Source organism: Cyprinodon tularosa, unplaced genomic scaffold, assembly GCF_016077235.1.
Source record: "Cyprinodon tularosa strain WSP-4 unplaced genomic scaffold, ASM1607723v1 ctg429, whole genome shotgun sequence".
Classification (NCBI taxonomy): Eukaryota; Metazoa; Chordata; class Actinopteri; order Cyprinodontiformes; family Cyprinodontidae; genus Cyprinodon; species Cyprinodon tularosa.
The window spans coordinates 1-71,222 of record NW_024039151.1 but is presented as its reverse complement, the minus strand read 5'-3'; the positions used below and the strand labels follow the sequence as shown (position 1 = coordinate 71,222).

Here is a 71,222-nt window from a genome sequence, read left to right as displayed (position 1 = left end):
TAATAACAAGCTCTTTGTCTTTATTCTTTCCTGTTATTTTGCGAAATTGTGCGCTCCTCTTCAGCGAATCCTCTATTGTTCCAGCTCTGTCGCAGGTCATTTTGGTTAAATCGTTGGAATTTAGTCCCCAAAGAATGGAATGATTCGCATGATGCCGCCCCTGATCCTATTGGAGGAAGATATCAAAACCAATGACCTTAGTTTATAGAAACTTAATATGACCTAATGTCAAACTGTTTTAAAGCTGTTCAACATTTACACCAAAAATGTTACGGTTAAATAATCGCCTATAGGCCATGACTGAAAATACTTTCTCCCAAACCTTCAAAGCACTGGGCAATGCAGGAGACGGAAGTGCGCTGTTGTTCTGGTTGTCCATGATTTCCACTTTGGAAAAAAAAAAAGGAAACATTGTTAAGGTTGAAGGTCTTCATGTAATGATATCTTTCTCACAAAGTAAATTTGCTTGACAGTTTGACAAATTAAAGACTTAAAGTGTTATTTCTTTTGATTATTTATTCTGTGGTTTTTGCTCCAATTTTCACTGTCACAAGAAAACAAACAGAAATAACACTCAGTATTCCTTTCTAAAATTCCGCAAAGTAAAAAAAACAAAGACTTTTTCATAAAGCCATCCCGTAAAAATTCAAAAAATATCCACTGGACTTGGTTTTCAAGATTTGAAGACGTTTCGCCACCTCTCCAGGAAGCTTTCTCAATTCTTCTCAATTCCTGGAGAGGTGGCGAAACGTCTTCAAATCTTGAAAACCAAGTCCAGTGGATACAGGTGCTGGTCATAAAATTAGAATATCATGAAAAAGTAGATTGATTTCAGTAATTCCATTTAAAAAGTGAAACTTGTATATTATATTCATACATTACATACAAACTCATATATTTCAGATGTTTATTTTGTTTAATTTTGATGATTACAAATGACAACAAATGAAAATCTCAAATTCATCATATCAGAAAATTAGAATATTACTGAAGACCAATAAAAACAAAGGATTTATGGAAATGTTGGCCAACTGAAAAGTATGAACATGAAAAGTATGAGCATGTACAGCACTCAGTATTTAGTTGGGCCTCCTTTGGCCTGTATTACTGCAGCAATGCGGCGTGGCATGGAGTCGATCAGTCTGTGGCACTGCTCAGGTGTTATGATAGCCCAGGTTGCTCTAATAGTGGCTTTTAGCTCTTCTGAATTGTTGGGTCTGGTGTATTGCATCTTCTTCTTCACAATACCCCATAGATTTTCTATGGGGTTAAGGTCAGGAGAGTTTGCTGGCCAATTAAGAACAGGGATACCATGGTCCTTCAACCAGGTACTGGTAGCTTTGGCACTGTGTGCAGGTGCCAAGTCCTGTTGGAAAATGAAATCTGCATCTCCAAAAAGTTGGTCAGCTGCAGGAAGCATGAAGTGCTCTAAAACTTCCTGGTATGTGGCTGCGTTGACCCTGGACCTCAGAAAACACAATGGACCAACACCAGCAGATGACATGGCACCCCAAACCATCACTGACTGTGGAAACTTTACACTGGACTTCAAGCAACGTGGATGAAGTGCCTCTCTTCTTTTCCTCCAGACTCTGGGACCTTGATTTCCAAAGGAAATGCAAAATTTACTTTCATCAGAGAACATGACTTTGGACCACTCACCAGCAGTCCAGTCCTGTTTCTCTTTAGCCCAGGCAAGACGCTTCTGACGCTGTCTGTGGTTCAAGAGTGGCTTGACACAAGGAATGCGACAGCAGAAACCCATGTCTTTCATACGTCTGTGTGTGGTGGTTCTTGAAGCACTCACTCCAGCTGCAGTCCACTCTTTGTGAATCTCCCCCACATTTTTGAATGGGTTTTGTTTCACAATCCTCTCCAGGGTGCGGTTATCTCTCTTGCTTGTACACTTTTTTCGACCACATCTTTTCCTTCCCTTCGCCTCTCTATTAATGTGCTTGGACACTGAGCTCTGTGAACAGCCAGCCTCTTTAGCGATGACCTTTTGTGTCTTGCCCTCCTTGTGCAAGGTGTCGATGGTCGTCTTTTGGACAACTGTCAAGTCAGCAGTCTTCCCCATGATTGTGTAGCCTATAGAACTAGACTGAAAGACCATTTAAAGGCTTTTGCAGGTGGTTTGAGTTAATTAGCTGATTAGAGTGTGGCACCAGGGGCCATCAATTTTGAACCTTTTCACAATATTCTAATTTTCTGATATGATGAATTTGAGATTTTCATTTGTTGTCATTTGTAATCATCAAAATTAAACAAAATAAACATCTGAAATATATGAGTTTGTATGTAATGTATGAATATAATATACAAGTTTCACTTTTTAAATGGAATTACTGAAATCAATCTACTTTTTCATGATATTCTAATTTTATGACCAGCACCTGTATTTTTTGAATTTTTACGGGATGACTATGACCTGGATGACTGAGAACCTTCATCAGCATACTTTTCATAAAGCCCTGTTAAAATATAAATTAAACAATTGTTTACTTTTCTGTATTAGAAAGTATGAGAATATGGAGGATAGCAGACTAATTTCCCCTTAGTGAATTTCCCCTTAGTGGGACAATAAAGGGATTACATTACATAAACCACTGATCTCTATTTATTCACTCCATAAACCACTGATCTCTATTTATTCACTCCATGAATAAATTGAGTTTTTTTGGCCTGTAGACCAAAAAAAACTGGTCACCTGCCGCCATCTTGGTACTCCCCACTTTCATGGAGTCACACCATAAAAATGCCTCTAATGTAATACATGTATATGACATATTGTCCATCACCAATTTAGCACTTTTGGCTCATCATCAGATAGTGTGTGTGTGCAACTGTGCATGTGTAAAATTCTTAATATATGACTACAGTATTATTATGCTCCATTAACACACTACTTTTGTTGTGATGGATTTGTATATGTTATATTACATGATGTATAGACTTCATACTGAATATGCAATGTGATGTGCCTATTATTTTTAACCAAAACATTATAGTCATATACAGATGCTATAGTGACTTTCTTTGTTTTAAAAGTCTTCAACCCTCCTGAAAAAAAAAAAAAAAAAAAAGAGTTCTTCCATGCTGTTGCACAGGTATTGTTTATACTCCAACCGGTCTAACTAGGGAGTACCAATATGGCGGCTGATGTTAAAAATTATATAAATGCATGCCAAGAACCAAAAAAAATAAATAAATAAATAATAAAATAACATATTAAAAAATCTTTGGAAGATATTTTTAACTCTTTCAAACATGTTAGTTCTAAAAAGACATGACTCCAGGTGCATGATAGCTCAAACCACGGTAGCTAATGTGAAATCAAAGAGTGACAAAGGGGACTGTTTCCTCACTGTGAAATTGTAGAGACTTATCATTAACCTAGTTGTAGTTTCAAATATACCTCGCATAATCGATTATGAGTAAAATGCGTAAAAATTACAACAAAACATAAATTAAACCAACATTTACCTTGAAGGATTGTTAACGGTCTTCCTGCGAGCTGGCGCCAATTTTTTTTAAAATTCTTCTTCTTTTGTGGCATTTGGCAACAACTCATTGTTCCTCATTACCGCCATCTATTGTGTGGTTCGGGATGCTATATATAAATTTTCTTTGGATATTTATCTGGCAAAAAAAGAAAGACGCTCATTACCGCCACCCAGTGGGGTACAGGATGACTACAATTTAATCTCATTTAATTTCTTGCAATCTCCAAATTGTATTAATCAGTTTTGTTAGTTAAAAAATAACCACCAGTTTACTTTCTGTAAAAAAAATTTATTTAATTTGACCGTTTCTATCTCTTTTATCATCTGTCTTCTTTCTGCTTTATATGTCCCATATTCTAGTATAACATGTTCTATTGTTTCCATTTCTCCACAATTATGACATCTTCCTGAAACATGTTTATTTATTACAAATAACATATTATCAAGTCACATATTATCAAGTGTGGACTGCTGGAAGAAGAGCGGTGAACTAGTGAAAGAAAAGTGAAATGGTGTGCTCAAAGATGACCCTGCACATTTTGTATGTTTGGCTTAACCTGCTGCTGTTAAACAGGATTCTCCAACATGTACATAATCAAAAATAAATATGGATCCAGGCTCAAAATGAGCACCTTGATATGTTCTTGAGAATGGCTTTGTCTCCATTCAAACCCAGGTTTAAAGCCTTGCAGGGCAGCCTAAAGCCCACTGCTCTCATTAAACCATGAAAAAAATAAATAATAAAAAAAAGATCAGTTCAGGTTTATAAAAAAAGCGAGTCAGGAAATTATCTATATGCCAAACTGGAAGATTGTACTCTACTTCAAAAAACTATTCAATTTTAAAATGGAAAAACTTTCTATTTTTTTTATTTATAATAATAATAATAATATTTCATTTAATTTATAATGCACTTTTCACCAAAAAGGCCTCAAAGTGCTACAAAAAAGCATTAAAAACAAATACATAGAGATAAAATAAATAAAATAAAATAATAAAAGCTGTTTTAAAAGAGAAAAAAGAAACATCTAAGGGGGACCAAAAGTTTTGCTAAAAAGAAATGTTTTAAGGCCTTTTTTAAAACACTCAGTGGACTGAGGTGCCATATTTATTTATGATTATGTATATATATATATATGTTAGACTGCTTTTATTGTATTTTATTATATTTATTATATTATATAATTAAAAAAAAAACTGAAATGTTAGAACTGCAAATATACAGTCATAGGTTTATATGACTGTTTTTATGTACTTTTTTTTTACTGTTTTAAAGGATGCACTTGAAAAAAAAATTAAATTGTCCAGAGAGCTGTTCTTAACAAAACTTATTTTTTTTCCACTTGTGTATACAAATGACAAAATTAATCCGCCTAAGTCTATTTTTTTTTATATCTTTATTTAAAAATTCAATATATATCATGAATCTACGGTGGCCTGGATTGCCCAAAACCATATGATTAATAGGTTATAGCAGAGGTCCACCGGTAGAGGGTGCTACCTATGAAACCGCCCTTTATTATTGTCTGTTACGTAGCAACAGGAGCCGCTGTGACGTTTCCGCTGACGCTCTTAAAGCGACACCGACAAGAAATCGCCTTGTTTTCTTTCTGAGCTTGTACAGGCGTCTTCCACAGCCAACAACTGTCCTCAGAGACAACACCACACACACAGCCTACGGGGAGGGTTAATATGGCCAATATGGAGGTACACTAGAGCTGAAGAGACAGCAGACACTTATTCCAACCGTCAGCTGGACCTTATCCAAACAGGCTTTCAAAGTCTTACTGAACCCTCCTTTTCAGCTCCTTCATTGCTCCTGTGTTTGTGCTACAGGGAACTAAACTATGGGGAGGTCGTTTCGTTGGAGATACCGATCCAATCATGGAGAAGTTCAATGCGTCCATCACCTATGACCAGAGGATGTGGGATGCTGATGTCCGAGGGAGCAAGGCGTATGTCAAAGCTCTGGAGAAGGCCAACCTGGTCAGCACGGAGGAGATGGAGCAGATTCTGCAGGGAATGGATCAGGTGAGAGGAAATAGACAGCCATGCAAAAACTACTGAACATTTTATTGGGATCGCACAAAGATGTGCATAACTGTTAGTGGGAAAATAAATTATACAAAGTTTTCATTTCTCTTTGTTTGTTTTTGTAAACAAGAATCTAAAAAAAAGTGCATTCTCATTTTTATTTTATTTTAAAATAGCTTTTTGAGTGTAGTTTTATCTCATTAGAGAACCTTTTTAATTGTTTGTTTAACTCAGGGGCGGAGCGAGATGGGGGGCCAGAGGTGGCCATGGCCACCCTTAACCAATCATTGGCCCCCCTTGTGCCCCCCCTCTAATACAGACGGTGGCAGCAGTAATACTCTCAAGGGGAATATTCTAACTTATTAAACATTTAAATTTTTCATTTATTTGCATGACAATTAAAACACATTTTAATTATACACATCAAAATACTAACATTAAAGTTTATATATACAGAATTCATGCTCTCTTCAGAACTAAATTTTGTGTTATATGGGGTAAAGAGAAAATGATGTGTTTCTGCAAGTCATCTAGGACTCTTCATTGAAATCATAGAAGAGTAACTACTTTAATAATAATGTAGATATTAGTCTATGTAAATATTAGTTTTATGCACAAAAATATTTTGATAAAAGTAGGTAATTAATGACACTGGAAAAGATGTTCGCTCCAGAAATTTTGTCCACTAAACCTTTTATTTAGATAGAATGGATGTTTAAATATATTCGTGTATTTGTTAGCAAAGGCTGCAAGAAAGTATAGTCAGTCATATTTAGAAAATATGGATGTTCCGCTCGTTCCAGTTTAGATTGACCCTAAGGTTCTGGCGCCTATCTGTTTTCGGCCACCCCTCAGTGTACATTGGTTTTTGACTGGCCACCCGTATTAAAATTTTCCTCTGGTTTTAGCCTCTGGCTTGTTGATAAAACTTAAGCAGGACCTTTTAATGTAGATTTTGGTTATTTGTTTCTCACTACTTTAGACTGTTAGAAAGTAAAAGCTGTCAACCATCAGCCTCCCCAACCTCCAGTTAAGGTGGACAGCCATGTCTTTATGGGTTTGCCATAATATTTCCATTGCACAAGAAGAGTAACTGAACTCTTCTTGGCTTTTAAGATCCTTGGTCTTTACCTAACTTTCTTTTTCTTTAAAATAATCCCAACTGATTTTCTGAGACCTTCTCAAAACAACTGGATTTAATCTCAGAAAAGATACACAGACAGGATCTTGTGACTTCTGCTTGCAGGAAGTTACACTGGAATTTACGTTGGGGTCCCAGAGTAAAGGGGGAAGGGCAGACTTTTCACGGTAACTATGAATGTCTTTGCTATTAGGGCAACACAGAACACAACAGTTTATAGTTGTAACATGCTGAAATTAGGGATAAGTCAAAGCATAATGAATGCTACATATAATATATCAGTCCTCCTGTTAGGTTAAACCATGCAGAGGTTTGGTTCAGTTGCACAGCTGTCTGGTGGTTAATAGATGACAGCTGAAAATGTGCCACTGTGCAGGATTCCTGCTTTCTGCTGAGTGAGTTGCGTACAATAGTATCATCATGTGACAGCTGTCAGCTGGCAAGCAGCTGTGGTTACTCTTTTTGTGCCGTGCCCGCCCTCATACTCATGTCTGCTTTGTTGACCGACTATGCTTGGGTCTATTTTGCCAAAATTAAAGTAAAAAAGTAAAGTGGTCTTTTCTGGGGACAATTTCTATTCTACTTCTTCAACTCATTTTAGATGAATAAAACACCATTTTACATTAGATATCACCTCCAGGTAATTTACTAGACCAATTGGTATAGTAAATATAGATTTTTTTAAATTCAATTTGGCTCAAACTTGATTAGATTTTCCCCTGTTGATTCTAGTGTGTATCAGAGAGCCCTTCTAGTCTTATAACACCTTATTCTGTTTTGCAGATTTCTGAGGAGTGGACTAAAGGTGTGTTCTTGATCAAACCTGAGGATGAAGACATTCATACAGCCAATGAGCGCAGGCTTAAGGTGATGTATAAGTCATCTTTTTTATTACAATGATAGTTATAGGGTGCTGCAAATACGTTATAGAATACATTATAATTGATTGACCTGTCTCTTCCTAAAATTTGTCTAAACCACTTGTCAGAACTAAAGTCATTATGATATTACCTAAGAATTTAGTTAAAAACAGAGATTTAAAAGCTATTCTTGATTTGCTGCCTGTTTGTCTAGGAGCTCATTGGTGCTCCTGCAGGAAAGTTGCACACTGGCAGAAGCAGAAATGATCAGGTTGGTATGTTCGGCATGAAATCTGTAGTAAAGCTAATCTTGGGGAGAACTGAGACCCTGCTTTGATTGAACAGGTGGTGACAGACATGAGACTGTGGCTGCGAGATGCCCTCTCCATCCTAACAGACAATTCCCTGCAGCTGATCTCCACCATGGTGGAGCGGGCAGCAATGTAAGAGCGTATTAAACATAAATGGTTCCATCCCTGTTATTCTGCTTCGTTAAAACGGTTTCAGTAACGACTATTGAAATTGCAGAGAAATCGACGTCCTTTTTCCTGGTTACACCCACATGCAGAGGGCTCAGCCAATCAGATGGAGCCACTGGATTCTGAGGTCTCCCAAAATCTGCTGAGTTGATCTCCCATTTATAATATTACTGGATGTTTACCTCAGTCGTTTCCTTCTTTCCTTTCCTCAGTTATGCTGTTGCTTTAAGCAGAGATGTGGACCGACTTCTGGAGATCAAGAAGAGAGCAAACATTTTACCTCTCGGCAGGTGCAGTGCAAACACTCCCTGCTAGACTGTGATCTTCATACAGAGGAGTGATCGAGTAACAACAATTATTCCTTTCGTCTTCAGTGGGGCTATCGCCGGCACACCGTTTGACATTGACAGAGAGCTACTGCAAAGAGGTCAGACCAGTTCTTTCATCTGTGACAGAACCCTAATACTTAAAACAACACAAAACATTTCTCCTTCCCCGGATGCGTAGAGTTGGGGTTTGATGGCATCAGTCTTAACAGCATGGACGCCACAGGCCAGAGAGACTTTGTTGGTATGTAAGTTCTACGTGTCAGACTGCTGGAAGCAACGATTTAAGTTTGTTTTTGAAAGTACTTGTTTTCTTGAAGCGGAGTTCTTGTTCTGGGCGTCTTTGTGTTTGACCCACCTGAGTAAGATGGCGGAGGATCTGATGCTGTACAGCACAAAGGAGTACTCCTTCATCACGCTCTCTGATGCCTACAGGTATAATAAAAATTTTACTTGAGAAAAAAAATCATCATATTTAAACGGATTTTACGAGATTCTGTTTTTCCCAAACAATGAATGCAAGCATTGTGATAAATAAGACATTTGTAAAATAGTAACAAGCAAGAAAATGAATTGAAGGGTGTAGTACCAGGTGTAGGCTTCAGCCTGCTCTGCATACCTAGAACCAGAACTAAACATGGAGAAGCAGCATTTAGTTCCTATGCTCCACTTATCTGGAACAAACTTCCAGAAAATGTAAAAGTGCGGAAATCCTGACTTCCTTTATATCAAGACTAAAAACACATTTGTTTAGGATTGCCTTCGACTGTTCTAGTTAAACAGTTCAACTAAAACATATTTTCTTTAGTCCACCTGTTTTTAATATTCTTTTTTGTTTCTGCATTTTTTTATTTTATTTTATTTTTTTATTTACTTATTTACTTATTTTATTTTTTCCTACTCGCTTTGATTATGTTTTATCTTCCTGTATTTTAATCATGTAAAGAACTTTGCATTGTCTTTGTACTGAATTGTGCTATACAAATAAATTTCCCTTGCCTTGCCAAGGGATTGAGTGAATGAGGGGAAAAAATGTTTTAGGTAACAACAAGCAAAATTGATTTTAATTCAGGGACATGGGCGGATCTAGACAGCAGCCAACAGAGGCCAGTGCCCCTGTAAAACTAGTCCTGGCCCCGGTTATAACAAATACACGCTGGAAGGAAAATAGGATGGTTGTTTTTACATATGTCACATTTTGACATCTTTAAAAAGCCATTTGAAGCAATTTAAAGCTTTGATGAAGGTAAAGATGCTCTGAATTGTTTTTCTCTGTTAAAAAAATCTAAATTAGCCCAAAAGAAGCATTTAAAAATATATTTATTTAACATTTTGAAGATAAATATGTTAACATCGGTTTTATCAAACCATTAGCTTTAATATGAAACATTTAAATGCCCTCTAATAACTCATCAAAGCAACATTAGATCACCCGGCTTTCTGAGCTATTGTCACGGTGGTGCAGGTTCAGATCTGTCGGGTTGTTTCTCTGTGACAAATTGGATTTTTCTGGTCCAGTCTCTCAATCTTCAGAATTAAATCTGCCTGGCAGCTAAATTGATCCCAGAGTTGATCATAACATCTATAGTTGCTTACGAATGTCGTGTTTTGGTCTCTAGCACTTAATAATTCTCTCCTCTTCTCACGTTTATTCGTGTTTGTAGCACAGGCAGCAGTTTGATGCCCCAGAAGAAGAATGCGGACAGCCTGGAGCTGATCAGGAGTAAAGCAGGTCGCGTATTTGGCAGAGTAAGACAAAAGATTAGCTATAAACCTGCTTTATGTTAATTTATTGAATATTTTTGTTCCTCGAGGATAATTTATTGGACATTAAACCATATTAGGTATTAATGCAGAAACTCATTATAAACGTCTCTGTTTTAAGATCATAGTAAATAAGATTTCTAGGAAAATGTATAATTACTTTTGCTAACCTGATTCCTTTGTTACGCTCACTTTGATTTTTTCAGATATTTCATCGCTAACTTCTGCAACTTTTTAGAATTTGCTTTTGTTTTTTACGTCCTGTGGTTTTCTATCGGGCATAGCCTTTTTCTTTAGCTATTTGTTTTTGTTTTGTTTTCCAGTGTGCAGGATTCATGATGACTCTAAAAGGTTTACCCAGCACGTACAACAAGGACCTGCAGGTTTGAAATGCTATCTCTCTTTACCCTTTATCTTAGTAGGAAAAAGGTTCCCTTTTCATCTTTAACTCCGTGTTGTGTTTGTGCTTTCCATGTCGTTCCAGGAGGACAAAGAAGCCATGTTTGACTGCTACGATACTGTCCATGCAGTGCTGCGGGTGGCAACAGGAGTTATGTCGACTCTGAAGGTGAGAGATCTGTTTCTTTGCTACTTTTGGCAAAATAGATCAAAGAAAACTGAAATGATCCAATATTGATTGACTGAAATACTTGAATCGCACAGTGCAGGGGAAAAAAATAAAAATACAGTGAGAAGACAAAACAACACAGAGAGATAATAGTTTGAGCCTAAACACATTCCCTAAACAGAAAAGTACCCCACAGAGTTCTTAAAATAAATGTTGGTTCTAAATAATTTCCATCAGCTGTTGTCATTAGTTGTCAAAAATCTTTCTAAAAGAAATTATTTCCTTTTGCTAATTCAGAAATTTGAAAAGCTTGAATATGCCTAGCTTTGAATAGTAACAGCCATCATGTCATTTAATTATTTAATTGATTGTCATCAAAAAAATAGTAAATCTCTTAAAATAAATACTTTGTCTAATCTGGTGACACATTTGAGATTTAGAAATGTCTGTCTCAGTACTCAGAAAATAACTAGAATTCTTTCTTTTTTTATCGACTGTCAAATTTGATGAACGTCGCACGTTGCCCACAGTCCACTTTGATTGGTCGATTCTTCCCTTGCAAGGTCTCATCTCCCTAAAGCGAAGGACAATCCTTCACTCATCAAACTGTTTCCTGTTGGATTAAGGAGAACTGATTCATTTTAGCATCTGGTTGCAGTAAATCATTGATTTTTTATTTGACACATTTCCCACAATGTATGCATACTGCTAAGGATCAGCTTATCCCAGTAAACCCAGCAGAGTTATTCAGGGAATTTTCTAGTGCCAGTAGCCTACTGCTATTGAAGCTAATGAGGTGAGATGAGCTGACCTGATATGCATGTCTTCACTTCTGCTAATTATTAGATTTCAATCATTATTTTAGACTTAGACAACTTTTTTGTCATTTGGTATACACAGAGGGTATACTAAACGAATATTCGTTTTATAAAGCTTTCAGAAGGTTTTGAACATTTGCTCCCTTATTATAAAAAATGTAATTATATTTTTGGTAATAAAGCAAAAATCACCTTTTTTCATAAGCTCAAATAAAAAATAAATGCAAATTTATTGTGCTTACCATGCAATGAATTGTGGTAATTTTATATATATGTTTGTCCTGAGAAATAAACCAAATCTATTGCTTCTTTTTTTTTTTCAGTTACAGTGTTGCTCACTGGATTGAAAAAAGTTCAATTTTTCAGATTTAATAATTTCATAATCATTATTGTTATAAATTAAGCCTCATATCACAAAAAACTATAAACAATAAAGATATGCAGCCTGGAATCAGCACCTTTTATTAATAAAAAATCCAGTAATTTTTTTTTCAGAAAGACATTTTTAGGGGAAATATTTATCCCCCTATTAAAAATACTGGATAAAAAGCCATACCATTACCACCACTGTAGTATTCTGTGGAAGTATCAGTTACTTACCTGGAACAATCTTATCAAGTTCAAAAACATAAGTTTACCACCTCCACTATGTGACTTTGTACAGTTCAGATCCAGTGAGGTCAGGGTAACCAGAGGGGCAGTGAGGGAAAACTGCATCATCCCCCGGAGAAAAACAGCCTTTGGTCAGGCTGTCTTCTCCGTAAGAGCATCTCAGCAATGGAACACAGTGCCATAAACCATCAGAGACTCTTTGTCATTCTTTTCATTCAAAAAGAATGCAAAAAAATGGCTTGTAGAGAGCCAAATTTGTGGGCACTAAGGTTTTCTATGTATTTAAATAATTTTACAATTATTTTTTATTATTTTACATGAATTGTATTTCTTAACCATAATGGGCCGGATCTATCAAAGGTTTGCGTGTATAAAAACGTGAGTTATTTCACTGCGCACGCTAAAAAATGTACAAACTGATCTATCAACAGCGTGCTAAAAGGATTTGGTCTTTAAAACTTGCTAAATAGCGCCTCTTATCCATTTAGTACTTTTTTGCATCTGGGTCATTCCAGCGTACGGTTGCAGCGAGAGCTGGGATCTCCCAATCTCGTTTTTTCAGAAGTGCTGTCCGAAGTGCTGTCCGACGGGGTCGGGGTTCTCCCCCTGCGCCTGTGGAGCAATGTGCCAAATGCTGCGGGTATGCGTACGCGCAGCACACATATTCAGCCACATACCACCTTAGGGAATAAAGGTTGCCAGTTTTTTATATATATATATATATATATATATATATATATATATATATATATATATATATATATATATATATATATATATATATATAATATATATATATATATATTTTTTTTTGTTGGGGGTCACTGTAAGATTTAAATTTCTTAATGCACTAGTTTGTACAAACTACTTTGCCGCAAACCACAAAACGCGCAAAACCATCATTTAAATAGGGCGTCTCCAACAGTTTTGCACATGCCACCAGTTACGCAATCACTCTTGTTAAATCACCCGCAAACCATGGTTCAGCCCCTCGCGCAAATTTCCAGTTTGCGAGCGCAAATTACTGCACGCAAAATTGGATCTTGATAAATCCGGCCCAATGTTTTTTATGTAATTGGTATTGTAATTTTATCTTGTGATTTTATACTTTTATTTTTAAGGTTGCCTTTTTTATACCTGGCTGGGGGACTACCGATGAAAATTAGCCCTCCTTAGCTAACTCGGGTATATTTACATTGTTTTAATGTTGATTAATGTACACTGTCCCCTTTCGAATAAACAATAAATGAAAAAATGACATGAAATCCAGCTAAAACCTAAAGAACTTTTGATATACATTGAGGATAATTCTATTTTTACTTCACAGATGTCAACATACGGTAATGAGGTGTTTATAAAGACATTGAATTAATATACCAGACTGCTGTATTTCAGATCAACCAGAATGTGATGGAAGCTGCCCTCAGTCCCGATATGTTGGCTACAGATCTGGCCTACTACCTCGTGAGGAAGGGGGTGAGTTAAACCTAAAGAATGTTTTTAGCAAGGATGTTCATTTTAGTCTGGGTGTATTTAAATGTACTGAAAAATGTTTGTAGGTTCAAAGAAATTAAAACGATTTTAAAATTTAGATGTTAATGTTTTTGTTTTGACTCTGCTCTCTGTTACAGGTGCCTTTTAGAGAAGCCCATGGTCTCTCTGGGAAAGCTGTGTTTACAGCGGAGTCTAAAAACGTCTCCCTGAACCAACTCACTGAGGCAGACCTTGTGGCTGTCAGGTAGTTACTGTGTTTGGATCAAAAGCCAACTTTATGCACAAACATTTCATGGTTTAAAAGTATGTTCTTTGTTTGTTTGTGTGTGCCTATGAACTTTAGCCCTTTGTTTGGAAGTGATGTATTTGCAGTGTGGGATTACAGAAGCAGTGTGGAGCAGTACAGCGCCCCTGGTGGAACCGCCAAGAGTAGCGTCATGACCCAGGTGGAACACCTGAGGAACTGGCTAAGAATAAAGTCGCAGTGACTTTTTCTCAATGCCACTGTCAGCTGTCAGACCTAATAATCACTTTGGCATATTTATCTCTGGATACTATTGTTAATTATATTGGCTGTGTTTGAATCCGGTGGCTGAGTCCTCCGAAGAACAGATTCGTTGACCAGTTACATCATAGCAGCGCAATGGCCCCTGTTTAAATTCAAGAACTCCTTCATATGCATCTGACAAATTGAGCTTTCTTTTCACCTGCTTTTATGGACGGGTCTGGACTACCTTATCCCATGATTCATTGCGAGTCGAAGCAAGCAGGCCGCTGCTTGCAGTACGAACATATGCGAATAGGTCCCTATTAAAATAATAAAAATAGTTCATTTAAATTGTTTGGAAGTTGGATATGTCACGGTAATTTTTGGTTTATTGAAAGCTTTTAACTGGATTGCCTGACGTTTAAGCACAGATTCCAAAATTGTGCAGTGTGGGGATTACAAATTTGTAACCTGTGTTGCTGCTGAAGCTCCTCAAAAAGGCGACAGAGTTTACGGTGAGTGACGGGCAGTGACAGATGGAGAAGGCCGGACCTGTTTGAATCTAAAGCCGAACTCTTGCAGCCTCCTTATTTTCACAGCCTTCGAAGGACCCAGTGCAGGTAGGCTGGGTCCTTCGGAGGACGCAGAGGCCGAAATCAAACACACTCATTGTCTTACCTGATCGGTGATCAATAACTGATTAAAAAAAGGATGATGTCCCAGACTTCCTGTTATGATTTATTTCCCCAAATTAAACAACTGGGTTTTTATTTCTTTATAACTTTAAAAAAAACACTGTATCTGGATAAAATACTGTTTTTACATGGTATCGAGACTAAATACTAAGGTTGTTTGCATATTTTTGCTATTTTTAGAATTCTAATTTCTAAGATTAATTTGCACGTTAGAGAAATAATACCTAAAATAATCTGAACTATTGTCAAACTGTTACATTTGGGTCACTTATTATACATGATATTATACACTTATTTAACCTCTAATTCTGTTCAGGAAGTACCTTCCATGTTGAGAATGAGAAAGGTGAGTTTTTTGTGTTAATCAATATGTTTGTATGCCTTTTATTCCTTTGGTATCAAGTACTGATTTATCAATATAGAGTTGGAAATTTTAGTGTTTTGACAACCCTAGTATTATACATATTGCAGCATTGTCTATTGAAATTACTAAGGCCTTTTTCTCTGAAAGAGTTCACTGATTTTAGGAAAAGAAAAAAATATAAAACAATTAAATGTTCTGTTTTTCCTAACAAAATGGATGGCTTAAATTAAAGAGTTAATTTTATCTAAATTCACAGATATTCACGATTTCAACCAGAGGCTTCAAGAATAAAAGTGCAAATACTTAGTTACCTTACTCAAGTAGACATTTTGGCTATCTATACTAGGGACAGATTTAGGAAATTTTGGGCCCTAGGCAAAGGCAAGCATTGAGCCCTCTGAATTGAGAAGACAACACATAAAACAGACCCATTATAGCCATACATAATTTTTTCTATGTTTTGTCCCTCTCTTCTTGTCCCTTTTCTTGTTTTTTTCCCCTCTCTATGTTTTCTACTCAGCTGACTTTTCATGTTGTCTCAAAAAGAATGAAATATTTTCCCCAATCACTAAGCTCACTTAGCTGATTTCTCCTTCCCGTGTTTCCAAAAAGGTAACGGCTAAAGTAAATAACTCAGCCCTTATTTTCACTGTAGACAAGCCATTATCTGCTTATCTGTTCTCAATTTTTCATTTATGAAATTTTTCATTTTATAAATGAAATAATAGCTGCATGAATCATAACAGCAGACAAGATAGAGGGTAGCAGGAGGCGGGGTTATGAATCTACTTGCTCTGGAGAGCAGAGTTAGGTGCTTTTATATGCTGCAGTGATAGCAGCTCTGGAAGCACCTTAAGCTAGATACTAAAAAGATCATGCTAACAAGCTCACGCTGAAGTGTTTAGATGTACACACAGGATACAGAAGGGGCTAAAGATTAAGTTATATACAAATTAAGGACATAAATGACAGAATTATAGCATGTATTACAAAAAAAGGGAAAGATGAAAACATTTTATGTCAAAACCTGGCAATAAGTGTTGTGTAGCTCGCTCTAAACCACAATAGCCCTTGTAAGAGAAAACATAAATGTTCAACCGTTGTCCACACCTTGAGATCCTCAAACACAGGGTGATTTTTACAATAGGAGACATTCAGTGATGGCAAGATAAAAGGCACAATAGGTTACATATTTAACCCCTTAACATTAAAGTTTAGTTAAACCAGTAATGAATGGTTCTTAGATTTTGAACTGATGTCAACAGCAGCCCTGATTTTATCTAAAAATTTTGTCAAAAAATTGTTGTATGAAGATTTGAAAAAGATTTGAAAAATTTACCCCAATGAGAATGTCTGGAAATTTCAAGACTATGGCCCAACTGTGAATCCGATGAAAGGTGTTTACACTCATGGACTACCAACAAGTATCGCAATACTTGGAAATGAGTTGCTATTGTCATTCCTCTCTGTAAATTTTTAAGTGAAAACTATAACATTAATTTTTACTTTCAGTAGAAACTAATTTTAATGTGGCCCCATTGCTTGTTGTAAAAAGCTGGATGGAGCTCAGCGTATGACAGATTTAAGGCTTTAAAGAGACATTATGTATTTTTTTTTACTGAAACATATCTTTAAAACAGACTTTTTATTTGAACCTTTAAAACTAAAAGATAATTTAATGAGCAGTTGTTAAATGGGGCCGATGTAGCATTTAGTTATCACCTATTATATTCAAGGTGGATTTTGTGAATACTCTGAAGCAACCGGCACTCAACTCTTCTAAAAGATGGCAACTCCAAATAAGGTAAAAAAAAAAGTTAAAAAAAGAAGTATTAACGCGAGCTACGACAATAAGAAAAGTGCTGCACTTCTGTGTTTTGGCCACAGGGGGCAATATCATTAGAAAACTCAGTTTCTCTGGCTGGTGCGGGAAATGAGTTGTAATATAGTAAAGTATTTGGTACACTATAGACCCGTCTTATTGCACTTTACAATCTTCTGCTTACTTTGAAATGGTTAAATTGAGGTTCAAAAACAGGATGGACAAAATGTTTTTGATGTAAAATTAAGTGCATCTTGCATGTAGATAATGTGTGTTTCCAATATACAAGCAATGATTCACACTTGCAAGTTGGAAGGAAATTCATACATAGATTTATTCATTTTTTTACAAAGAACAATCAGGAACAATGGCATACTAAATAAAATCCTACTCAAGCAAAGACTTTTGTCACCTACTACCGGAGTCCTATGGAGTACAAATAAAGCATTTCCATGAAATCCTCAAAATATTTTGTTAGAGAACATTTAAAAAAGCAAACAGGATCACTAAGACCGAGGAACACAGAATCAAGATAAGGAAAAAAGAAGTGAGGATGTTTAAATCAATATTAAATTCTAAAACAATAAAGTTGAACACCACACTAAACGCTGGTCATTATGCAAAATGGAAATTACTTAAGACACAACAGGCATGAAGGCATGGTCCATTGCATAAACATACAACCCTTGGCTCTAGAAACAAAAGTGGCTCATTGGATGCTCCAGTTTGGTTAATACTAACTTTAGCAACAAGTAAAATGAACAATGCTTTTAAATATTAAGGTATTGAAAAGGCTTGTATAGCTCTGATTTATTGTGCATTTTCATGCCATACTTGTGTATTATTTCTATAAAATAACATTTCTAGAGAAAGGATTTTCTTTTTTAATTATTTGTTTTTGCCATAGCAGGGTAGGGTATGCGATTTATTGATGTCATTAAAAAATGTATGCAATCTTTTTCTGATATATACTTTAAAATAGGTTAATTATTCTGGCTCTTTGGGGACTCTCTATAAATGTTGTTTTATTGGAAAGCAATTTCTTTTTTTCTGAACCAGGGCGTTATATGTTCTAGATAATATGTATTAGGATAATATGCATGACCAGAACTGAGAAAACACTGAACCACATATGGATCAGACTTCCTTGAGCTGTACCCGACTTGGAGCTAAATACCACTCTGCCATCCAGAGGCTGCGTGGGTCTGAAGATGTCTGTCATAGGTTGACCTGTCCGAAATCGGCACTGATTAACAATGGCATCCAGCTGGGGAGAAGAGGGAAAAGTTTTCGAGATGAGGAGAAGAGACAGTGATTCTTCAGAATAAAACAGATTTTCAGTACTGATCATGAAAAAAATGTATATTTTCTACCTTCCAACTGACTAAAAGAGAAAGTCATGAAAAGCGAATCAAGTTTTCTGATAATTATTCTCACCAACAGGTTGCCTTATATAATATAGCTAATCATTAACATATCGGTGAAGATTCTCAGTAATCCAGGTCATGGTCAAGCTTGAAAGAGTTCAGTCTAGGCAACTGGACGTTAACCTTTCACCTACTTACAAAGCACCTTCAGGAACAATACCCAAAAGATTCACCTCCCACCCGCCCTCACCTGACTCACATTTCAATGAGGCAGGTGACCGCAACCACTCTGACGAAGGAGTTAACGACCCAGCAGAAACCCCTAACGACCTTTAATTCCCCCCCATGTGACCTCCTTGGCCAATCCAGTGGGAGGGATCAAAGCCACCTTTTGTCCCCCCTAATTCGTTGTTACACCTACAGCATATTAATCTCAGTGCTCCCCACCACTACTTAGAACTGAAGAAGCCTCTTTGATGAGAAGCGAAGCATCTTCTAGAAAGCCTAACATCCAGTTGCCTAAACTGAACTTTTTCAATCCTGGTCATTAACCTGCTCCAGGATGAAACTGTTTGACTTTTTCCTTCAATCTGAAAAAGATGAAAGATCAGAATAAAATCTTGATGTATTTCTCACCTGTCGACTGCTAATTGACAGCATCCTATGAAACACAGTCCAAGCAACGGCCTGCTCACATCCCGGAGTCGTCATGGAGCCCACATAGCGGTAATAACTGTGAAGATCCTTGGCTGCTGGGATGATGTAACTCAATCTAAAGTTTGGGATCACAGTGCTGCTGCCTTAACACAATAAAAAATAAAGAGAGAGCCTCGGAAAACTGGAACTGATCCAGAATAAATGCTTAAAGAATTGAAAACAAATCCAGAAAAAAATGGCTTCTGTTTGGTCAAACACCAGCTGGCATTCTCTGCTTTTAACCTCTGGGTTTTCTTGGGCCATATTGCCTCTTTAGTTAGTTTCATTTATGTTCTCTTTTTTTATTAGTATATATAACAAACTGCATTTTTTTTTTCTATTATGTGTGTGTCACTACAAAATTACATAGGTTTGTTTTAGTGTTGCGCCAATGCCATTTTTTAGCCCTGATACTGATCCCTGATACCTGGCTGTGCAGTATTGGCCGATACTGATACCATACCGATACCATCTGTTTGAAATATATGTCTGTGTGTACATATGAAGAACTGCATACTACTTGGGTGTAAAATAATTGCCATCATGGCTTTTTCAAGCTGTTGCCTACCTTTGTGAAGCAGGAAAAAGACTAATACAAAGTGAATCTAGTAGAACTTTTTATTGCCTACCTGGAATGGGTGACAATAGTTGAACAAACTTTTGGCTCTCAAAATGGTATAGGTGCCCTATTTGTTGGTACTCGCCTATACCACCATTTTAGTGCAGTATTGGGGCCCCGCCTGATGCTGGTATCGGTATCAGTGCAACACTAGTTTGTTTGCTCCTTGTTTAACCTTGTTTTTAATCAGATGTAAGCTGTATTGATTCGTTTTTGGACTGTTTGGCTCTTTCCAATTATGTTTTGTCTGATGATTTAATTTGTATTTAGTTGGCTAATTCATGTATTTTTCTTTTTTGCCATAGCTGCTTTTGTACAGATGCCTCAGATTCCCCTTGTGCCTACATGATCTGTTGTACTGTCTAAGCATGCATTTAAATTTCATGTTTATGAAGAACATAGGTATAAATTACAAATATATGCCTGTTTAAGTAAATAAAAAGAATATATTTACCATTGTTTTGTACTTGACCCAACGCAGCAATTATTGTGTCTAGATGAGGATGATCATCTGTTGTTTCCTGTAAGGAAGTCATTGGAAAAACTAAGAACTGATCTTCAGATGACATTTTACATCACATTGCTATAGGATTCATACTTGTGAACTTTTCACATTTTGTATGGTGAAAACACACTCTAAGTGAAGTTGATTTGGATTGTATGTGATAAACAAGGCATTTCATACTTTGGATTGGCAAAACAAAATAAATGGGTCTCTGCTTCAGCACACCTGAATTAAACAACAAAGTCATTAGCAGGACTTTGGAGAACATGTCTGCATTCTGAGGAGGTAAATTGATTCTGGTGTGGAAGCAGACACAATCTAAAAGTTGCAGAACACTGAACATAGAAAACCATAATTCAGGAAATCTTATATAGAATTAGGTGGTTTGTTCAATGAAGGCATGCTATGACTTATAACTAGCATACTTTGGAAATAACTAAATACAGAACAATCCTGAAAATAGGAAAACAAAACAACAACAGTAAAAAAAACTGTTAAAGGCCAGAAAAAGTCAAAAATGGGGTTCACTTTCCAGCAGGAAAAAAAAAATTTACAAGCATATTCATCTAAGAAAGTATGGAAGCCCATTTCCGTCACAAACTCAAAAAAAGCAACAAAAAACAACTCAAATTTAACTTACTTTTTCTCATAATTCTGAGATTGTATGTCATCATTCTAATTTAGCTATCTCACTATTATGAGACAGCAGAGGTGGAAAGAGTACTAAAGAATTGTAATTGAGTAAAAGTATCTTTACTTTGCCTAAATTTTACTCAGAGTAAAAGTAAAATTACCCATCTTAAAATTGACTGAAGTAAAAGTACAAAATTACTTCATTTAAAATGTAATTTGAGTAAAAGTTACTTAGTTACTTTGAGTTATTTAATGCAAAAAAGGATGAGTCATGAATCGAATTGACCAGGAATAAAGAAATTTAAACTATGTTTTAAAGTTTTCAAAATGCACACAAAATTAAATACCCAAAAGATACCAGAAATCAAACTAAAACGCAACAGGATCCCACTGTTATTAACAAGCTCCTCATTTAATGATTTTAACTGTCTCTTATTTTTACATCAATTGTTTATATGTTTGAATTGTGTAAATAAAGTGCTATTTAAAGTAAAAAGTCTTCTTCTATTTTTTAATGGCGATTAAGTGTCGGTTCCGTGACACAGGGGTTTAAATTTCCGGCCGCATTTAATTTTTTCCTCATCAGTAGTTTTTTTTTTTTTTTTTTTACTCAGTTACGTGAGGGGGTTTTAAATGTAACAAAGTAAAACTACTTAGGTTAAAATTTACTCAAGTAAAAGTAAAAATTACATATTTCAAAATCTACTCAGAAAATTACAAATTACTCATAAAAAGTACTCAATTACAGTAATTTGAGTAAATGTAATTCGTTACTTTCCACCCCTGTGAGTCAGTGAGTCATATGTATGAGAAACCCGAGTCAAAATAATGACCTAGTATCTCATTATTATGAATTACTATGTAAGCATCATATCATTATGACTTAACAAGCTTAGAATTGTGAGATACTATCCCAGATAGTATTTCACAATTATGATATGGTATATCATAATTATGACACAGATAAATCATTAATATGACATAGTATCTAATAAGTTTAAAATATCATGATCATAATAATGAGATAGCAAAGTTGTTATGAGATAGGATCTCGTTATAATTAGATTTTTATGGAATAGTTTCTAATAACTGTTAAATGCTATCTCATAAAAATCAGATACTGTGATAGCATCTTATAACTATGACTTATAATCCTATAATGATAAAATAACCATGTCATTATGAGATTCAATATAATAATCATAAGATATCTAAGACATATTTATGAGATAGTATTTCTCATTCATCATTATGATATAGTTTCTCATAATAATGAGATACTAAGACAGTATAACATACTTATGAATTACCTTTTTATAATAATACAGTAGCCATGTTATAATTATGAGATACAGTCTCATAATTATCAGTTAGAAAGTTCATAAATATGAGATGCTGATATATCATTCATAATTATCAGATACAAATTCTGTTTATGTTTTTTTTATTATCATAAATTGTCTTCAAAGGGAATGGCCCAGACTAAGTCCTGACATAAAACCCATTGAGACCTTTTGGCAATTTTGAATATTTCTACTTAGAAGCCCCCTCCATCCAGTCTTACTTAGCTTGAAGTAGTATTGAGAGATGAGTGGGCTAAAGCTTTAGTAAGTAAGGAAATTTGATCGAAAAAAAATAATGCCTAAAATACTTGCAGTCGTAAGTAGCTCGTGCAATAAGAAGTTAATTAAATAGATGGAATACGAAGGATTCATATAATCTGATCATCTGATTTTTTTTTTTGCACATTGGTGGCTGCTATGTAACAATATGTGAAGTTGTTCAATGGGTTTAAATGCTTTGTAAGACACTGTATTTTATTATAAAGAATGAAGAAGAAAAGCAAAATGTTTTTTCATTACCTCAAAGAGAAAGGCAAGCAGAGCTATACCTGCCATATCATGTTCTGCCTCCTCCAGAGAGACATATGGTTCTTTAATGTGGACTATGTGCAACTGTGCAGAGAAGGAGGGGGGATTTAGGAAAATACATCATGTTAAAGAGCATCGTTAAACACATTTGCATAACAAAAAAGCTTAATAAACATAAATACAGGTGCTGGTCATAAAATTAGAATATCATGAAAAAGTAGATTGATTTCAGTAATTCCATTTAAAAAGTGAAACTTGTATATTATATTCATACATTACATACAAACTCATATATTTCAGATGTTTATTTTGTTTAATTTTGATGATTACAAATGACAACAAATGAAAATCTCAAATTCATCATATCAGAAAATTAGAATATTGTGAAAAGGTTCAAAATTGATGGCCCCTGATGCCACACTCTAATCAGCTAATTAACTCAAACCACCTGTAAAAGCCTTTAAATGGTCTTTCAGTCTAGTTCTATAGGCTACACAATCATGGGGAAGACTGCTGACTTGACAGTTGTCCAAAAGACGACCATCGACACCTTGCACAAGGAGGGCAAGACACAAAAGGTCATCGCTAAAGAGGCTGGCTGTTCACAGAGCTCAGTGTCCAAGCACATTAATAGAGAGGCGAAGGGAAGGAAAAGATGTGGTCGAAAAAAGTGTACAAGCAAGAGAGATAACCGCACCCTGGAGAGGATTGTGAAACAAAACCCATTCAAAAATGTGGGGGAGATTCACAAAGAGTGGACTGCAGCTGGAGTGAGTGCTTCAAGAACCACCACACACAGACGTATGAAAGACATGGGTTTCTGCTGTCGCATTCCTTGTGTCAAGCCACTCTTGAACCACAGACAGCGTCAGAAGCGTCTTGCCTGGGCTAAAGAGAAACAGGACTGGACTGCTGGTGAGTGGTCCAAAGTCATGTTCTCTGATGAAAGTAAATTTTGCATTTCCTTTGGAAATCAAGGTCCCAGAGTCTGGAGGAAAAGAAGAGAGGCACTTCATCCACGTTGCTTGAGGTCCAGTGTAAAGTTTCCACAGTCAGTGATGGTTTGGGGTGCCATGTCATCTGCTGGTGTTGGTCCATTGTGTTTTCTGAGGTCCAGGGTCAACGCAGCCACATACCAGGAAGTTTTAGAGCACTTCATGCTTCCTGCAGCTGACCAACTTTTTGGAGATGCAGATTTCATTTTCCAACAGGACTTGGCACCTGCACACAGTGCCAAAGCTACCAGTACCTGGTTGAAGGACCATGGTATCCCTGTTCTTAATTGGCCAGCAAACTCTCCTGACCTTAACCCCATAGAAAATCTATGGGGTATTGTGAAGAAGAAGATGCAATACACCAGACCCAACAATTCAGAAGAGCTAAAAGCCACTATTAGAGCAACCTGGGCTATCATAACACCTGAGCAGTGCCACAGACTGATCGACTCCATGCCACGCCGCATTGCTGCAGTAATACAGGCCAAAGGAGGCCCAACTAAATACTGAGTGCTGTACATGCTCATACTTTTCATGTTCATACTTTTCAGTTGGCCAACATTTCTATAAATCCTTTGTTTTTATTGGTCTTCAGTAATATTCTAATTTTCTGATATGATGAATTTGAGATTTTCATTTGTTGTCATTTGTAATCATCAAAATTAAACAAAATAAACATCTGAAATATATGAGTTTGTATGTAATGTATGAATATAATATACAAGTTTCACTTTTTAAATGGAATTACTGAAATCAATCTACTTTTTCATGATATTCTAATTTTATGACCAGCACCTGTATGTTGTTAGAACCCTTTATTTTGATTGAGTTCTTGTATTATTGCTTGTTCATCAATTACTAAAAGTGGCTTTGAGCTGAAAGAAGTCAACTAAATCCTGGGCTGAAAATAAATATGCACAAAAACTAAAACGTGTAAACTGCCAGTTGTTTGCAGATACATAAAAGCGATAGCTTGCTCATAGCACCACTGATTGCAGGTACTACTTTGTAGTCTGGTGTCTGTGCAGCCCTCACCTCCATTTGTTGCCCTGAAAAGCCATATCAAAAACTACCGCTGCTCATAACTCCTCCTTATCCACAAAAAATTACCAACTTAACAAAAAATATCCCATATAATTAGACCTTTCCTTAATAATCCTTTTATCCACCAGTCCTCTTTCCTGAATGTGGCTCCCTTACCTCCATGGGAAACCTTTCTCCATCAATGGTGTGCTCTGATCCCGGTCTCCCATTCCCTCCCCAGTGGAAGTGAAACTGTGCAGCTCTGTAGTGACCCGGCAGAGCACCTCCTGTCAGTCGCACTGACTGAGGTAAAGCAAAGTGTGCTACAGGAGAAAAAAGACTCAGTGTTAAACTCAGCTGAAGAATTGCTCTGAAGGGGATGAGAACAGATTTATTACCAGAGTGTCCTTTGTTCTCTACAGTAATGTTGATAAGGTCGGTGTGTCCCATGAAGCTGAAGGGAGGCAGGGCGCTGTTGAAATGCACTCTATTGGTCACGATGTTAATTGGCGACTGGCGTAACCCTCCACATCTGGGAAACAGAGCAGCCCAGTGCCTTGGGTCTGAAAAAGGCAGTTATAAAATCAAAGCTAGATCTGCTGAGAATTAACTATAAATCCTCCGTCTTTTATTACTACTTCCAGATTCAAACTAATTTCATTAGATTTGATCACTAGACTTAATTTGGACATGTGTTGGCTGTTTTTTTTCTGATATTTGTAGCAAATTGGATCCTGATAAATAAACTGGGTTGAACTGAATCGGACTGAACTAAAATTAATTACCCCCTGCTACTATATTTGTATGAATATTTTATCAGCATCGGTTTCAACTTACCTTTACATGTGTCATCACAGGTCTGGGTCTGGTAACACCACTCAGCTGAAAGTGGAACACATAAAAAAACTTAGACTGGCACATGAAAAATAAAAGCTTTTATTTCAGTCTTGGAGAGGCGTCCTGAACAGATTAATTGTTTACTACAAGTAACTGAACTTTGAGATTTAAGATTAAAAAAGCAACGAAACTTAAGGAATAATCAAAACTGAAAGGTCTATGAAGTTCTAGGGATGAGTGTTATAGATCCTCCTTATTCTTATCAAAGGCATGTTATATTCTGCAAATAAGAAATTGCCTAAACGCCAAATATGAAATAGACAAGTGTATTGTGATTTTGCATACAGTGTATACAAAACAAAATTTCGTTTATACAGCTTTCAGACAGTAAATGAGCCGCAGCCTAGCAGTGAAAAGGAACATTTCCATTTCATAAAGTGCAGCAGTGATTAAATGTAAACATGGTGGGAGAAAAACATGGTGCAAAAGGCATTCATATGGAAGTTCAGAACAGTGCAAAAACAGACCAATATATATGGTGCAAAAATGCAGTACAAAAACATTTGAGTTGAGTTGTATTTGGTGTGATGGTATTAGTGTGATGCAATGTCTCGATTTGTGACTTGATTTAGAGTTTTTTCAACAGTTCAGCAGTCTGATGGCAGTGGGGAACCTGCAGTGAATGCTGCGAAGCCTCTTCCCAGAGGGCAGCAAGGAGAGAAGTCCATGGTGGGGGTGTAAGGGGTCGCTGATGATGCTATGGGCTCGGGACATGCAGCGCTGCAAAGAATGTCTTTAATGGAGGGGAGTGTAGCCCTGTTGATCCTCTATGCTGTTCTCACTACTCTTCTTACTTTCTTCCAGGCAGATGCACTGCAGCCTCTACACCACAGTAAGATGCTAGCAGGGAAAGCTTACATGGAGCGCCATGATCAAATGACTGGAATAGTGCAAAGGAACATCTGTGGAGAGTATGGGCTGGAAACAGCAAGGTCAAAGTGGTACCCCAAAGATGGTAGAGAATGACAAAGATCCTATGGGACTTCCAGATACAGACGGACTCAATGGTAATGGCAAACCAAGCAGACATTGTGGTGGTGCACAAAAAGCAGAGGAAAGCCGTTGTGGTGACTGCAACATCAGGAAAAAAAGAACATGAAAAACTAGAGAAATACCAGGGGCTCAGAGAAGAGCTGGAGAAAACCCTGGAAGGTCAAGGCATCAGTGGTACCCGCGGTCATTGGGCCCTGGGGTCAGTGAACCCCAAACTGGCGGAGTGGTTACAGAAAATCCCTGGAAATACATCAGACATTTTGGTCCAGATCAATGCTGTTCTAGGAACAGCAAAGATACTGCGCAGAACCCTCAAGCTCCCAGGCCTCTCGTAGAGGAAAAAAGGGGGACAATGGGTGAGGAAGAGTTTTTTTTTTAATATATGTATATTAAAAAAAACACTTCCTCACCTCCCCCCTTTTTTCTCCAAGCTCAGGTCCTCTACCAGAGGCCTGGGAGCTTATTTAAATATATATATATGTATATATGTTTAAATAAGTTGTATATAATGAAATATTATTGGCTCCAACTGCAGAGTTCACCTATTAATCCCTGTAGTTTTTTTTCTCCAGATTAAAGCCCATAAATGCCAATGTTTGTGTGATTTAGTTTTTCATGTCTTGTATGAAAACCATTGTTTTTTACTTTCTTGTCGATTGAGATAATAGTCTGGTTTTACCTTTTGACAGAATTCCTGTGTCCTCACCATAGCTGGTTTAAAGGTCTTCTTTCGATGGGGAGTTGTAGACTTTATTTACAACAATGGAGTGGTTGTCAATTCACCGACTACATTCAGAGTAAATTGAATGTGTCCCTACATCAGGTGCTGATGAAGTCATTTAATGATGTGCTGTTGCTGTGTATTGCATCGCTGATGAGAAAAAAACTCCTCCCGTGCCTGACTTGGTGGTGGGAACAGAAGCTGCTGTACAGAATCATTTAGCTAATACAGGAGCACAGATTAACCCGGCTGCTTCCCATAATGCCGATCTTTGAAACGGGACAACAGTTCTCACCAGGTGAGAACAATGCACAGGTGGAGGCTGGCTTTACTCCACCTGGCTCACACACCTGTTCTGGACTAAGGAGCAGAAAGCAAAGACGAAAACCACACATTAGTCTATGTGTGGTTTCCTTTGATTTAATGCACGTTTTAATTTTCTTTAATCTGAAACAAACTCTCAATGGGAAAGATTTTCACACCCAGAGGTTTTAACAAGCTGAACTACTGGAGACAACAATTTGTAAAATATAATATTCTATTGTATTGTCTTCCTGAGGGAAAATAGAAGCTTAGAAAAAATGCAGTATTAATCAATACTAATATTTTTGTCCTCCTTGAACAAAGGTAAAAATTTTCAAACTAAAAAAAAATATTTTTTTTTTTATGTGAAAGACATTATCATTATTGGACAAACTTTCCTTTTTTTTGATAAATCATATTTGCTAAACCTTAAATTCAGTGTGAAAAAGTACCCACTTTTGTTACTTTAGTAGAAGTATAGATACTGCAGTTTAAAAACATTCTGGTAAAAGTTAAAGTATCAACTTCACCTCTTTACTCAAGTAAAAGTGAAAAAGTATGTGCTCCAAAAACTACTTAAAGTATCAAAGTAAAAGGTAACCTTTTAAAAAAAACAGCCAGATGCCACTTTATGAACTGAAAGCTAACTTTTCGACTATTTTGAAAATTTCTTTGAGATAGAGCCAAGGATGAGGGAGGTCTTGTTGGTCTCCATCTCCCGATACGCTCTCGCCTGTGTCCGACCTTTCAGACATTTCAACATCTTTTTCTGAATCCTACATCGTAGCATGACATAGACAATTCACATTTGCAGTTTTAAGAACATCTGCTTGCTCCCGAAGAATGCCATTGGCTAACCAATGAGTGTTTGCGTTATACGGTATGACTCATCCAATTACACTAGTTTTCACTAGATGTGGATGGAGCCAGTGATCTGCATTGGATGACATGAAATAAATATTTATAAACATTAAACCGAATCCAAGAGTAACGAGTAACATTTTAAAAAGGTAAGGAATAGAAGTGCAGATACTTGTGTGAAAATGTAATGAGTAGAAGTCAGAAGTAGGAAGAAAATTAAGTAATGGAGTAAAGTATAGATACGTAAAAAGTGTACTTAAGTACAGTAATGAAGTATTTGTACTTTGTTACTTGACACCTCTGCTTAAATTACATGAAAATCATTCTTAACAGCAGGATTTTTTTTCACAAATGTAGAGGTTATTTGTCCCCTATTTTCTGAATAAATAAACATTTACTTATCCAGAAAGAACAGCGATGAAAAAATCAGTTAAATTACTAATAATAGATTAATGTAATGTGTAATATTTTATTTCTTAATCCAATAGTTGACTAAATACTATTTAAGCATGAGACATTTAGGTACATGCTGTTTGTGCTTCTACTCTGTTTGTGGAACTTCAGATAAAATTTTAAATACTCTTTGATATTATTTTAAAGATGGTTGATCTATTTTTGTCTTCTAATTTAATCAGTTTTATTTATTTATTCAGTTTCCATTTCTACTTGTACACGTGAATAGATTACACACTTTTGAAATAATATTCTGGGCACAAAGAAAAAAACCTGGGCCCAATATGTGCAGTAGTATTTTGTGCAAATTATTAAATCTTTTAAATTGTATCTTTACAATCCATGCCCCTCTTCTCCTCATTTCAATAATCTCTAATTTACAATAGATTAAAAAAAAACATATTTCAAGGTCAGAAGTCACTTTTTTGGGGTTATACGAACATTCAGTTGTCATTGTGTGCAAAGTCAGTGTTACTTGTACTTAGGAAGCTATTTAAGAAGAAAGCATAATATTAAACATTTTGTTTTAGATGTGAGGCTGTCTTACCTGTTGCCCAGGAGTGAAGGTAGAGAAAGGTCAGGAGGTAGAGAGAAGAACGCATCGTTGGGAGCAGTGCAAGCGAGAACTGAGAATCCCCACACCACCCACTGACTTGGAGCAGCATGAGTGGGTGGGAGGAACAGTCATGGGTCACAAAGGATGTTTGTGTGTGGGAACCAAAACATTTTAAGGACTTTGAGGACTGGAAATTACATATAAAGAAAGGGATACTGGCAAAGCTTGTGAGGATTTTTTATTTATGTTATTAACTTTATTATTTGATAAAAATTGTCCGTAACAGAACGTACAGACATACACAATGGTGCAAATACTCTTTGCACCAGTAGGACTAATTTTCAGCTCCGCAGTTTCACCCCTCAGACAGGCCCTCCTAAGATAATGATCTATTATCATTAAACCTAAGTCAACTACATTGCATTGTAAAGGCTTTTAAATCTATGGATCTTCTAAGATACTTCTAATACAATGCACGTTAGGGTTGCTTAATGCAGATTTATTCAGACATTAGTGCAAATTTCCAACATTATTCTTCATAACATATCCTTTTCAACAATATCTGAATCAACATTCTGTTCAGATAAGTGTGCATAAACCTTCAAAGTGAAAAAAAAAATAACTGAAATTATTAATATTTCACACTAATCTTAAAAATGTTTGCATATTCAATGTGGAAAAAAAATATTTGAACTTAATTAAGATTTGTCAAGGGCTGAACATTCAGATTTATTTAATTATTTTTCATTTCACCATTCGATTCACTATCTACTTTTAATGTAAAAAAATTTAACCAGTCACTTATATGGCTTGGGTATAGAAACTGCGGGTTTGCTTGTGACACTAAGAGACATTTGAATAAAAATGGTCATAGTTCTGAGCATACAGAACTGCATTGTACTCTTCATTAGATTCATTTAATATTTACTTAATGAGTAATCCCACCTGCCCACTCAGGCATTTTGTGCTCATGGCTACTTGGTGCTGCCGTATAGTCCCTCTGACTATGGGGGCTACAAGATAAATATTCTCATCCATGTGGCGTTGCATCATGTTATTATTTAAACTATATAACTGTAACAATCTTGATTCTGTTGTTTTTCTCTAAGTTTTCAGTTTCAAGTTCATTCAGGTTTTTCATTGTTTTCTAGCTTTATTGGTGTGTCTAGATTCATTTAAGTTTCTTAGGTTTTTCTTTGTCCTCTGTTGCCCCCTTGTGTTTTCTTTTCCCTTGGCTTCTTCGTCCGCTCTACTCACACCTGCTCCTTATCAGCTCGTTAGTCCTGCCTTTGTTCAGTCAGCTATAAATACACTCCCTCTGCAGTCGCTCTTTGCTGTTTCCTTGTCTTACTTCACACTGGCTCCTCCTGATTGTTTTCCCCTGATGTCGCCATGGTCCTGGTTTGTGTTTAATTCTTATGTTGGTTTTTTGGATTCCTGTTTTGATTTACATTTTTTTAGTTTTTTTTTTTTTTATTACTGTTTGGCTGCCTGTCATCCTTAATTAAACCTTCAAAGATCTCACCCCTGCCTCTCAGCTTCTGCTTTTGGGTCCTCACAAAAACCTTAAAACCAAACCTTGACAATAACATTAAATTATGTACCAAAACATGCCCTGATTCGATAATTAACCTGTTCATTGGTTTGCAGGCAGGGGTGGACTTCGGAAATTTGGGGCCCTAGGCAAAGACGGACAGGGGGGCCTCTAAAAAAAGGCAACGGCAAAAGTAAATAACACATTCCTTCCTTTCACTGTAGACAAGCCATGATCTGTTCATTTGTTCTCCATTTTTTTATTTGGATGAAATAATAGCTGCATGAATCATGACAGCAGACAAGATAGAGGAGAGCAGGAGGCCGCGTTACCAATCTACTTGCTCTGGAGAGCAGAGTTCGCTGCTTTTATATATTGTCGCCAAAGTCTCCAGTAGCAGAAAAAAGTTGCTAGATTTAGCGCAAGGTGCTGTTTTGAAATAAAAGAACTAGAGCGGTCTGAAAAGTCACTAAATATAGCGACAAAAGTGCTAAGTTCCCAACACTGCTCTTCACACCGTTTGTTTTCAAATGGTTTGCTGCTGTCTGTTTGGACCTTTCTGAACATCTTTAAAAAACAATGTGCACAAAAGGGAATAGTTGTATTAACCATACATGTAAACAGTTTTATGGGGCCCCCAGGAACCTGGGTTCCTAGGCAACTGCCTAGTATTGCCTAATGATAAATTCCCCCCATTTGCAGGCAAAGTTCAGCATCTTACCTTTCCCATTTTATTGATGTCTTTGCACCTTTCCAACCTCCATCTTGTCTTACTAAAAAAATCTGCCATTTTTTTTTTTACATTTTGCAGCGTCTGTTTCCATAGTAATGCTGCATGTTTGTCCCACCCTCAGCTTGCAGTTTGACTCTTGAGCTCAGGGGTATTCGGTAACTTTCCAGCCTCATTGAAGGCTTGCTAAAACAGCTTTCCCAGTCATTTATTGGAATTAAATGCCTTCATGAATGCTTAGAAACACTGATGCTTTACTTACACAGGGCCACAATGGCTCCTTTGAAACTGAAAACCGTGATTTGTTTGAGGGGCCAAACCTTCCAAGAAATCTACTGTGGCCTTTGTTAAACTGTCAAGTAAAAATAAAGACCCAGATAATTAATATATTTTAGGTTATATTTTATCTTCTAGTTTGAGATAAATATGATGTTAAAGTGATTCTAGTGAAAATATAAGAAAATTAAACAGGAGAAATAACAGAACAACAATTATTCTTTAAGTTGGGACAGATTTAAATACATTGAATCAGATTCCAAAAATAAATCTGTTACGGGTCAAATATAAAAAAAGATAAAACCTTGCTGAATAAGTAGAACATCTTAAACTCTTATAATATTTATTGAACAGCCAAATCAGTCCTATTGAAAATTTGCAATATCTACATTTGTCCAGGATGGAAAATGGCCCCACATGTACTCTGAGCTACTAGTAATAGTTTCACATTTTTTAAAATCCATTTTAAAGAAGTTAAATTTCCCAAACTCAACCACCCACCCATAAATCTAGAGATTTAGTAATTCTGTACTGAAAACTGCTTAGTAGTAGGTCCATTATTAGTCTTTGTTTACATATACAAACACTCAGGATGGCATCATAAATCTACCTTACTTCATTATTAATAACTGCATGAATATATATTTTTATAAATGCTTATAAAAATCTTGCAGATCTGTGCATCATTTAAAAGATTACTCAAAAAAATCAGTATGAATGTTTTTCCTTACCAGAACATACTTAAAGAGTAATCAGTGCACTGTATCGTTAAATATTATTCTGTGATTAAACCACAGAGCTTATTCTTGTGACACTGCCTTTAATTAAGACACTCAAATCAAAGGTGCTCAGATAAAAGATGTCAAAACTATAGATGAGTCTTAATGCAGAGGGTTTAAAACATTTAGAGCATAGACATTATTTTTAAATTGTCATGGGTCATTACCAGCAAACACAAATAAAAGCTACAATCATAAGCAGACTTCATGCTGGTCATAAAAGTATCATATCATAAAAAACTGATTTATTCTCTCCCCATTGAAAAAAAGGAAATTTATTAAGAATACGATTTACAAATGAAAGCTTTTAAAACATTTAGAAAAATGTAACCAAAAATGATTATTGAGCCAAAAAGGCCAGCAGGGTGGAGTTTGGTGACCTCTAGTGGTCAGAGTAATGAAGTGAAACTATCTATCCATATGTATATACAGTATATAAGTTTTTCTTAGAATTTCAACACCTTTTCAAGCCGTTTGTAAAATATTTAATGACAAATTTCCAAATAACCAATTAAAGGCAATGGTTTATTTTAATTTTAAAGAATATTAAAATATATTTAAATTTGTAATAATAAGAATAAAGTTTTCTCTTTTAAGGGAAATAACTCCAAAATTCAGACTTCTCAACTTTGAACAATTCTAAGGTTTGTTCATAAATTAATCTAAAATATTCTGTGTTTTTTCCACAAATGTACAACTAATCAACATCACATAATTTCCAAATATTTTGGAAATTAATATAAATAAATTAATACTAATTATCAATTAGTTGTTTAGCTGAATTTGTTTCTCTTTCTTCTTCATTTGCACTATAATACTGGTTTATACTGGAGTTTAAATCAAGGTGTAGAGAACCATGAATATTTTGGTTCCGTATTCATCTCCAAGCCAGGGTGACATATTAAAAAACAAAACAAACACAACTAGTTGGAAAGCTTAAATGTTTATGCAGGACAGACGCTGGTTGTTCAGCTGTGTGTTTCTTTTGTGACTCACTTTTACAGGGTTACTTTACATTTTGCTATTCTTGTATGAAATTGGAACAACAGCTTTGGCAAACTTCACAAAATGCTCAGTTATAAACCCTTCCGGTAATTGTGACTCAGTTTCCTTCTCTTTAACCTAATGTCGTTTATCTCCTGTGTGTTTAAAATCCTTTAACTGTTCTCTTTTAAGGGCATCGTGAGCAGCTTTGTCATGACTTGGGGCAGAGCACAGCTCTTACAGTGCAGCTCTGATTTCTTCTCGTTTGGTGCATTTTTTGGACATTTTTTCCATATTTGATCCACTCATATGCAGAGCATTATTTTGATCCGTGGGATGATAGGTCAGAAGTGTCCCAACACAAACCGCAGGCATCTGGTCACCCTCCTTCAAGCATCCATCCACATCAAGATCAGGAATGGTTTCACCAAAAGTAAACAAATGTTTTTCTACCACAAATTTAACTGAGATGATCGACAGACAAAAAAAAAGAAAATGAAATGGGTGCATTGAAATTACCTCTAACAGAAGTTCATTTTACATTTCTTCATGTCTAAACTATCTAACTGCTGTTTTTTTCTTAGAGTCTCTCCAAATTAAAATTTACATTTTACCTTTTAAGTAAATAGAATTGATTTTCCTCTTTTTAGAGATTTAAAACAAAATATGTTTGAAATAAAAGAAAAGACACAAGTCGCAAAGAAAGTAGAAATATATTTTAATTATATTTAAAACATGCTTATTATTTGATTAATTACATTTTTTTTGAAATGTTATGGTGCGATAAAACATGTTTAAACTCTTGCTTATATTTACCGTATCTACCGTACATAAAGCACAGTTTAAGTAAAAACATCCTTCATGTGATTCTGTTTGGTTCAGAAACCGAACTCGAAGACAGAAGTTTATCAAAGCTGATGTCACCAGAACTACATTCAAAACAAAATCCTGGATCCAGCTGCTTATTTTTTAAAACCCCCCTTAATTAAATAGCAAAACGTAAATGTTTAAAGTTTTTATACGGAAATGTTATTTTTTAAGCTACCATGAGCCTGTTCAGTTACTTCATCATATCTGTCTTCATTTTACATCCTTCAAAGTGCAAACTTCCAATAGGTTACAAAAATTAGTGAAAAAAAGAAACATGGATACAAGAGAATAAACCAGACCAGTTTCCTCCAACACTGAAGCTCCATCACTGGAGAAACGGATGGAAACCTGGAAAACGGACTTAAGGCAACAGCCAGAGAACGGCCATCATGTTACTGAAAAAGGCTTGACTTACTATAATTTGTCTATATTAACTCTGATATTTTTTCCTTCTAAAGCAGGAAAGGAAGACGGCCGTAAACTAGACGTGAGCCTCTGGCAGAGGGAAGGATGTCCTCAGCGGAGATATCTCTGCAAACCAAAAAAAGAGATTTTTAATTCTGCATTCTTATCTGATGGAAAATGCTTTGAAATAAAATTTAAAGATTTAATGCTTTACTATCTACATGCTGTGTTTCTATGCTGTGTATGGGCAGTGTTGGCCTAGTGGTTAAGGAAAGAGTTTGGAATCCAGAGGTTCTAAGTTCAAGCCTCAGTCCCACAGACTGCCACTCTGGCTTTCTGAGCAAGGCCCTTAAGCCCACACTGCTCCCTGGGCGCTGCACAATGGCAGCCCACTGCTCCCCAAGTTTATGGACTAAATGCAAAGTTAAATTTCTCCAATGGAAGAAAAATAAAGTTCAATTATTCTTTAGCATCGAATGAGTTGTAAACTGCACTCCATCTACATCAAAAATGCTTTTTACTAACATATTATCAAAGCTATGGTTGGTAATGTTGGAGAGCGTGCTTTCAAACCTTGAAAGTTGGAGATCTAGGGAGATTTGAAATTAAGATTCAATATAACAAAAAGTGTTGCTGAACAGCATTATTATTTTTAACTGTAAGGGAGATGCATTATAATTGGTGAAGCCTAAAGGCATCATTAGCTGCTGTAGGAGCTGTTAAAAAAACAAACAAGGGCAGGTTACCGTAATACATGTATGCAGGTGTACATGTTATTTTTGGCATTTGACCAATTAGATGAGCCCTTGATTAATATGTTACCTACTGTAAATTAAGTTTAAAAAAAAGTTTAAAAGTTAAGAAAAAAAGGCAAAAAGATCATTGAAAGTCAAAAGGCTAATTGAAAAGGTAACAAGTAAAGAAAAAAGTTAAGTAAAAAGGAAAAAAAGTGTTTCAAGTATTTCTTATGGAGGCACTTTTGTTATTTTTATATATTATACATATATTAAGGGCAAGTGGTCGTTTCTTTACATTTACCTTAATTTTTACCATGAAAATAAACCTTTTCTTTTTTTTTTTAAGTTACAAAATCAATAAGGTCTTGTCCTGTCCTGCAATAAAACTCTTAGCTTGATATTTTAATTTTCAAAGTATTTCACTGAGTGCCCTATAAAGGGTTAAGGGAGAAAGTGATTATTTCTGCTTTCTTTTGTGAAGAATAATCCGGCATTTTGTTCAGTATTAAAACTAATGCATTTCTACATACATTATAATGAAACTCTGACATTAAAATCAAAGTATTTAAATATTTTTTTACCTCTTACATCGGATATATAAAAGTTTTCTTAGTGATTTAAACTTTCTTTTTTTCATTCTGTAGGCTGACACTAAACCCAAACAGTTAATTGTAAATCCTTTAAACAAATAGAAAAAGTCTTGCTGCATAATCTGAAGCAGCACAGAGACAGATCTAAGGCTATAAGAGGTTATTTAGGCCCAACATTAAATCCATCCCTCTTCTCATTAACTGATCATGGATCATGTGATTTGGGAAAACAAGTGGAAGGTTGTGTCCATGAGTGGGAATCTTTAGGACGTTTGAAAAGAACATTTACCTGAATGGCAACAGCCGCCACCACAGCCAGCAGGGCCAGGAGCAACATCTTCCCCAGCCAGCCGAGGTCAAAGGTCTTTGTGATGAAGAAGCGGGCCCAGCCCAGTTTCTTGGGTGTGTGCGGTGGGTAGCGCATGTCGTTCACTCCCTCCATCTTCAGCTTCTTAATGAGACACCCACGCAGGTGGCTCAGCTGGTCGAAAGTATACTTGCCGTGGTAGCAGCCCATGCCGCTGTTTCCTGGTCAACAGTATTCACAGAGAACCAAATGAGGAAATAGACTCAACTTAAGCTGTCAAAAGTCGTGTAAGAATTGGAGGCCTGTGTGGACGCACCCACTCCTCCAAATGGCAGCGAGCTGACAGAAAAATGAACCAGACAATCGTTGGCCAGGAATCCTCCGCTGGACGTCTCGTCTCTCATTCTGTTGATCACCTTCAGGGGAATAAAATGTCAATTCAAATCCCATGCACTACATGTATCTAAGTATTGAACTCCATCAGCTGAGAGCTATTTAATTCACCAGTTCACAGTTCATGAGGCTCTGTTTAAGTCTTTTATCTGGAGTTTAACCCTTCCTTACTAAAGCTCAATTGGTCCCCTACTCATACTGCCATCCACTGGACAAGAGTTGAACTTGTCGGGAGGCTGGGAAGACACACGGAGGTGGGCGATGCGCGAATCCCGCTGCGATAGGCCGAGCAGTGCTGAGCTGCAGAGGCCCTCCACTGGTCTCTAGTTATTCACTGGATTGCTGATAGCCCGAAATAAACAAAGACACTGGACGCCATATTAGTACTCCCCTTCCCACTTAAACTTACCATAAAAATGGCTACTTGTGTAGCATTTGGCTGCAAAAACAAATAGTTTGCCAGCTGTGGGAAGACGTTTCACAGGTAATTTTACAGTCAGTGGATGTACTAACCAAGAAAATCCATATATACGCTGGTGTATTGTACAGTATAGTATATAGTGTAACAGTCTGGCTGTCTCAGGTAGCTATCGAGATTGTGTCTAACATCATGAAAATAGAAATATAGAGTAAATAGAAAGTAATTCACTGTGAAATTTCAAAGTAGTAATTTATTATTAAGGGGAAGACGCTGTTGTTTTTTTAGTGTTTGTTGTATTTTTCATTTGAAAAACTCATGTGCTGAAATATATTGCTTGTTATTTTGACGAAAAAAAGCAACTCAAACATTTTTAAAGGCTAATGCACAGACAGCTTAAAAGTATATGGCATCATGCATGCACAATTTGCAAATATGTAAAAATTTGAAATCATATGTAATTACCACAACAATTTCATTAATACATGTATATTACATGTACATAATTAATTTAGTACTTTTGGCACATCAGTATTATTATGCTCCATTAACACATGGAGATGGATTTGTATAATTTGTTATATTACATGATTTATATACTTCATTGCTTCATAATGACATGAAATGTTATGTGCCTATTTTTTTTTCATTACAGTAAATTGCAGTAATCTATTTATGCTATGAAACAGCGCAAGAGTGTGTACAAGTGATTAATGTATCTTTATTTTAAAAGTCTTAAGTCCCCTTGAAAATGAGAACATGATCATTGATTCTGTGGCGCACGTACACTATATTGCCAAAAGTATTTGCTCACCTGCCTTGACTCACATATGAGCTTAAGTGACATCCCGTTCCTAATCCATAGGGTTCAATATGACGTCGGTCCACCCTTTGCAGCTAGAACAGCTTCAACTCTTCTGGGAAGGCTGTCCACAAGGTTTAGGAGTGTGTTTATGGGAATTTTTGACCATTCTTCCAGAAGCGCATTTGTGAGGTCGCACACTGATGTTGGACGAGAAGGCCTGGCTCTCAGTCTCCGCTCTAATTCATCCCAAAGGTGTTCTATCGGGTTGAGGTCAGGACTCTGTGCAGGCCAGTCAAGTTCATCCACACCAGACTCTGTCATCCATGTCTTTATGGACCTTGCTTTGTGCACTGGTGCACAGTCATGTTGGAAGAGGAAGGGGCCAGCTCCAAACTGTTCCCACAAAGTTGGGAGCATGGAATTGTCCAAAATGTCTTGGTATGCTGAAGCATTCAGAGTTCCTTTCACTGGAACTAAGGGGCCAAGCCCAGCTCCTGAAAAACAACCCCACACCATAATCCCCCCTCCACCAAACTTTACACTTGGCACAATGCAGTCAGACAAGTACCGTTCTCCTGGCAACCGCCAAACCCAGACCCGTCCATCAGATTGCCAGATGGAGAAGCGCGATTCGTCACTCCAGAGAACGCGTCTCCACTGCTCTAGAGTCCAGTGGCGGCGTGCTTTACACCACCGCATCCGACGCTTTGCATTGCACTTGGTGATGTATGGCTTGGATGCAGCTGCTCGACCATGGAAACCCATTCCATGAAGCTCTCTGCGCACTGTTCTTGAGCTAATCTGAAGGCCACATGAAGTTTGGAGGTCTGTAGTGATTGACTCTGCAGAAAGTTGGCGACCTCTTCGCACTATGCGCGTCAGCATCCGCTGACCCCGCTCCGTCAGTTTACGTGGCCTACCACTTCGTGGCTGAGTTGCTGTCGTTCCCAAACACTTCCATTTTCTTATAATACAGCTGACAGTTGACTGTGGAATATTTAGGAGCGAGGAAATTTCACGACTGGATTTGTTGCACAGGTGGCATCCTATCACAGTTCCACGCTGGAATTCACTGAGCTCCTGAGAGCGACCCATTCTTTCACAAATGTTTGTAAAAACAGTCTGCATGCCTAGGTGCTTGAATTTATACACCTGTGGCCATGGAAGTGATTGGAACACCTGATTCCAATAATTTGGATGGGTGAGCAAATACTTTTGGCAATATAGTGTATTATTTACATTGCGACCAGTCTAACTAGGGAGTATCAATATGGCAGCCGGTGTCTTGACTCCCCCCCATACAACCAACAGGCAATCAGCAACCCAGTGAATAAACAGAGATCAGTGGGGCCGTGCAATGCCGCCTGTGGCTTTAATTTGTTTAGTTTTAACACAAATGACAATCAGTGCAATAAAAAAATTTTCTTTGTTAATCTTATTTATCTTTTTTTTTTTTACTGTGAAGCTATTTTTAATCTCAAGGATATTAGACTTAAATAAGAATCTAAATTAAATAATCATTGAGTTAGAAATTATGACGTTTAAGGGGCTATAATATATTCAAAAACAACACATCCTGGTGAGTTCCTAACCAAAATTACTAAAATAACAAAGCAACAACAAATAAGTGACTCCCAGGACATTAACAAAGAGATACGTCTAGATCGGTGTAGATCTCACTTTGTGTGTTTGGTTGTTTCAGCTGGCTTTAGAAAAAACTTTTTTCATAATTTTATGCTTTAAAAAAAATAATCAAATTAAAAAACAAGCCTGTGATTGTCTTAGATATGTGAAAATAAATTTGTCTTGTGTTTTACTGAGTGCATTCAGTTCATATATTTAGAAACATGCTATTTTGATGCTCAGGGAATGTTTTAATTTTAATTTAGCTCCTGAGAATATATATATATATATATGCTTTAAAAAAATAATATATATATGTGAAAAATTAGATATTTAAAATATATTTGATATATATATATATATATATATATATATATATATATATATATATATATATATATATATATATATATATATATATATATATATATATATATACATATATATATATATATATATATATATATATATATATATATATATATATATATATATATATATATATATATATATATATATATATATATATATATATAGGTTCTGAATTCAACCCCCACTGCCATGGACTGCCATTCTGTGTCACTGAGCAAAAACCCTTAATCCCACTGCTCCGCGGGCGCCACACAATGGCAACCCACGGCTGCAATGAGAGTTAATTTCTTTGCCTTGTACTTGTGACAATCTAATGACAATAAAGTTGAATTCTATTCTATAAGACAGCTCCTCCTAGATTTCTACATTGGATCAACAAATTCAGGGACAATATAATTGTGTGTTTTGCTTTTTTCATCTGCTACCTCTACATAAATTGTGTGTTGCAAATGCTCTACAGTCATTGTCTACTTAGAGTTACCTTGTCATCTGGAGAGAAGACATACAGTGCCAGAGGTTTTTCTCCCTTATTGATCAACTTGATGGCCTCATCCAAACCACTGACAGGAAGGATGGGAAGCAGAGGTCCAAATATCTCTTCCTGCATCACCTTGGCCTCAGGCTTCACATCCCGTAGTATAGTGGGAGCTAAATGCAACAAGAAAACAATGTTTTCCACACAACTACTGGGATTAGCTGGAGGAAATCCTCCAAATGTAATCTCTCGCTTTACCTACATCAAGGAAAATTCAGTCATACTTCTATGCTTGCTTTGATATTTCAGGTCTGAGGTACAAGTGTTAATAAAACCTGTGTTTTTTGGGTTGGTGTTTTACCAATAAAGCAGTCTGACTCGTTGCTGTCTCCTCCTGCTGCCACCGTGCTGCCCTCCATCATGGCCATAATCCTTTTAAAGTGCCGCTGGTTGATGATGCGTCCGTAGTCAGGGCATGTCTTTGGGTCGTCTGTGTAAAAATCCTGGCAGAAAATTGATCCAAATATGAAACTAAGCACCTCTTCCATTGCAGGCTGCATCATCTCATCATGCATTTACCATAGCATTGGTGCAAACACCTAGAGTGGATTATCTTGTACCTTGATGGATTTCTTGATTTCCTCAATGACCCGGTCCTGGATGCTTGGCTCGCAGAGGATGTAGTCTGGGGCGATGCAGGTCTGACCGCAGTTTGTGTACTTTCCCCAGGTGATCCGTCTGAACAGCAGGGAGCATAGAAAACAGTGAGTTAATTCAATAGAACGATTTACATAAAATACAACACAAAGGCAAATGATAAATTTTGAAGCGTTCTACACCAGGAGTGGGGAAACTGAAAATGTAAAATGTAATAGGACCTGCAGGCTGTGGTAATGTCACAGTTCCTGTCGATGTAGCAGGGGCTCTTGCCGCCCAGCTCCAGGGTGACAGGGGTCAGGTGTTTGGCTGCGGCCTCCATGATCACTTTGCCAACCGTACCGTTGCCGGTGTAGAAGATGTGATCGAATCGTTGGCGCAGCAGCTCCTGGGTCTCTGGAACCCCTCCAGTAACGACGGGGTAAAGCTCCTAACACCAAAAATGAAAAATGGAGTAAATTCAAAACTTCTCTATGAGTTTTACTTTTATCCCGACTGTTCAGATACAGAAAAAAATTAAATTAAATTAAACAATTTCATACCAGAAGACATTTATTTATCTCTTATGTCTGGGTTTAATTTTGGACTTCTAATTTAGGGGCTTAAATTAAGAAATTATCTCCAGCTAAGATTCTGCTGGAATTTCATCCTAAGTTCTAAATTCAGCACTGCAAAAACAATCTAGAAATAAGTACAAAATTCTTGAATTAAGTGTATTTATCCTTAATTTCAGCAGGTAAATAAAATGATTTGCCAATACAATGAGTATTTTTACTCTTAAAATAAGATAAGTAGATAATATTCAGTTGAAAAAAGACAATGCTGTCACAGTCCTGGTTCCTTTAAGTTTTCTTTGAGTTTTCAGTTTCACGTTGATCCATGTTTTCTAGTTTTATTGGTTTAATTCCTGTTTAGTTGTGTTTTCTGGATATATTTGAGTTCTTAGGTATTTTTTGATTGCCCTCTGTTGCCCTCTTGTGTTTGTCTCCTTTTCCCTAGCTCCTTTCTAGAAGCCTCTGTTCACACCTGCTCCCAATCATCTCATTAGTCCTGTCTTTGTTCAGTCAGCCATAAGTACTCTCCCTGTGCAGTTCCTCAGTGCTGGTTCCTCAACTTTTCCTGGCTCCTCATGTTTGTTTCCCCTGATGTCTCCAAGGTTCTGGTTTTTCTGTATTTTGTTATGTTTTATTATTGGATTCCTGCCTCAGTTGCCTGTGAGTACTTAATTAAAACTTCAAGAACTCACCTCTGCACTTGGGTCCTCAAAGCCTCAACCAAATCCAGACAAAATTTAATTTTTTTTATCTTAAGTGTAAATTGTTCCATTGGCAAACTGTCTAATGTAACACTTCAATTCAAGAGGAAATGCACTTTAAAAATGAAAAAAAAAAAAAAACGGACTATTGATATTTCCATTTTTTTTGCAGTGTGGTCACACTTTGAACACAAAACCTGCAGGAAAAAAGATTTTTGCACACGCAGTGTAAAACAAGAATTGATTGACAAATAGCTGAATAGATAAATGGATCGATTACTTAATAGTTGAGAGTTTAGGGCTAATATTTTTTTCATACTCCTCTATAATTTAGTCTAATTTAAAAACTTTTTAAGACTGTTTAAAAGTTTAAGTTTTAACCACTATGTCAAGACAAACCGTCTGTTTTTCAGGCCACTGAACTATTAGAGGTACAGTAAAAACAACAATGAGGCTTGTTAGCATAATTAGGCTGCACTAGTAAGTCATACTTCATTTGTAGAACAGTTTTGATTTAGCCATGCACAGGGTTTAAACCTCTAGATAATGATTAGATAATTTTCATGTTTGCAGTTAAGGGTAAAGTTAAGTCTAAAATGATATGCAGCTTTTATCAGTCCTTGTCCTTTGCTCTGATAAGACTTGGGCAGACTTGGACAGTTTTGGCAAAGGCTGTTAAATTATTTATTAATTGACTTTAGATAAAAACTTGATGTGACCTGATGATTTATGACTTGCATTTGTCTATGTGTGGATCTAATTGAATTCGGTTTGACAAATGTTTACTTTATTTTTATTGAAACAATTGTTTTATTCAGGATGTCCCAACACCAAAGGTCCTTATCCCATTTTTGCTTTTTTGAATCCCAATTCATCTTCTGTATCTGTAATCCAGGAGTTTGGTACTGTTAGAGGTGTCACTCTTGATGGCACTATCAACTCATTGTTTTTTTTTTCCTATATTAAAAATACTCTTACTGTACCATATTTCTTATATTTGCAAGATGGGCTTCAAACTATATCAGAATATTGGGTCCAGAATATCTGGGTCTTTCGAGGTTCATCCTTTACCTTATCGATATAAATAGGCAAGAGTTCCTCCATGACTTTTGAAGTGTGTACGCAGACTTCTGAGGGCTTCACCACAGCTGCGTTGCCTGGGCAAGTAAAACAAAAGATATTATAGGAGGGAAATGTTCTGTTTTCTAATGCTGCAACCATAATTGATGCGGTTAACTTCTCCACGCTGAAATTGTCTAAGCTAATTGATCAAGACAAGCTTAAAAAGAGAAATGTTATTATTTATAGTAAATGGCCCATACTTATATAGCGCTTTTTCAAGTCAGGAGACTTGACCAAAGCACTTTACACTACATTCAGTCATTCACCCATTCACGCATACACACACACATACACTGTGAGTGTGTGTACATCTACTAGGAATCTAAAATACCAAGGTTGACCTGTGACCTCAGGTAGAAACACAAGGATTAAAATGGCATTTGATTAAGTTAAAATTCCTTAAAAAGTAAGCAGATTCGTCTATTCAGATTAAATAACATAATAAAATGTCTTGGGACCTTTCAGACTGTTATTTCTGATGAATAAAAACCATTTTCCTTTGATTTTACATTAATGTACCACTGAATGCTGATCCAGCACATAAAAAAATCGTTGAAGTCTACGGTTGTAATTTGACAAGATTCTGAATCATTCCGTAAAAGTTTCAAAAACAATCCACTGGACTTTGTTTCCAAGGTTTGAAGACGTTTTGCTTACCCTCCAGGAAGCTTTCTCAATTCAAAATGTCATTCAGACATTTTGAATTGGGAAAGCTTCCTGGACTATGACCTGGATGAATGAGAATCTTCACCAGCATATTCTGAAACAGTATAACACATAAATAGGGCAGATACAATTAATCATGATTAATCGATTATTAAAATAACTGTCAACTAATTTAGTAATCGATTAATCATTAACTGGAGTATAGAGACTGTAAAATATGCCTTTAGCTGTCTGAGACACCCACCTAAAGCAGTAATTATATCAAAATTATCCAAAAATATATAAAGATTTTGCATTTAACATAAAGGTTTCATATGTCAACATTCAGAACTCTGCAAGTGGAAAAGTATGACCAGTTTAATTTTGTAAAAAAATCTTCCTAGAGGAACCTTTGGCTATCAGATTATTAGTCGATTCATCGAAGGAAAAAAAAAATCGACAGATTAATCAATTTGTTTGCAAAATAAAAAAAAACTAGTTGCAGCCCTACATATAAATACTTCTGCAGCATCACAATGCGGTTATTTAGGACTTGTATCCCTGACACTTGGACGGCTCCATTAATCCATCTTCATTTCCTCGAGGCATTAAAGGCTCAGACAGCTCATCACCACCTCTGCCAACAGCCTCAGATTCTTGCATAACCGACTTTAACTGCAGTATCCTTTGGACTTAGCACTGGTGTAATGATTATATCTTATGCAAGTTAAAAAAAAAACTAATTCAACTTTGTGTTTATTTGTTTTGGTCTTTTTTATTAAACCCTTTAAGCATATATGTCAGCACCTTATTAGAAAATACAGTTTATTTTTCACAACACTAACCAACAAATTTAGTCACTTCAGCACACCTGAAGAGGGTGCTGACTTTTGACCTAAAGAGTTATTTTATTTTCTTAGTTTATCAAAGACTTCTGACCTACCAGGCTGATACAGACGTGTGTTAAAGTTTGATACCGACAGCGCAAAGTCCGTCATGTGCAAACACGCCCCCCCACTCACCGCAGGGCTCATTCCTCTCCCTCTGAATATTTGAACCTGAGTAGTACTTATCCCAGAAGTACATACAGGCAGCTGCAGAATTCAGAGCACTGAAGTAAAGCTACGACCGTCCTGATCAGCAGCAGAGAGGCCGCTCCCTATCCTGAGGTTTGCATCACAAAGAAAGGAGAGATGAGCCTAAACATTTGTTTTAGAGCCTCAGCGGGTGGCTCTAAAGTGGGAGGATTGAGTTATTCATGTCATTACTCAACTGCATAAAGCTTCATTTTAAATGTTCACGCTCACACTTCCAAACACAGACTGCTTGTTATTATAAATAAACTTCAATTTCTGAAAGCAGATTTTCTTCAGTAACTGGTTCGTTAATCTCTAAAACTCTGCAGTGATGATTGTGGTGCAGAGTTCACAGCATGAGCTTTGACCCACTTATCTGCATGAAAATATGAAGCATTGGACAGAGCTCTGGACAAAAGAGGAAGCGGAGCAGTGCTGATCATAAGACGGGCCTTAGAACAGGCCTCTCCAATTATTTCCTTCATTGGCTTCCTGTTAAATCAAGAAAAGCATGTGAACTTGTCCTTCTACCATAGTATAAACTCCCTAAATAACTAAGATCCGTCTAATATCAGAGATCTGATTGTTCCTAACAGAGCACTTCGCTCTCAATCTGCTCTTCTCCAACCATCTGTTTTAGTCTATATTTAAGGCTTTCATTTTGGATCAAAATCTCTTAGTCAAAGTGCCTCAGGTTATCCTGACCTGTTGCTTTAGTTATGCTTCTATAACTCTACCACACGACTAGCATCCCCCTTTGTGGTAGATTTTACATATCTCTATTTTTATTTTCTTTCTTTAACAAAAACATTCAGGGCTTAGGCTTTTTAAAAATGTTTTAAAACTTTAAGCTGTAACCTAAATACTGTAAACTTTAAAGTTTAGCTTTCTGTGTTTTTTACTGGGCTTCGACATGACATGATCTAAACTTTTTGAGTTACGTTCACAATGAGCCTGGTTCTGCTGGATATTTCAGCCCAAAAGGGTCCAGTGTCACTGCATGCTTGCTCTGTATGAGGGATTGCTGTAAAACCAACAATGGATCTCTACTGCAGCTATGTCCTCATCCACGAGGAGTTAATTTAGCAGGTAAACGAGTCGATGCAGTTATCTTTCTTTCTGGACAATTTGATTGAATTGACTCTTTGAAGTGCCTGGAGATTACATGTTTTGTGATTGGTGCTACAGTATATAAGTCAAAAGTTAATTATATTTTCATTTTGCTGCTTTTTAGCTGCACATCTGTTTTATCATATCTGCATTAACTAATATAGATGTTGGCAGAACTCTGAAGAAGTGGACTGTAAGCTGAAGGGTGATTAAGCCATTGCATTTAGATATTTTAGACCAATGAACTTCCTAACTTTGCAGGATATTGCTCATGGTCAATTGCTTTAATGCCATTAGTGTCAGAGTGGGTGCAAAAATTCCTCTGGTGGTAGAAAGCAGAAAAATTTCAGGTATCTGCACGGCTCATTCTATTTGCATTTCATAAAACATGCCGCAGTACCTGCTGCGATAGCTCCAATAAGCGGCTGGATGGTGACCGCCCATGGGTAGTTCCAGGCCCCGATAATCAGCACCACCCCTAGTGGCTCGGGTTGGATGTACACCGTGTCAGAGAGTGTCAGCAGATTCTTCTCTACAGGACGTGGAGCAGCCCATTCCTTCAGCTTCCGTACGGCCAGGCTGATTTCCCCCTCCAGACCCAGAGTCTCATACATCTGCATCCCCACTTCACTCTGATAATGGACATAATGATGTGAGGTTTACAGATAGCTGATACACTAGCAAGACTGAGGGCACAAATGGAGAAATGCACTTTGGACTTCAGTGAATGAATCATAAATGGACTCAAGAAAAACAAAAAACATTCTGCAGCTGCAAAAATTAACATTAACAATTAACATTAAATCCAGTACAACCAAGTTCTAATCAATGCATGGAGGCAACCTGTGACGAAAAGGCCAAGGAACACAGCAGACATGTCACTGATTCTTCTCTCTAATGCAACCAATTAGGAAAATGTAAGAGGGAGCCTAAGTGTTTGTTAGCAAACCTAAATATAAACACTGACAGAGGTGGAAGCCAGCAGACTTTCAACAGAAAAAAACTTAATGGATTATCACAGAGAGAGCAGGACATAAAACAAGGGGGATGAAACAGACGAATCAGACGAGAAGCAACGAAAACAAAGACCTTAACTACTGAAGTAGGTGTTGAAAATTAAATAGTGCCTTCATGAGCCAACCAGGGGGAAACAAACACTGACATAAGAGAACAGAAGATGTGAAATTGAAATGAAACTAAACGAAAACTATGTTGCATAATCACAAAAATTCAAGTTGATAGGTGAGTTTTGATATATGACTTATTTCAAATTGTGAGAGATTATTTCAAGAGACTGATGTCTGCTTTCTGAGGATGTATAGTAATGGATTATTACCTTACAAATGTTAAATGATGAGGCAAAACCATTTTATCATCTTTATCTTTCAAAGCTAAAGACTTTTTAGTTAAAGTCATTTAGTTAGTCATTCCAAGGAGGTTTACTCTTATTTGAAAAAAAAAAAAAACTAGTCAAATATGCATATTATTCAGTCATTACTCACTTTATTGAGATCTTTCTTGCAAGCTTCTGCTATCTCTTTCTGCTTTTCTTCAAATAAGCGCTGCAGGTTCTTCAGCTGGAGGATCCGGTACTCCAGAGATCTGGACCGTCCTGTTTCAAAGGCTTTCCTGGCCCGAGCCACTGCCTGTTGCTCTCGAGACATCCTAAAACCAAAGTACAAAGCTACCAATTATTAGCTATTTATATTTAAACACAAAATAAAGACACAAGAGTAAAACCAAAACTTATGAAAATAGAATTATTAACACCATAGAACTGAGGACTCCCTTATTGCTCCCACATGATGGTATAAGTACAAGCAGGCACCTGTCATGGTCCTGGTCTGATTGTTCCTGTTATCCATTTGTTGTCCTCTGCTGCCCTCTTGTGTCCTCCCTTCCTCTGTTTCTCTGTCCTGCCAAGCACCTGCTGCCAATTTCCTCGTCAGCTCTCTCTCTGTCTCTGTCCCCTTTAAAAGCCCTCCCTGTTCAGTTCCTGTTTGCTGGATCCTCGTCAAACATCCTGTCTAACTTATGTCTGTGTACCTCATCTCTCCCTGGCTCCTAGTTTGGATTTACCACTGATGTCTCCTTGGTTCAGGTTTGTTTGCTGTTTACTTTTGGACTCTGATTCCTGATCCTGGATCTGCTCCTGGATTTAATAAAACCACTTTAATTCACCTCTGCCTACTGGTCTCTGCGTTTGGGTCCTCCATACAAACACCGATTCATGACTACTACTAGGACAGAGAAACAGAGGAAGGGAGGACACAAGAGGGCAGCAGAGGACAACAAATGGATAACAGGAACAATCAGACCAGGACCATGACAGCACCTCGGTAAAAGCTCAAGCCCAGTGGTCTGAAAGCATACAGGTGTATTTTAATAGTGCCAAGAAGGAAACCGTCATGATTTTGGTTCTGTTTAAGTTTTATTTTTGAGTTTTTATTGGTTTTATTTCCATTTTGCATTATTCTAGTTATTTTTTATGGTATTTGAGTTCTTAGGTAATTCTTGTTTGCCCTCTTGTGCCAGTCTCTTTCCCCTAGCTCCCTTCTAGACTCCTCGTTCATACCTGCTCCCAATCTGTTGATTAGCCTGGTCTTTTATTCTCTCTCCCATATATGCACCTCCTGCTCAGTCACTGTTGCTGGTTTGATGTCATTTCTTTGCCCCCTTGTGAGTATTCCTGGTTTTCAGTATTTTTGGATTTTGTGGATTGTTGCTTCCGTTACCCTTTTTTTTTTAATAAACCTGCATGAAACCACCTCAGCTTCAGTCCCTGCATTTGGGTTCTCCTCAAACTTCTGCCTAACCTGACAGAAAGACATTAGCTATGACTTTAGAGAATAAACCTAGTTAGGATAATATGACAATTTTAAGTTATTCCTTATAGCCAGGACAGAACCAGGTGAATCTACCCTGTTTTCATATGTTTTTGTGAATTAAAAAACAACAAAACAACACCTTCATATTGGACTTTCTATGCGTAAGTTAGCAGGTTTTAAGGTTTAAACCTTGGAAAAAAAATTGCACCGGAATCTGTCAAAAGAATCAAAAGTTTTTTCTCACTTTTTTTTGTAGATGAGATCAGAGCAGATGATTTGCAGACGTTATATTACTTAGTTATATTTACTTAGTTACAGTTACTTGAGTAACTTAGGCCTTGTGTTATTGCCCCTATTTACTTAGGTGATATTATTTTGGGGTGGGGGTGTTACAGCTTTTATAACTTTGAAGCACAGTAGAGGGGGGGTATTCTGGGGTTAATTCAAAACAGTCTACTAACAGCTGCATTTTGATCCATACAATACTGTGTCAGAAAGACATAAACTGTGTTATATTCAGTTAAAAGTGAAAATAAAAAAGTTTGTTGCCTTAGATTAAAGTCTAGAGACCTCAGCCTGATTTGAATGCTCTGGTGGGATATTTGAGAAGCTGTTCCTAAGAAGGCCTATCAATCTCAGTGAAGTTTTTTTTAAGGAAAACATGACCTGAATTAGCTTCGTGAGACCATCCTGATCTCGCGAGCTTTCAAGGTTTCAGTATGCGGAGCAAATCCATCAGTCAGGTTAGACCTGAATATCTATGATGATAAAAAATGACTGATAACCTCATACACAAAACAACAAAACGAATAAGCAAAAGCATTACTCAAACTGAATCTGCTAAGTTTTCCTACAAAAAAAAGTGCATAACTTAGTATAACTTTATAGCTACATTACACATAGGAACCCTTCTTTTTAACGTTTAGTAACCAGGTTAAAACATGTACGTTATATAACCCATGAAGGCTTCAGTTTTTTAAATAGCATTTCTGTTGTTGTGAACTAAATCCCCAACAGAACTGCATGATGTTGCGTGCACGATACAGTCTCCCTTTGTTTACAGACACAAAGAAAGCGCAGTAACATGAGTCCATTGACCTGATCCATAACAGCAGTATACAGGGCTGCCTCCCGCACACCCCGCATACATTTAACATCCGGTTCAAGGCTCGCTGCTTAGCGGACCTGCGCCGTTTCACGCAGCTGTCAGATGCGGCTTTCTCCTTCACCGCTCAGTCCCGCCGCACCGATCATCTTATCGTTTGTATCTTTTCAGGAAAATATTGACTAATTTCCTCTTTCAGAAGGATCCATCGCCCCTCTGATCGTTTCTGTACATACCTCACACATAAAGAAACATCTCACATTATTCTTACTGTTTATCTCCTACCTTTATTATTTCAGAGGGAGTTTTAAAGTCTTTCCACGTCTGAATGCTGCGTTTACCAGCGGGGCTGAACAATGACAGTGTGCAAACAGAGCCAGCTCTCTGCTCTCCGTTAGGTCCCACCCACGAGTGGGCAGGACTGATCCACTTCAGCCGGACTCAGTTTGCATATTTCAGCATCAATTGTGATGATGTGTTATATCAGAGAGGAGGGACAGTGGTCCAAAACATTATTCATAGCGCCACCACCAGGTCAGATTTTCTATGTTTGAGTAGTTAGAACAGCTAAAGCTGCTTTATAGTTCCTTTAAATCAAAAATAAAAACGAATTTGTTTGTTCAACTGAAACATCATTAGTTCAACTTTTTTTTTTCTTTAGTCCAACAGTTTTTAATGTTCTTTTTTGTTTCTGCATTTTTTATTATTTATCTATAATTTTTCCCCTACTTGCTTTGATTCTGTTTTATTTTTTCCTATATTTTAATCATGTAAAGCACTTTGCATTGTCTATGTACTGAATTGTGCTATACAAATAAATGTGCGTCAAGCATAAAAAAAAAGGAGCATGCATAATGCGTAGGACCAATGACATCAGACAAATTCATCTTATCACCAATAGTGTCCCTACCAAAGTTGAGATCAAATCGACGCCCTTGCCCCAGGCCCTAAATATGGCGGGCCAATCACAACATTCTCCTGTTCTGCAACAACTTCAGGCATTGTATTTTTATAACCCTTCTGTCTATCACCACTGGCAACCGGTCCAGTGTTTTTAAACGGACAGAGCTGACCCTTCCCATAAGCTTATCCAACCTATAAATACCCTGTCATTACATGATGGTGCAATTTACTTTTTTCCATGGGTGTTTAAAGTTAATTGAAATTGTGACTTATGAATAGAATAGATTCGAATAGAATAGACTTTTGTTCCACTGAAGTGAAATATATTCAATTGTATAAATGCCAGAAAACATACAGGGCACACAAGAAATGATTATGTCGAAAAGGACAATATTTCAAAGTTTTAACTTTACCATAGAAGAGAAGAATACATCTTGGAAAGAAAGGAAAAACCATTTGGGGTTATCATAGAATGAGATATTAAGGGAAAAAATTATAAATTTTCAAGTTAAACTGTGAACCAACTGATAGCATGGTGGAGAACTCTGATCTGGCCTGTTGGGGTACCAAAGTTTATAAAGTCTAACAGCTGCCGTGGGGGACGATCTTCAAGAAATGCTCCTTTGTGCATCTGGGATGCAAAAGTCTGAATGGGTTCTCCTGTTCTGCAAAGACTTCATGCATTGGTTTTCTTAGAACCTTCTGTCTACCACCACTGTCAACCATCTAGGAAGTTTTCAAGGACAGAGCTGAACCTTCCAAAAAGCTTATCCAACCTCTTCATCTCAGCATCTCTTGGATAGACTTGTATGTGGAGGCTGTTTAAGCTTCATCCATAATTAACAGCTTGTGATACTTCTTTAATCTTGCCTCTTTTTGTTTCAAAGTCCCTTTAACCCTTTCATGTATAGTGATCACTACAGTGTACAGTTGTTTAAAAATGTTTCTATCTATCTATCTATCTATCTATCTATCTATCTATCTATCTATCTATCTATCTATCTATCTATCTATCTATCTATCTATCTATCTATCTATCTATCTATCTATCTATCTATCTATCTATCTATCTATCTATCTATCTATCTATCTATCTATCTATAATATTGGGCACTTATGCATACTGTCCAATCTAATGGTTTTTTGCATTATCACATACAGAAAAATCCCCAGTTGTTGATCATTGCAATGAAAAAAAGAAAAGAAAAAGTCTGTGAAACCAAGATGGCCGACACACAGGGAAAAGACCAAACACCTCGGCCATTTCAGGGAGTAGAGGAACTATTCCAACAGAATATCATATTAAAACTGTAAAACTAAATTAAAACTATATCTAAGCAATATATACAGTATATTTTTTTTTACAGTATAAAATGTATAAAGTTCACTTGAGTGGACATATAAATATTTATTTTTAGAATAAAGATAGAATCTTTTTTTTGCAGACCTTGTTTTCCTTTCCTAAGGATGTATAAAAACACTTAGTAAAAACATCCTGGCTGAGTTTATTATAATTTATGCATGAGAGAGTTAAGGCTGCAGTTCTTCCTTTTGTGCAGACTTTGACGCCACCATTTTTTTTACTCAACTCTCCACTAATATGCTTCGGTATAACACTCTAAGTAGAGTTGCTTTTTTAAAGCAATGGCCAAAAGGAGATTACTCCCCATGCAGATGTGTCTGTCAGACAGCTGTCCTGTTCCCTATTACACGGCCATAATCTAACATTTTTAACATTCATGAAAAACTTGTTTTTATGTGACATCCATGTGCTATAAACTACATTTTGTTTACACTTACATCCAGAAAATATAGATAAATATTATAAATAAAAACTTTAAACACATTCAATCTGATGCAAATGAGGCTGATAAATATACATGACAAGTTGCTAACTATAAATAAGACAATAATTAAAGTTTTAATTATATTCCAATATCTTAAGATATATCGCATTATTCAATGAATAAAAATCATCCTATTTTCTTTTTTTTCAGTTTCAAGGGGGGGGCTGAATCCACCTTAACTCTCTGCACTGTGGTGCAGTTGTCTCTGTGCTCAGCAGTTTCTCTTCCTTCTGAATTGTAGTTTCTTTTTCTCTCTACGGACATTGAGTGAGGAATTTGAAGCACAAGCAAAAACCCTGCAAAATAATTATCCTTTCCTGAGAGAAAATAGGGACAGGGTCTCAAGTTGAAACAGAAAACTGGGGAGAGTTGTTTGCGTATTGTAAAGGCAGCGGCAAGGATGAAGGTTAGAAAGCCAAGTGCGGAGTGTCATTCACGCCTCTGTGTTAAAACCGAGTCCTGTGAGGTGTGTTTGTGGACACACACTTGTGTGAGCAGTGTCAGTGTACTCACCTGAGACTTTGAAGAACACTTTTAACATGTAGAGGGGAGGGAAATATGTGTATTGACTTACTTAGGCTTAGACTTAGACAACATGTACTGTCATTTTGTGAAAAATGAAATTTCTTTGTGGGATTTTTGTCATTATTATCTATATGAATAGGAAATAAACCTCCCCCAATGAATTTAAGTTAAGGTACCGTCTTTTAATGGTTAAAACTGTGTAAAAGTCAGCCCTAAACACTGCAATATTTGAAGAGAGTCCACATGTCTGAGTGAATGCATGAATTCCTGTAGAGCAATAAACATATTGTTACATATGGATAAAGTACCTCAAGTGCTGCAAATCTGAAATTAGCCACATTTGTATTTAAAAACAAATAGAAATGGTTATGTAAAAAAAAGGTGCAGTTGATTCTGCGATCTACAGTAAATAAGTCAGATGAAGAAGGCAAAAACAATTCAGACAAGAAACCAAGAGAAAGTGGAACACCTCTATCCAACAAACTATGTGATCACATGGCTTAACCATTAGTAGACTTATTATATTTTTAGATAACTTCAAATAATCTAGCTTCTCAAAGATCAGACATTCTGCATTGTTTTTGGATATTGTGTCATTACACAAGAGATTGGTTATAAACTCAAAGCACAAAGGTTAATTATATTATTAACCCCTAAATACAGTGTGAAAACAACAACAACAAAAAAACAGTCGTTAGTTGGACATTAAGGGTAGCACAATTACTATATCAGGCTAATATTATGTTCATAAAATATCTTAAAAAATGCAAGTTGATTCTAATTTACAGCTAAATTGTTTATAAACTTTTTTAGATCTCTCATTCTTTTTTTTCTGAAATCACAGCATTAAAACCGTCTTTAATGCCGAACAACCACTTTAAATGAAGGGAAATGCAAACTATCTAATACTGCCCCCTGGTGGAGATCTCTCATATCATCAGTCAGTAGAAACAAACGTTATCAGGCGAACTTAAACGCAACATACATAAACTTAGGATATGTACGGTAAAATGGGAATCTGTCTGATTTAAATGTTGAACATATTTACCAGACGGCTATAGTAGGCCTAGTTTTTTTTTATTTTTATTTTATGTCTCCATGAGGTACATTACTGTGTGCCATTTAAGTTAGGCTATAAAAATCGTGTGAAATAGTGTGATTATTTGAGGTCCTCTCTTCAGATTTGAGTATGATGGCCAGAGATCGTGAAAGATGGGTTTAAATCATGTGACCTGGTTTCGAGAGACCTTTAAAGCATATTTTGGTATCGATACGAGGAAAAAAATCCTAGTCATGTGATTGCCAATGGATTTTAAGGCCTTAATGGTCTATTAAGGTAGATGGGAGTAATGTGACTGCAGAATCCCCATCACTTGCTAATATAAGGATATTTATATATATATATAAAATATTTTTAATAATCCTAAAAAAAACCTTTTTAGTTCCGTTTTGTTTTTATTTATTTATTTGGTTCGTTTCAGAATAAAACTGTATAGCACTTCACAGGGGAACAACAGTTGGACTGCGCATTATCCGGTATTCTTGAATCGGTGAAAAACTGTCAAGAAAAAGGAGGAAACGGAGTATTTTATCACCTTTGCTCTTCTTTAGAAAAGCTCAGCTCCAAACTCCCCGCGGCTCCTTCAATACACTTCTAACATCCGCGCGCGCATTTGTTTTCCACGCGCAACGGGAGGCCCGGCAGAGGATGCGCCGCAGACTGAAGTGTCAGAAAGAAGTGATTCATATTTAAAAGTTGCAACTTTTAAAAAAATGTTTTCGGTTGATTAAAGAAAACCAAAACCACCTAATTATATATATATATAAACATTTAGGGTATAGTTCAGTTTTCCTAAATGGAGGCCATACCCTTGCGCAATTTACTCCAAAACGTGGTCAGAAGCAATATTATAAACCAATCAGATGATCTTGATATTATTAGGTCGGGGCAAGCTCAGTCTTATCTGTATGTGTGTATTAATGACCCATTAGGGAGCAAACTGACACCTATCAGGCGGACAACCATGAACAACAGTGGAGCACATCAAAGACACGCGTTGTTAGTGAGCGGTGATGGGTGGGGCAAGAGAGGCTGTTCTGCAAAGTATAAAATCTTCTGTTTGTCACCGTGCCAAGCAGACACAGATTGGATTGAGTCTGATGATGGCGAATGAAATGGATTATAGTGGCGTTCATGCTTCTGATGCGATCTCAATATACTCAGGAGACTATTGGCCTCTCCCTGCTCAGGTGAACAACTTCAGTAACCAACAGGAATTCAGCAGAGGTAAGTGAAAAGGAGGGGATGTTTTTTTTTTTTTGACTTAATCTAATTTTGTTTGGTTATTGATATTTGTATTCGTGTCGTTGTATCATATAAAACTGCACCAACAAGAGCCTGAAAGAAATGCCTCGGCAGATGGCTGCCCTCACTGAGCCCGGTTCTGCTGGAGGTTTCTTCCTGTTAAAAGGGAGCTTTTCCTCTCCACTGTCGCTACAAGCATGCTTAGTGTGAGAGATTCAATGTAATCAACTGGTTTTCCTTTGATATAAAACTTTGAATCAATTTGACTGGATAATCTGGTGAACTGTAAAGTGCCTCGAGATGACATGTGTTGTGAAATAATAATGATATAGAAATAAACTGAATTGAATTTAATCAAAGCGTATGATCTCTCTGCAGTTGACATTGATGCTGCCTTCAGGGACCGCTCGGAGAACCGGCGCCGCCGGAAGAGGACCACCTTCAACAAGGCGCAGCTGAGCCAGCTGGAAAGGGCCTTCTCCATCACTCAGTATCCTAACATCAAAATGAAGGAGTCTCTTTCTCATTTGACCGGCCTACCTGAGTCCAAGATTCAGGTGTGCTACATATTCTTACCGAGATCAAGTCGGGATTTTACAGCACGATGTTTGATACATTATATTTCATTTATTCAACAGGTCTGGTTTCAAAACCGTCGCGCGCGCTACTTCAAGAGCAAGAAGCAAACCAGAAAATCCTCGCACCCCCGTTCTGATAGCATAAAATCTGAGTTTGATAATTCCACACCCTGCAGCCCATCAGTGCCCCACATGGATCCATCATTCCCATCTCTCCTGTCCTCACCTGGCTGCCCAGCTCCAAGTCCTCAGACCTTCAGCCTTCAACCTTCATCCCCTGATCTGTTTGCATTATATTTCTTGAACGATAACGACCACAACTCGACTCCCCATAGACTCGATGACTGGGATTACAAGGAACTAGAAGCTGTACTAGGATGTGCACAGGACGCCCATACAGATGTGAGCCATTGTACTGCAGCTGCCCACGTTGAGCCAACGGACATCCCTCAGAGTGAGCTGGAACTCCAGGGTTTCAGCTTTGAAGACGAGTCTCTGGACGACCTGGCTGATCTGTGCCTGAAAGAGTTGGCAGGCGACTTCAGCCTGTCTGATCTGGAGATCTCTGCTGCTATGTTGGACTATATTTTCACTTGAGATCTCGATATGTAATCCGATGTTTATATTGTAGAAACAATTATTTAAAGTATTATAACTTTATATCAGTGATGCACCAGAGAAATAAAAAAGATATATCTAGGCTTTGTTGTATCTGGATTCAAAATTGCACATATTGCGTTCGCGGTCACAGGGCGCCGTGGCTTAGTTGGTTAAAGCGCCTGTCTAGTAAACAGGAGATCCTGGGTTCGAATCCCAGCGGTGCCTTTTGATAATTTATTCTTGACAGTTAGCCATTTTTATAACGTGTATATTTATCTACCCCCCCACTCCCAATGTACACAAAATGTAAAATTCCATAATGACAAATGTTGTCCCTCGACATAAAAGCCCTGCTCGAGTGTCGTTATACGTCTACCTAGCCGCCATATTGTGGGTGGCATTTTTTTTTTTTTAAATGGGTTTCTCCCTGGGTGTAAGGTAAAGCTATATAAATGTGTGGAATATTGTGACAACGAAAAAACAATTCGGGGACAATATAAAGAGTTATGTATTCAACGCTGTCACAAACACAAAACAATTGTGATGTTACTGCTCCTATTTTATAAAAGTAATTACTAACAATAGGGGTTACATTCACCTCTGAAATTATTATTATTTTTCCAACTAAAACTGCAATCCTAGATCAAATACGTTTAAAATATAACCGGAAATTAGAACAGTGTGGAGAATAAAGTAGTAATTTACTGCCGTAAAGTTTGAGTCATGATCACGTACTATAAAACACATAATTTTTTTTAATCAGCAGCTTGTACGGGAAACTAATCGATTTAAGACTTCCACAGTTTAATATGCCAAAATAAGAAAGAATAATCATATATATATATATATATATATATATATATATATATATATATATATATATATATATATATATATATATATATATATATATATAAAAATTAAATAAAATCGGGAACTTTGCAATATTTCAAATAAATAAACCAGTAAACGAACAAATAAACGAAGCAACTGGCATTCAAGCTCATTATAGTGATAAAAACACTGATATTGAAACGGTAGCGCTGTAAATAAAAAAAAAAACAGCAAACAGAAACAATACGCCTATAATCAGCTTTAGATTTTATTTCATATTAAATATTTTCTGAAGATCATTTGTCCACAAGTGGGCGCAACTCCTCTAAGAATCTGAAGGGCCAACTGAAGTGGTCAGGAAACTACATTTATATCACAAAATTATTCAAGCAGAAAGCAAAATATAGAAACCTTTACAGGATAAGACAGAAATGAGTTCAGTTATAGAATTGCCAAACCCCCCCCCAAAAAAAAAGTTAGATTAGATCAGTGTTTTTTTTTTTTTTCAAAGGGAAGGTTATGATAAAAATTTTAACTAAATTTATATTTTATCTGCACAAGAAAACTTTAACATTGCATTAATTTAGATAAGAATGAGATTAGTTGGACCAAGACCCTGAAGGCTACATCAAGAGGAATTATTATCAAACTAGAGTTCTACCTTTCTCTGAACAACTACAGTCTAAAAAAAATGTCAGAGCAACTCATGGTAGGGCCTCTTTAAGAACCGTTAATCAAATTCCTGCAAAACTGCAAAACTCCTGAGTTAGGGTCGGTGCATCTTATATCCTAACTTAAGATATACAAGAACAGAACATGCAAAGCATTTTGGTCAGAGTTACACCCTAAACATGAGTAAAAAGCAAACATATTACAGCAACCTAAGTCAGCACCATCGTACCTATGGACATGTGTAAATGTATGAGGTAAGTATGGAAAAAAGAAAGTTAGCACAATAAAATCAACACCATTAAAATCACTGCAACAGAAAGCATCTCTGCGGTTCAAATTCAAATCACAAAATGTATTTTCAGAGTTTAAGTTTTAATAGTAGGAAGTAAATGAGCCTCTTGAATGTTTACCTTTGGATAAATTTTTGCCGTCGCCTTTTATTTAGGTTATAGACTAGAACACCATTGGTGGGAACCCATTTCCTGCCTCCATATCTGCATAAATAATCACCGCAAATATGGCAGCAATTTAATGTTCTCTAAACTGTTTTTTTTTTTTACATACATATTTACTTGTTTTGCGTGTCAAGTATTTTTTTTTAGGATTGTAGAAAACAGTTTTAGACTTAAACACTCAGGATTTAGCTCCAGTTAATCTGCATTTGTACGAAATGGAAACAATAGGAGGGAAGCATCAAATGTAGATCTTAAATCAAAATCTTTTTTACAGACCATGGATAAAGAGTTAATCTTATTTCAATAACCTGATCTATCCCTTTAACATGTAAAGAAGCATACTAAACCTTAACATATGCATTTGATGGGTGTAGGCTAAAACAGAAATACGGTAATATTGAATTAGTAAAGGGTTTCACTAGACTCAGGGTGTTTGTTACATAGAGATGCAATGAAAACACTTATAGTGTGTGTCTGTAGTTTAGCTAGCCTATCTCTTCTCTGCTCTGGGTGTATCACTTGGGGGTTTCTCTTCACAGCCCAGCCAATATTTCGCAATGGACCTTGGGTACGGAGGGCTGACGATGTCCACGCGTTTTGTCTGCAGAGACACTCTGTAGTACTTATCTGTCAACATGAAAAGAAAGAAAGTCCAAATGAAATACGGTAAAAAGTTAAGAGACAAGATGCAAAATGAAGAAACCTAATGAAGTATTGAATGTTTAAAAATGACTTCCTGCAATCACCTTTTTTGAAAAAGTAGACGTTTTGAACGGGGGTGCCTTTATAATCTTGCACTGTCACTTCTTCAGCCATGTCGCTGTAATCCAGGCCAAAGTCAAACAAATCATCATAAAACCACATGTCATCAAACACGTAGCGACTTTGCCTCCTGCGCTGGGGGCCACGTCTCCTGCTTGGCCTCCTCTTCCTCCCTCTGCTCCTTCGCCTGGCTGCTGGAGAAGACATGGTGGGCTTGGGATTGAAAGAAACTTTTCCCACTAAGGCGGCATCCACAGGTGGTGTGATGCCTCGCCAATCCCTCATGGTGAGCCTGGAGCTGGTGTCATGTGTGTCTGAAGGCAGAAGAGGGAACAAGAAGCAAGTTATGGATGAATAATATTTATTAAATATACAGTTACCATCCATTTTATTTTATACTCTTTGCTTTTACCAATTGGGACATTTTTTTGTCCCCAAAGCTGCCTGATATCTTTATGGCATAAATTAAAGAAACTGTCCTGTATGGTATTGTATCCTCAGTTTCCCGTTTTCTGAAAGGAATGTCACCCAGTGATGTATTCTTCTGCCGCAGGGTGTGGCGTGTTACTGTTTGAACTGCTGAAATCTTTTCACATCTATAACAAGCCTTTCTATTGTCACTTATCCCTGACATCAAAAATACTCTAGCCCATTCACTGCATGCTTTCTAAACCAAAATATGATTACAGGTAAACTTCTGTAAATTAGTAATAATTTCCAAAGTACTTAAACCAATCAACAAGCATGCACGCTGCAAATTATTTTTTTTTAAATCTCAATTAGTCATTTTTTTCTTAAAATAAGTGCATTTTTTCTTGAATTAAGGAGGTAAGTGTGACAGTTTACCACTGGAACAAGACAATTTACATTTGATATAAGAAAAAAAAGTTGCATTGTTTTAGTTTGAGTGCATAATATCTTATCTTATTTTAAAAGTAAAAATATTATTTCCGTCGGCAAATCATCTTATTTACCTGCTCCAATTAAGTTTAAATACACTTAATTTCAGACATGTTTTCTCATGTTTAGTTCATTTTTTGCAGTGCAACATGCATAGTTACCTACCGGTAATTACCTTTTCTTTCTTATTCTGATGCTTGGTTCTCATTTCAGCAGCAGGTCCTCAACTTATCTAGATCTGTTAATTAACTGAGTTCCTGCTATGTGATTGGCTGACTGACTGTTACTGTTAAAAAGTATTTGAAGAATAGTATCTAATGTATATTTGGTTAAAGTACTCTTTTAGTCATATTCATAGGATAATGTAATGTGATTTGGCTCTTTTTTCAGATTAAAACTAACAATTGAAATAACTTTCCTAAAGCACACATTGCTGCATTTAAAATATATTTTTTATCTGTCCAATTTAAGATTCTATTCTAAGGTGTGATATTTTTATTAGCTGTACATCGACGGAGTTAAAGCCTTGAACACATCACCCAGTGTGAACTTACATATAATCATTTTCAAATGGTTAATTGATTAACAAAAATATAAAAAAACATTTCAATCATATTCCTATAGATTGACTGCATGTAAACACATCTTTATCTCAGTCTTACAGAGGTTTGCAAAGAGGTCTGTGAGGAGGCTCTCCAACGGCTGATCGCAGAACAGGTCGGTGTAACGTGTGAAGAGAACAGATGGAGAGGTTCTGCTCATGTAGACACACTCTTCATGAGACGGCTGGTGCTTGAACTCATACTGGTAATACTTCTGACCTGAGAAATAAAACGTGTTGTCTTTATCGTTTATTTTATTATTATGTTTTCATTATTAATGTTACCTGTATGCAATAAATGAGAAACAGGACTTCCCTTAACCCCCTTGTTCTAACATTGCAGTTTCATTAAAAAACCACTTGTATATTTTTTCTTCTTCTGTAGTCTTTTTGGAAAAATTATCATAATTTCTTTCTCTTAGAGGAGACAACTGGTAGTACAGAAAATAAATGTCCATATAAGGTCCTTATCCTTTGTCATCTTTAATAATAATTATAACTGAACTTTATTGATCTCACATTGGATAAATTAACCTCTGCATTTAATTAACCCATCCCCTTGGGGAGCAGTGGGCTGCCATTGTGGGGCACCCGCGGAGCAGTGTGGGGTTAGGGGTCTTGCTCACGGACCCAGAGTGGCAGTCCTTGGGAGTGACGCTCGAACTCAGAACCTCAGGATTCCAATCTCTCTGCCCTAACCACTAGGCTGCCACTCCCCCCCTTAGATCCGGATGGATCTAATTCTTAAGTTCGTCTTCTGAAGCCCACATTGATACATGATAATCAAAAAGACATGTTGTTTTTTAAATGGTACTTTGTCTCTCATCTCTTACCTTTAAAAAAGTAGGCTATTTCCTTTCCTCTGTGACTTGGTGCAGGTACAGCAAACGCTGCATCCAGATGACTTGGGATACCTTCAAAACCCACAGAAATGTCCCTCGGATAGTCCTCGTCTAAGACGTCTCCCTCAAATCTCCAGTACTGGTTGCCCTTAGACACAAAATATGTAAAGCCAAATGGTGTGAGCTTTGATGATGTTAAAATAGAATTCAACTTTATTTTCATTACACCATCAGTACAAAGCAACAAAATGCAGTTTGCATCTATCCAGAAGTGCTATACAGGATAAAGTATTTACTCACATGTGCACAGAGACTATGTATGTATTGACTATAAATGGTATATATAAACAGAGAATAATGTATATATGAAAACAATATACAGATTATACAGGAAAGTTAAATGTTAAAATCTTGATATTATCCCTGAGTTAGGAGCACTTTTAACAAGTAAATATTTGACAAAATTAAGAAAATCATGCATTTTTAGGAGAAAGCAGCAGAATATTTGTTTAGCAGAAATAAAGTTCCTATGATCGGCTTTTTATAAAATATTTTATGCATATGAGTGCGCACTGTATCCCCTCCTGTGTCCACTGTCAGCTTTCTGTTTCTGTTATGTTTTTTCTTTTCAGTATCCAGTTTTGCTTTGCTCCTTGTTTTTTAGTTTTAGTGGGTTAATTCTCAGTTTATTGAGTTCTTTGGTTTTTTCTCAGGTACTGTCTTAGTCTTGGTTCTGTTATGTTTTCTTTTGAGTGTTTAGTTTTCTTTTCTCCATGTGTTATAGTCCTAGTGGTTTAATTATTATTTTGTTGTTATTTCCAGTCTTCCAGGTTTCTTTTTGTTGCCCTCTGCTGCCCTCTTATGTTCTCCTTTCTCCCTAGCTCTTTCCCTCTCTTGTTCTGTGCACACCTGCTCCCAGTTTCCTCATTAGCCCCCTCTTTGTCTCAGTCTCCTTTAAAACCCCTCTCTCTTCAGTTCCTCTTTGCTGGGTCCTCGTCTAACCTCGTCTACTTCCTCCAACTCCGTCTCTCTGAGCCTACCTCTTCTAGATTGGAGTCTCCACAGTTTCTGGTTTGTTTAGACTTTGTTTTCATGTTTTGCTTTTGGGATTTTTGGATATTTGAACTCCTGGTTTTCAGTTTCTTTTGGACTTAGTTTTTGTGTTTGGATTTTGGATTTTCTTGCCTCTGTTTTCTGTTCTACTTTATTAAACCCACAAGATAATAATCTCTGCCTTCCTGCCTCTGCATTGTGGGTCATCAATCCACAAACAAATCATGACATCCACACCCTTTTATAATCATTGTGCCTTGAAAGAGAGGTGTTTTACATTTACCTCACAGAACTAACACAATCGTAAGTGTTTTTATTTTGCCCCACAAACACAGAATAGCGAATAAGTATGAAGTGGAGGAAAAATGATAAAAAGAATCTAAGGTTGATGGCAAATAAAACTTTGAAAAACATGGAGCACACTTTTTAATCCACCCTTTTATTAAAATCAGGTGCAGTGGTAAACTGAGTCTTACCTGTAATCCAGCTTTTCCAAGAAGGCCTCAGAGGTTTGCTTGATATCATTAATAAAAAAACAGGTTGGTAAGGTTGTAGAGAGGCTAAAATGTAAGGTTAGGTTATAGAACAAATTACTGATGATCTGCTGAGATCACAGCTCATGGGGACACAAGAGGCAGCAGGAAAGTTGGAATAACAAATTAATTGTTGAAATAAATTAATCAGGAATTCTGTAAAAAATCTGCCCCTAAGTCTTATTGGAGGCACAGCAAAAATGTAGTTTAGTGGATTTTTAGCCTAGATGCATGATTAGCAGAAATTTATCACAGCAAATCAATCTTAAATGTGTGGAACATGGTGGTGGCAGGATAATGATCTGGGAGTTCACTAGTTTGTATTTGTCTGTAAAACATACCTTTGTTGTTAGATAGAGTTTGTATTATTAGATATTATAGGACAATGATTATGTTTCCTTACGTTTTTAAAATTCCAGGAAAAAGAAAAAGTATATGAAAAATAAATTATTTCAATTAGCTATCTTTATTTTCACCGCACAATGTTTAAAGTAGTATTTTGCTGAGCGATCTCAGTGAAATTAAGAAAAGAAAATTAAATATAGATTCTTGGGTTTGTGGTTGAAAAGAAAGTTACTTCCCTCAAAAAATCAAATTATGTATTTTTTTAAATTGTTAAATAATAACAAACCCAGCATCATGAAGTGGTGTGTTTCAAACAAGACATATTTCATTCTAGTGACTACGGGGGTTTTAAACTTCAACATACAAGTAGACACCGCCAGCGAGGCTTCAAATACTGATATTACTCCTCCCTATTTAAATCACACTCAGATCAGACTAGGACTCAATTATTAATTATTTGGTGTAAAATCTTTTTTTTTTTTTGTAGTTGGAAGCAAATTGTTAAATGTTCAGGCCTTGGTTGCAGATCACTCTGCAGGGATTCCCACCTTAAAGATGTAGGACTTTCCTTGGCAGTTGATGCGGGTGAACGCAGCACTGATGGGTCCTGGGATTCCCCACACCTCCTCGATAAGTTTAGGGTATCCAGGAAGAATGGACTTGTCATCCAGTTCAAAGAAATATTCACCTGGGGGAGATGATACCAACTGTAAGAATTTAAGATGAGATTTAATGCATTTCTTTTTTATTATATCAATATTCTCATCCTTTTGACTCGATTGTGGTTGCTTTTCTGTCGCAAAAACACAAACATCTACAAATAAACCCAAAACAATCACTTTATAAAATATATTGTACGTCTGGGGGGTGCGGTTTATCTACCCCCACATTAGCTTTAAAAGCAATCTAATTAAAAACTAAATAAGTAAGTGTTCAGAATGATAAGATAAATTGAGTTATTGCTTTATGAGAAACTGAAGGGCATCCCATAAGTAGATTTTTACTGGCTTTCGAAGGGGAACAATTTTGGCTTGGATCTGATCCATTACACAGGGAAAAATCAGGCTGACACAGGAAAAAATATTGACTGTTTGTAGGGCTAAATCTAATGGGTCCCTGAAAAGTTCATTTGGAAAAAAACGATAAACATATAGGGACCAAACTGATTTACTAAGTTGGTTCTATCAGGGGGCACAAGGAAAAAGCTGCTCAGCAACTATGATCTCTTTTATCCAATGATTATTGAGAGTGGTAAGAAAAATTTGAAATCTTTTTTTTTTTTTTTTTTTTATACAGTGTCCGGCTGGCAATGTGGCAATAATAATAATTGTCTTGAAGCCAAAAAGAGCCCAACATAAATCTAAATAAAAACACCAGTTTATTTTATTCAATACTGCTTTCACGTTGTTTTATTATGCTTTGAGGGATGCTCATTTCCTATTGAGGTGAAACTACTTGGTCTAATGAGAAAAAACTTGAACATCTAAATCTGCCAGATGCATGGATAATTTTGCAGAAAACTTGACCCATTCAGCTTCTGTAAACTATAGAAATATAGAAAATATAGAAAAGCACATTTTTCTTCTACGTTTTACCTCTAAATGCATAGATTGAACCATTCTTCAGTTGCAGGAATGCATCAAAAGGCCGCCCACTGCAGGGCTCTGCGTTGGGGTCAACAGTCGGCGCATACCCGTGCGTGGTGTTAGGTGGGGGGGTTAAAGAGGAGGGCAACGTTGGTGTGACCGTGTTCAAATTTGGTGTAGGGTCAGTCATATCTTCTGTTTCTCCAAATGTGTCCCCTCGAGAAACTTAGAGCAGAGAAGATTTCATGTATACAACAGTTGATTGCACTGATTACTTATTCAACATAAACAGAATAAAGTTGTTATATTCTAAATGTACGAACCCTTTTTGGGGCAGATGGTGGAAAAGTCCTGACAGCAGCTCCCATAATACATGCACATTGAGTCGCACTGGCATTTGCTCAGCGGGCTGAAGGAGCCGCATCGACCCAAGCAGGACTCTGTGAGAGAGCAGTTTGTTTGTTTCAGTCACAAAGTGCACATTCTGATCAGAGGTCAGCAGCAAACATTAGAAGAACTGTTAACGAAATTATGGTTTCATGGCTAATAAGCCTTAATATTTAAAATACATTCATATACAATTATTTATTTCATGGTTAATCTGTTTTTTTTTTGTTACAAAACAACAGAATTTGACTTGAAATAATCAATTTTCAAACTACATAACAGATCTATGAAAGTTTGATCTTTGTTAACTGTTGTTGCTGGACTGCAAAGAACTGTTATAGAACAATGTTGGGAAAAGCTAATGTGAAGTAAAAACAAAAAAAGAAAGCAACCCAAAATATCTAATGTAAACATACATTTCTTTTACTCTTTTATTTTCTATTTGTGCCCTGCGATGGACTTGCGACCTGTCCAGGGTGTACCCTGCCTCTCGCCCGTAGACAGCTGGAGATAGGCACCAGCACCCCTTGCAACCCCATTTGGGATAAAGCGTGTCAGAAAATGGATGGATGGATGGATTTTTTCATTTGGGTATTTGGTATGTTTTAAAAGATAAATAGGATAATAAAAAAAAATACTTATAGTAATTTTAAAAAAGGAGAAATTATAAAAGAGAGCACTATAAACATTGAAAATGTACAACAAACCTAAAAAAATAGCTATATACACATATTTCTATAAAAGTATAACTGTGAAAATCTAGTTTTTTTAGTCCCAAATCAAACATCCTATGTCTTTCTTACCTTCAGCTCCAAAAATGGTGTCCAGCAGGAGCACCAGGCCCAGCAGAACCACTGCTGGCTTCATGGTAGCTCAGCTATCACTTAAATTTTGACCATATAACTGTAGAAAAGCTTTAATTTCACCAAATAACAGCCAGCAGACTAGCTGATGAGTTTAAACTGAGTGTGCCTCTCTCAGAAGAGGATCAATAGCTATTATTCAGAAGCTGCCGACCCTGTGGCATTTGCTCTCCTGATTGGTCAACACTCAGGCGTGACAATCATTAAACTAAAACGAATGACCTCTGTCCTGTCCATCACATCCTGCAAGCATTGCATGGAAGTTAATTTCCGTTTAGCTTGATGGGAAACTAGAAATTTGAGACATAAGTGCTGTATGTTTATAGAGGAAGCATAGTTTGCAAAGAGAGCAAAATATATTTTCCTTTAAACATTGTGTGACCTTAGCTTACTTTCCATAATATTGATCTCTGGGATGAATAAACAACCAAAAGCAAATACAGTGGGGTTTCTTCTCTCAGACTTTCAGCTTGACCAATTTAATTCAATTCATTTCTATTCAGTTTATTTATATAGCTCCTTTTCACAACATATTTTATCTGAAGGTATTTTACAGAGACAATTTAACCAGATCATACAGTCAGATAGGTTCAAAGTTTTCCATCTAAGGTAAGCCAGGTGATTACACAGACTCATTGACTCTTCAGCAATCCCTCAAACCAATATATATATATATATTTCAATCTAGAAAAACTCACACAAAGAGAAAAGACAATTAGGAGCAAAGAATAGGGCTGTTCTCCCCCCAGGCCTGAAACTGGTGGTGGAGTGGAGATAGATGAAGTTGGTCAGTCTGTAGACTGCTGGTTAGCTAGACAGTCTGCTGAGCTTTATGAGGAGATCCAGTGGATTGGGGGAGCTGATACTAGAGCTTCACTCAGGGACCTGGAAGATGGAAGTCCAGTTTGGATAACACAGGTTTGGAGAACCTGTCCATGATGAGCAAGCACGAAGCGACAATTGAGAGGAAAAACTCCCTGTTGGGAAGAAACCTCTGGCAGAACCAGGCTCAATATGGCGGTCTTCTGCCGGACCGGTCTATCGGAGGCCTTTTAAGATGAGCTTTGGATGCCGCTTGGCCTTTCATGGAGGGGTGGTTCAAAGCAGATTGGCTGTGTCGCAGGTGGATGTATGTATCTTTGCTGTCCCTAGAACTGCACTCTTCTGGACCAAGTGTCTGATGCATTTACAGCGATCTCCTGTAATCACTCCTCAAGTTTGGGGGTCACTGCCCGGAGTGCCCAATGACCACGGGTGCCACTGATGTCTTGAGCTTCCAGGTTTTCTCCAGCTCTTCTCTGAGACACTGGTGTTTCTTTAGTTTCTCATGCTCCTTTTTTCCTGATGTTGCAGTCACTTGGTATTGCTATGTCAACCACACGGCTTTCTTTTGCGTTATATATATATTTATACACATATATATATATATATATATATATATATATATATATATATATATATATATATATATATATATATATATATATATATATATATATATATATATATATATATATACACACACATATATATAAATATATATATATAAAAAAACAAACAAAAAAAACTGCTTTCTCACCCCTCGTGGGGTGGTATGTGTCATCCTCAAGCTCGTGTCCTCTACCAGAGGCCTGGGAGTTTGAGGGTTCTGCGCAGTATCTTAGCTGTTCCTAGGACTGCGCTCTTCTGGACAGAGACCTCTGATGTTTTACCTGGAATCTGCTGTAGCCACTCTCCCCATTTGGGGGTCACAGCCCCCAGTGCTCCAATTACCACTGGCACCACTGCTGCTCTTACTTTCCACATCTTTTCTAGCTCCTCCTTCAGCCCTTGGTATTTCTCAAGCTTCTCGTGTTCTTTCTTCTTGATGTTGCTGTCGCTTGGGATTGCCACATCTATCACTACTGCCTTCTTCTGCTGTTTGTCGATCAACACGATGTCTGGTTGGTTAGCCATCACCTGTTTGTCATATAAGTCCCATAGGATCTTAGCTCAATCATTCTCAACTACCTTAGGAGGTATCTTCCATTTTGACCTTGGGACTTCCAGCCCATACTCATGGCAGATGTTCCTGTACACTATGACAGCTACCTGGTTGTGGCGTTCCATGTATGCACTTCCTGACTGCATTTTATATATATATATATATATATATATATATATATATATATATATATATATATATATATATATATATATATATATATATATATATATATATATATATATATATATATACATGTCTGCAGAGATGGCAAAAGTACTCACTTTCCGTACTTGAGTAAAAGTACAGATACTTGTGTTAAAAAATACTCTGGTAAAAGTGGAAGTACTGATTAAACTTCTTTACTCAAGTACAAAGTAACAAAGTACAGGCTTGTAAATTTACTTAAAGTGTAAAAGTAAAAGTAGAAACCCCTTTTTTCATGCCGTTGCCTACATTTTAAATGGATGTCTGCCAATAGGACTAGATCTCCGTTGTGTTCATTTTCAATCATCTCGTCGTCCATACTACTATGCTAACGCCACCGCCACCAAGCTGCAATGATTTGCCGCGAATTAATACCGCCGAATCTGTCGATTCATCTTGTAGTGGTGCGTCAAATGCAACGTAGATTCCCATGCAGTTAGACTGAATTTGGTATTTGAGAGAAAACGGCTCACCAGCTCCCATCTCACGTCAGAGGAGGAGTAAGCAGATGACTTGCAAAAAGGTGGTAAGAACCAGCGGACAACAAAATTCCAGTTCAAAAGCGTGTAGCGGTTTACTGGTGCAACGGTGAAGACAAAAAAAAAACAAAACAAACAAAATACTTTCAAATAAAGAAAACAAAACCGGCCATTGCAGGCAATACAAAACACTGACAGCCTCACAGCAAGCTGACTTTAAATATAGTCTCTCTAAGCAGACCTTCAAGAGCAGTTTCTCCAACCAGTCTCTCCAAGCAGACCCCTAAGCCCCTTAAATAGACCCACCAATAATCAGCCAATTGGGACAGTCCAACTAAACAGGAAGGGAAATCCCCAATAAAGCACAGTTAACATTGTAGAAAAAATGGAAAATGATATATGTTCATAACTACTCGCCACACTCCTCTATCATATGGAATAATAGATTTATTCTACATCGCAACAAGTCATTATTCTACAAAGATTGGATGGAGAAGAATATTTGGTCTATTATACACTTAATGGACACTAATGGTTACATATTAAATTACGAACAATTCTGTACAAAATATCAGTTCCTTCCTCCAAAAGATGAATTTACAAGATTACTTAACGCCTTGCCAGAACAATTTATTAATCAGATTCAAAATATAATTAAAACCGCGAGCGGTATTGACGGCCCTCGCAGCTCGCACCGCCTGGTATGTCGCGACCGCGGGAACCAAGCGACCGCCGGCTCCACGCTTCTTCCCAGCCTATTCTCTTGCTCTTCAGCCTATGCCTGCTGCTGCTTCCCCTCATCCTCTTCATCACCCTGTGCTGTTCCTCTTCATCATCCTCTTTCTCCTTCTGCTGCTGCCACTGTTTCCCATCCTCCTCCACCTGCAGCCTCTCCTCATCTTAGTCATCTTGCTGCGTCTCTTGCTGCGTCTCCTTCTCCTCATCCTGCTGCTGCTCTTGTTGCGTCTCCTCCTCATCCTGCTGCGTATCTTGCTGCGTCTGCTTCTTCTCCTCCTGCTGTCACTCTTGCTGCGTCTCCTTCTCCTCATCCTGCTGCTGCTCTTGTTGCGTCTCCTCCTCATCCTGCTGCGTATCTTGCTGCGTCTCCTTCTCCTCCTCCTGCTGTTGCTATTGCTGCTTCTCCTTCTCCTCATCCTGCTGCTGCTCTTGCTGCATCTCCTTCTCCTCATCCTGCTGCTGCTCTTGCTGCGTCTACTTCTCCTTCTCCTCCTCCTGCTGTTGCTCTTGCTGCATCTCCTTCTCCTCATCCTGCTGTCACTCTTGCTGCATCTCTTTCTCCTCATCCTGCTGCTGCTCTTTCTCTTCATCCCCTGCCTACTGCTGCTTCTCCTGATCCTCTTCATCCTCCTTATCCTGCTTCATTTAATCCTCCTCCATTCTCCTT

The 71,222-nt window shown here is 36.9% G+C and overlaps 5 protein-coding genes, 1 non-coding gene and 1 pseudogene across 6 annotated transcripts; 3 read left to right on the top strand and 4 right to left on the bottom strand.

Moving 5' to 3' along the window:
* The window catches only part of LOC119792682, a 6,225-nt pseudogene extending 2,629 nt beyond the window's left edge, over positions 1-3,596 (bottom strand).
* A 1,468-nt stretch (positions 3,597-5,064) lies between these two features.
* On the top strand, positions 5,065-14,864 carry asl (argininosuccinate lyase). The gene is made up of 16 exons (XM_038299447.1): positions 5,065-5,210; positions 5,340-5,534; positions 7,462-7,545; positions 7,753-7,809; positions 7,884-7,981; positions 8,067-8,144; positions 8,230-8,307; positions 8,392-8,444; positions 8,525-8,587; positions 8,664-8,778; positions 10,008-10,092; positions 10,431-10,490; positions 10,592-10,675; positions 13,501-13,581; positions 13,737-13,843; positions 13,943-14,864. Exons 1-16 carry the CDS (start codon positions 5,196-5,198, stop codon positions 14,085-14,087), a joined length of 1,398 nt encoding a protein of 465 aa, XP_038155375.1. The 5' UTR covers positions 5,065-5,195; the 3' UTR covers positions 14,088-14,864.
* A 2,524-nt stretch (positions 14,865-17,388) lies between these two features.
* Positions 17,389-29,546, bottom strand: ca4c (carbonic anhydrase IV c). The gene is made up of 8 exons (XM_038299444.1): positions 29,452-29,546; positions 25,514-25,558; positions 25,075-25,239; positions 24,854-24,999; positions 22,650-22,742; positions 20,104-20,170; positions 18,971-19,134; positions 17,389-18,234 (listed from the first exon to the last, which is right to left on the bottom strand). The coding sequence occupies exons 1-8, from the start codon at positions 29,504-29,506 to the stop codon at positions 18,040-18,042; spliced, it is 930 nt and encodes a 309-aa protein (XP_038155372.1). The 5' UTR covers positions 29,507-29,546; the 3' UTR covers positions 17,389-18,039.
* A 5,249-nt stretch (positions 29,547-34,795) lies between these two features.
* Positions 34,796-50,986, bottom strand: aldh3a2b (aldehyde dehydrogenase 3 family, member A2b). Its single transcript, XM_038299445.1, has 11 exons — positions 50,842-50,986; positions 48,126-48,288; positions 47,024-47,255; positions 43,742-43,827; positions 41,637-41,845; positions 41,379-41,496; positions 41,120-41,261; positions 40,765-40,931; positions 36,989-37,088; positions 36,655-36,893; positions 34,796-35,164 (listed from the first exon to the last, which is right to left on the bottom strand). Exons 2-11 carry the CDS (start codon positions 48,285-48,287, stop codon positions 35,150-35,152), a joined length of 1,470 nt encoding a protein of 489 aa, XP_038155373.1. The 5' UTR covers position 48,288; positions 50,842-50,986; the 3' UTR covers positions 34,796-35,149.
* A 5,017-nt stretch (positions 50,987-56,003) lies between these two features.
* Positions 56,004-57,408, top strand: LOC119792691 (homeobox protein ceh-30-like). Its single transcript, XM_038299436.1, has 3 exons — positions 56,004-56,118; positions 56,515-56,693; positions 56,775-57,408. The coding sequence occupies exons 1-3, from the start codon at positions 56,007-56,009 to the stop codon at positions 57,309-57,311; spliced, it is 828 nt and encodes a 275-aa protein (XP_038155364.1). The 5' UTR covers positions 56,004-56,006; the 3' UTR covers positions 57,312-57,408.
* A 57-nt stretch (positions 57,409-57,465) lies between these two features.
* On the top strand, positions 57,466-57,539 carry trnat-agu. Its single transcript has one exon. It is a non-coding gene; the product is annotated as a tRNA-Thr (tRNA).
* A 1,116-nt stretch (positions 57,540-58,655) lies between these two features.
* Positions 58,656-67,272, bottom strand: vtnb (vitronectin b). The gene is made up of 8 exons (XM_038299435.1): positions 67,088-67,272; positions 66,221-66,337; positions 65,907-66,122; positions 64,860-64,999; positions 62,372-62,528; positions 61,600-61,758; positions 60,022-60,351; positions 58,656-59,902 (listed from the first exon to the last, which is right to left on the bottom strand). The coding sequence occupies exons 1-8, from the start codon at positions 67,149-67,151 to the stop codon at positions 59,766-59,768; spliced, it is 1,320 nt and encodes a 439-aa protein (XP_038155363.1). The 5' UTR covers positions 67,152-67,272; the 3' UTR covers positions 58,656-59,765.
* Between the last annotated feature and the right edge of the window lie 3,950 nt (positions 67,273-71,222).

Excerpts from the sequence above, each read along its gene's own strand:
- asl (XM_038299447.1), top strand. Across the intron at positions 8,588-8,663 it reads AGGCCAGAGAGACTTTGTTG|CGGAGTTCTTGTTCTGGGCG; the intron begins GTATGTAAGTTC and ends GTTTTCTTGAAG. Across the intron at positions 13,844-13,942 it reads GCAGACCTTGTGGCTGTCAG|CCCTTTGTTTGGAAGTGATG; the intron begins GTAGTTACTGTG and ends TATGAACTTTAG.
- ca4c (XM_038299444.1), bottom strand. The coding sequence starts at position 29,506 with ATGCGTTCTTCTCTCTACCTCCTGACCTTTCTCTACCTTCACTCCTGG. Across the intron at positions 19,135-20,103 it reads GGGTCAAGTACAAAACAATG|GCAGCAGCACTGTGATCCCA; the intron begins GTAAATATATTC and ends TATTGTGTTAAG. Across the intron at positions 18,235-18,970 it reads TGTCAATTAGCAGTCGACAG|CTGGATGCCATTGTTAATCA; the intron begins GTGAGAAATACA and ends TCTTCTCCCCAG.
- aldh3a2b (XM_038299445.1), bottom strand. The coding sequence starts at position 48,287 with ATGTCTCGAGAGCAACAGGCAGTGGCTCGGGCCAGGAAAGCCTTTGAA. Across the intron at positions 40,932-41,119 it reads CGAGTCAGACTGCTTTATTG|CTCCCACTATACTACGGGAT; the intron begins GTAAAACACCAA and ends TGTTGCATTTAG. Across the intron at positions 37,089-40,764 it reads TCTTCTCTCCAGATGACAAG|GTGATCAACAGAATGAGAGA; the intron begins GTAACTCTAAGT and ends ATTCCCCTGAAG.
- LOC119792691 (XM_038299436.1), top strand. The coding sequence starts at position 56,007 with ATGGATTATAGTGGCGTTCATGCTTCTGATGCGATCTCAATATACTCA. Across the intron at positions 56,119-56,514 it reads CCAACAGGAATTCAGCAGAG|TTGACATTGATGCTGCCTTC; the intron begins GTAAGTGAAAAG and ends ATCTCTCTGCAG. Across the intron at positions 56,694-56,774 it reads TACCTGAGTCCAAGATTCAG|GTCTGGTTTCAAAACCGTCG; the intron begins GTGTGCTACATA and ends TTTATTCAACAG.
- vtnb (XM_038299435.1), bottom strand. The coding sequence starts at position 67,151 with ATGAAGCCAGCAGTGGTTCTGCTGGGCCTGGTGCTCCTGCTGGACACC. Across the intron at positions 65,000-65,906 it reads TTCAATCTATGCATTTAGAG|GTGAATATTTCTTTGAACTG; the intron begins GTAAAACGTAGA and ends CATCTCCCCCAG. Across the intron at positions 60,352-61,599 it reads AGACCTCTTTGCAAACCTCT|ACACACATGACACCAGCTCC; the intron begins GTAAGACTGAGA and ends TTCTGCCTTCAG.